This window comes from Ixodes scapularis, unplaced genomic scaffold (assembly GCF_016920785.2).
Source record: "Ixodes scapularis isolate PalLabHiFi unplaced genomic scaffold, ASM1692078v2 PGA_scaffold12__126_contigs__length_90152505, whole genome shotgun sequence".
In the NCBI taxonomy this organism is placed as follows: Eukaryota; Metazoa; Arthropoda; class Arachnida; order Ixodida; family Ixodidae; genus Ixodes; species Ixodes scapularis.
The window spans coordinates 62,343,485-62,415,573 of NW_024609838.1; the positions used below are offsets into that span (position 1 = coordinate 62,343,485).

The 72,089-nt window shown below is 46.0% G+C and overlaps 1 protein-coding gene across 1 annotated transcript; it reads right to left on the reverse strand.

The window, feature by feature from the left end:
* Nucleotides 1-26,725: 26,725 nt before the first annotated feature.
* Nucleotides 26,726-27,340, reverse strand: LOC115320270 (uncharacterized protein K02A2.6). Its single transcript, XM_029980383.2, has one exon. It carries the CDS (start codon nucleotides 27,338-27,340, stop codon nucleotides 26,726-26,728), a length of 615 nt encoding a protein of 204 aa, XP_029836243.2.
* Nucleotides 27,341-72,089: the final 44,749 nt, after the last annotated feature.

Here is a 72,089-nt window from a genome sequence, read left to right on the forward strand (position 1 = left end):
GTACGAACAAGGGACTTCTGCCCTTCGACTCCGCCCACTCAAAGCTCGTCAAACGAAGCATAGCGTCTTCGTGTATGCAGGCTGCCCTTGATAAGTCCTGTCCCCATTCTATGGCAGAGAGCTTTGAACAGCAGACAGTGCGGCTTGCAGCAGGGGGATACCCTTCTTCTGTTTTGCTGGCGGTAGCGGAAACGCTGTTAAAGAAGATTAAGGGGGGACCTCACCAGCGGCTGGATAGACCTAGCAAGAGACCTCAGGTTATCCCGTATCGGCACAGAATTTCCCACAACCTGAAAAAGGTGGCGGGGAGGTTTGATGTCCCTGTCGTGTTTTCGGCGCCTCGTAAGCTGGCACACCTTTGTTCTAAAGTAGCCGAGAGGACGGGGGGTGGGAACCAATGCACTGTAAAACACAGAAAGAAGTATGTGGATTGTGCGCTCGGAGTGGTGTACAGGATCCCGTTAAGCTGTGGAAGAGTTTACATCGGGCAAACGGGCCGTTGCATAAATGAAAGGGCACGCGAACATGACTGGTCGCTTAGTTCAACAGCAGGAGGGTATTTGCCCCTGCACTGCGGCACATGCAAATGTCATCCTGATTTCAATAAGATCACAATCATGGGGAGGGGAGCAGATAAAACAGCCAGGGAAATTTTAGAAGCGTATGGAATAAAGAAGGAGGGGGAACAGAACTGCGTGAGTCAAACTTCTGTGTATTTACATAAGAAGGAGATTACTTTCATGGACACGTGTTGATGCGAGTGTGTTTTTTTTGTGGGTGTTTTCTTCGTTGGGTCCTTTTCAATAAATATTCAGTTGTCAGTTCAGCGCTCGTCCTGTGTACTCCTTTTCCTCCCGTCCTTGTCGTTTGCGCGCTGTTTCCATTATTTCTAAATATTTTTCGGCTTGTTGTTTCCTGTCGATACTTACTCTTATATTAACATGCTCCTAGACAAAAATAAAACCTTATGTTTTTTTTTGTTTTTTTTTACCGTTGTGAGTTGCAGGTTTCTTGCCTTGTGTGGCCGTCTTCACTAAAAAAAAAGCTTTCCACAACAACCCTTTCGCATGATACAGTATGATTTTCAACTAATTACAATAGTTTCTTTTTCAGCTTTTGGCGAGAAATTTTCGCTTGAAATATTTTGCCATCAAGGGGAGAAGCACAACGGTGCGTGCGCGTCAATCTTCTGCAAGAACGACGGTTGCTTCCCGCAGTTCTTGGCAAGAAAATGACATACCATCGAGATTCACACATTTATCAGCGACCTCTGCGGTTCCCCGTTGCCCGTTGTTCGGAAGCGCCATAATTTCCGTAGTGAATGTTACGACAATATGAAATGTGGGACATATTGAAGATTGGGGAATTTCGTGCGGGACGGGGGACACGAGCTCTCAATGCGGGACAGTCCCGCGAGTCGCGGGACGGGTGGTCACCATAGTATAGACCATTCCATTTAAAGGGGCCCTCCAACAGTATTTGAGCGTCGACTTTTTTTTTGCAGTTCCTACACGCTAGTAGTCCCGGAAACCCAGTGGACAACGAAAGAGTTTGAAAATATTAGCGCATCATATTTTAATTTGACAACTCGGAAACAACACCTCCGACGGTGGCGCCGCGAGGTGCCGAATGCGCGCGCAAATTTCTGGGTTTCGTGATTGGCGAGAGCCGTCCCAGGAATTTTGAAGCGAAATAAAGTATATCACACGTTAACCGTCATTATTTCTCCAACAAGTCATTTTTACAGAGCTAATAAAGTTGCAAAGTAAAGTTCAAAAAGGACGAAAACAACGCCTCGGCTCTGCGCCTTGTCGCTCATGCGCACCTCCCAGCGTCGTCCACGACGTACCATCGGGAGCAGACGAAAAGTGATCCGTGCAGACAACGTGCATCGTATTTTCACTTGTGCGCCCCCGGTCCCGGTCAACTAAAAGCAGTAAGAGGAGCGAGGGGAACCCTTTTTTTCTTTTAGTGCTGTGACAGACTTTTCACTGTTCGAGTGAAGTGCGGCGACGCTCCCCATTTTGTACCTCCTACTCGCCGAGGTGGCTCCGGTGGCGGGGTTGCGGGAGACGAGTCTTCCGCGGCTGTCGAAGCGGACTGAGGCAGAGACGCGGCGCTTGCGTGGAGTGTCCTCGTACGGCGCGACGCCCAGATCCGCCCTCAAAATCCGATAAGCCCGGTAAATTCATCGATGATGGCAACCCGATCCCAAAGCTACGATGGTTGCAACTAGGCCTAATGGCCGACGAGCCGACCGGGCCGACGGGCTATCAACCAAACTCGCGTCCAATTGGCCAACCGCTTTGCTCCAATCGCTAAACTGTTTCATTTTACGTCATGAAGCGCAATGTTTTGCTTATTAAGAGTTGTTTTCTGCAATATTTAAATTGCTAATAACTCGCAAAATATTGCGAATTTCTGTAATCTTTTTTTCCTCGGTGTTCCTGCTTTCATGGAGCTCCATTTCAGCGCGAACTTCAAACCGGTCAAAAATTGTTGGTGGGCCCCTTTAACGCTCTCTAGGCGGCACCATTTTGTTCGACCGCAGCGCCTTCTCCACACATCCGGGAAGTTCAGCGGGTTCGGCGGGGTACAACGAGAGAGAGGCCACGCGCCCGACTCCGCTAGCAGACGACAAACCGGGAGGTTGCCGTCCTCCATCTTTGGGCTCTATCGGCGGGCAGTACCGAGCATCGAACTCTCGCTCGTGGCTGCCGTTCTGAAGTGGTTCGCGTTCTTAGAATAGTCGTGGCGACTCCAAAATCAGCCTATAGCTCTCTCTTGTTCTATTTCGCTAAATGATATACTAGCATATCTTTTTTTCCGTTACTTAAATAGCAGTTGAGTCAGCCGGCAGTACTACCCTCAACTACTGCGCGTATTGCGGCAGGAGAGCACGTTTTATTTATTATTTCAGACTTCCACTCATGGCCGCTAAAGGCCTACACCAGTACGAACTTTGCATAGTAAAAAAGGTACAGCAACCGGATTTACTTTTCGCCAAAGAGACCGGCCAATCTGACACAGTTTTCCCCACTTTTTTTTTTTATTTGTACGCAGGTAACAGCGCAATTGGACCCTGTGAGTCTTTTTATCTAGCATAGCATTACGCGACAACTGGCATACCAAAATCTGCGCATCTGCGCTTGAAAGTTCCAAAATGACGCGATTTTAAACAGAGTTTGCACGCCAGCCGGATGCTAGCTACAGCCCACTCGGCGGAGCAGACGAAATGCGGGGTGAGAGGGGGAATGCATTTTTTTTCTCTTTTACCCTCTCTGTATGAGCCTAATGGAAGGATCCGACCGGTTCCGAGCGTTCCGAATGCTTTCGGCGCGGGCTTGGCTGGCGATTTTGCCATTTGGCGGTATGGCAGCGCGAAGTGGCTCCCGTTCTGAACTGATATTTACCTCGTGTTTGCTGTCGTTTATGGCCAATGAAGTGTTATGCCGAATTAGTGTTTAATCGCGCAGCAAATGCAATGCGAGCCGCCCTGGCCGCCCGCTTCATACAGCCTATCCAACACGTGCTTTAGTGGCGCCCTCTCGAGCCGTCGACACGGAGTGCGGCAGCCGTGAGCGCTTGATGAGCTCACTACCCCTCCTCTAGTTCACGGCCACTCAAGCCAGGACCTACGACGTCATGAAGGAGGTTATTTTTTGCTTGTTTTTGTAACTCTAATTTGCCTATAACTTTTAAAATAAAGCGAAATTTTAGAAAAGAAAAGTTTACGTTCATTGCGCTCAGGTTCGGTGCAAATTCAAAACCAGGCAAAAAGTTGTTGAAAAAATGAGGATGCACGAGTGTTATATGCCGCAAGTTTGGCTCACCTTGTATGCTAAAAATTCCATCAGCTTGTGCATTATGTTTGACACAAACTTGAAGTCCTGTAGATGCCAATGAAGTGTACATTCTACAGGCAAAAGCTACCCGAATTCCCCAGTACCACATTGAAACCATGGGAAACACAAGAAAGCTGAATCTTGAAAACTTTCTCGAGGATCCCTTTACTTCATACAGTCCCCTTCATAGTGAACTTCACTTAAGTTGATCTGCAACGAGAAAGCGCTTAAGTCCAAATTGTAAATTGTTCTCTTCACGTTGCAACTGATACTTCTGTCATTCTGACAATATCAGTTTTATCTGCATTGAATATAGTTCTTTGAAGCTCTTTGTTATTCGTCAGTACACCAGAAAAACTAGCATTCTTATGATACTGCCTGATACCAAGTGTAAGCAGTGTGCCTGAAAAAGAAAAAAAAAAGATTATTACTTTAGTCTTGGCTTACAGTGAGACAATAACATCGGATTAAGTAACGGTGTATAACTGTCTGCACTCTGCCAGGAAATAAACAGCAGTCGAAAATGAAAACTCATCAGCTGTTGCTGCGATCTGTCGAAGACAAGCTGGAGAAGCAAGGGCCTGTAGGGTGCTGCCCAGACCTTGCTCGGGCAGCCATGGGACGGTACAGACTTCTAGAATGAATAAATGAACAGGGACAACAGTCGTTCTAGGTGTGCCTCGGTCGACCTGGAAACAGCATCATTGTGCTAAACTCAACAGCAGCTTGGGGGAGGGGGGGTTGCCGAACCAGGCTGCTCTGGGGAAGCTGGGAAAGTTAGGTTCGGTACAGCACCGCTTGGAACTTGCTGGGGGGCCTCAGGAGGACACACTCGCCCAGAATCAGCAAAGACGGCACTTGTGGTAGGTGAGCCTCAGTTGACCTGGAAAGAGTATCAGACTGCCAAACTCACCAACAGCTGTGGTCACCAACAGCTGTGGCCAAACGGAGGTTTTCCCCGAGGGAAAACCTCCGCTTGGACCTTGCTGGGGGCCCTCGGGAAGACACACACTCCTAGAATGGACAGATATGGCACTACTGGTAGATAGGCCTCGGTCGACCACGAAAAAGTATCGGACAGCCAAACTAAAGAGCAGCAAAATGGTGGATACTTGGGCTAGATACAATCCTGAGTGTTTTCTCCAGAAGCGGTAAAGGTCTGAGTTTTACGTATGACCAACCTATTCTAAATGTGCTGCAGTTCCTGGACCTATCTATAAAAATCTCAGATCACCACATTTGTTGGTCCTACCTACCACGCTCCAAAAAAGAAATTCTTAATTACCAATCTGCCCATTCAAAATTTATAAAAAGAGGGATAGCCAGTTCGTGCATGTATTCAGCTTTGAAAAAATCCTGTCACCACACCATCGAACAGAGTTTCAGCACTCAAGTAAACAAACTCTCAAGATCCGGCTTTCCATCAGCCATGTTAAGTGAAGTTGCGGGCACTCTGATGCAAACCTGTAAAGGATCGACCAAAAGAAAAAAGAGCAAAGACCTTACCAATATCCTACCACTAGTTATACCATACTTCCACAAGACGTCGCACAACTTAAAAAATGTTGCCAATAGATACAACGTGCCCATGGTGTTTTCAGCCCCAAACAAACTGGGTAGAATTTGCACGCTTGTGGACAAGAACAATGACAGCAGGGCTTGCTGCATGAAAAACCACAAGGTGCACTTCGTGTCTTGCATTCTACAAGTGGTTTACCATCTTCCTCTGTCCTGCGGGAAAACCTATGTCGGACAGACTGGGCGTTGCCTCAACGACCGCTTGAGGGAACATAAACAGTCTCTTCAAACCACCACTGGAAGCCACCTAGCCATCCACTGCAGAACCTGTGGATGTGATCCAGATTTTTGTGCAACAACTGTTCTAGCTTCCCATAAAGAAAAAAACAACAAGAGAAATAGTGGAAGCCTTTTGGATAAGAAAGCTCGAATCCAAATGTGTGAGCCAGCCATCATTAACACTACAAGACAGCGAGTATGAGTTTATGGGGGCAGCTGCGCACAAATAGGTGTATGGTCAAGGCTTCGGAGTGCCGGCACTGGACATGCCTAGGACTTTGAGAGATTGATTTTCATTTTATTTTGTTTTCCTTTTCAGCTATAATTATTTTAGGTGTAATTTTATTTAATTTATTAGCTTTTTCACATCTTTCTCTTTTCCGATATATGTTCATGTGTGTAGTTTTCTTCCTTCTCCTTTTCATAGTAAACGTCAGTTGCGAGTCAGCGCTTGCCTGTTCTGTCTTCCTTTTCTGTCCCTCTCCTTGTGCGCTGTTTAATTATGTAAAGAGCAGCTGCGGTTGCTGCAGCAGTTTGTCCTGGGGATGTTTCAGTACTGTAGGCACTACCTTGTGGTGTACTATTCAGGTTCTGCTGGGGGTGCCTCGGAGACTTTCGGGAGGCAACCAAGACAAATAAATGGAACTGCATTTTGTAAAAGAGGCATCCAAAATCATCAGTTTGTGCATCGGAGGTGCATCAGTTTTTTCGGAAAGGGCGGCAAAATAGGAGGTGCATCAGTTTTTTTTTTTTTGGAAATGGCGGTAATTAATACGCCATAGAGTAATTGCTTTATTCTCGCTGACGAACCATTTAACACAATCAACCTATAAGGCACTTATTTGTATCGGTCTTATAGCCGCCATTTCTTTACTTAGAGAAATGACCAGATGATGTCTGGAAAGACAGCACAAGCTATACAGGAGCACCGGATCAACTTCAGAGCGGGTGCTGCACTTTGCTACCTCCTTTGAGTGAGGATGTAGTGTGTATACCTCCTGTAGGTGGGCAAGAATTCCTACATTGTGGAAAAGCGGGGACGAGCCCTTTCTTCAAATGCGTCAAGTCTCCTTGAGCTTCGGGACACAAAGAAACGCCAGTCTTCGGCGCTAATCCCACAGTTAGTTGGCCTCTCTTGCGTCGTGTCTGTTCGCTCCCCGCGCCTCATAGCAGTGTTCTTGCTGTGGGGGGCTCGTTAAAATTTTTTGGGGGTTTGGACTATCCAAATTGCTTTCTTCGTCCTCCCCCCCCCCCCCTTTTCTACGCCACATGCTTCCCCCTCTGCAAATATCAGCTGATCTTCTAACATCTTATCTCTGTTGATAGGCAAAGCAACCACTAAAATTAGAAAGTAATTTGTAATTTCAGTAGAAGTCACTCAGAAAAGTAATTAAAGTAAACCACTAATTAGCAAAATAGAAATCTAATTGAAAGTTACTAAACTGCCCAGAAACGTAGTTAAACTACATTAACTTGAGTAAAGTAGTTGAACTACGCACAAGTCTGGCTGGCAGGCGCACTGGGTAAGGGTTTTCACCTATCTGCCTAACCCCGCACACCACCACACGGGCTCCTTCCAGTATGCGCAAATAAAATTATTATTATTATTATTATAACAATCATGTTTTCGGCTAACAAGTAGTTTGTGCCAAAACCGAATAATATTGCTTTTTAGTTCACGTTATTTCGCGACTTTCATGTATCTACATAAAACTAAACAGAACTATCATGCCCTCGACGTTGCACATCCGACATTCCTAACTCTCGCCATCTTCCTAAACGTCCGTGTGTGTCCTAACACCAGAAACTGGAATTTTAAAGGTTAAAAATGGCAAGTTGCGAATATGGAACGCAAGCTTTCATCCAGAGCTGACGTCAAGTGACTCAAATCGTGTGTCCTAACACCAGAAACCGGAATTTTAAAGGTTAAAAACGGCAAGTTGCGAATATGGAAAGCACACTTTCATGCAGAGCTGACGTCAAGTGACTCAAATCGAAAAACATGCATATTTACAATATTGTTCTCTCTTCTGGTGAAGGCTCAGTAACCGTTGCGTTCGTTTTCGCGCACACAACAGTGACTCCCACAGAAAGTAGGAACGCAGTGATTGTTTTTGTTATAACAAAGTAAACACACTTGCAGACGTGCGCTGATGAAGCCTCAAAATAAAAAATCTCGTAGCGGGATTCGTTACTGCGCCGGCTACTACCCAACCTCGTTGTCACGCCACTTTCTGCAAGCAAACACTAAAATTGCCAGTAAACACACAAAAGCGACATCGATACCATTATCTTGTAGAATATTACCTTATTTAGTCATAACTGTGTCAATAGGCACTAGATGTTGTATTTATTGTCGTGTCTTGGTATAACACTTTTAATTACATACTAAGGAGCCGCATTTCGGCATACAATGGGAGTCCGGTTACAATCAGAGCAACGTCGTGGTCATGGCGGTCTTGCTTAGACCCATGTGCTCTCACGCACAGGGTTGCTCGAATGAATATACATATGCAGCTAAACACAACAACCCCTCCCTTATTAAATTACAAGTCCAACTTAAGGGGTGGGTGGCGAACACGCTGGGGTCGAATTTTGGGTGTCGCGCACACGGTTGGCGACGAATTGTCGGGCATGACATTAAATCTGGCCGGTGTTGACGCATCCGCTGGATGGACGATGCTTCTCGTGGTTGCCTGTGAAGTCTCTTCATGTCCTGGCACTCCCGGCCTCTCTGGAGATACTAGGTTCAGTTGTGGTTCATCTCGAGTAGGCTGATTTTCCAAGGGTTTAGGATGTGGTGTGGATTCGATAACTCTTGAATCGCGAAGCTGGTCAATATGTCGGCGCCACACCGCATTACCAACCTGCACTTTGTAGGATACTGGCCCGTTACGACATTTGATTTTTCCTCCGATCCACTCTTGATTTCCTCTGTAATCTCTTACGGAGACTAAGTCTCCCTGCCGAAATGAACGAGTTCGTCGTCTGCAGTTCAACAGTGTTCTCTCCTGGCCTTGAAGTTGCCGCAGCACTGGGTCACTTTGAAGTGGTGACAGACGAGTGCGAAGTTCCCGTGCCATGAACAGTTTTGCAGGGGTCTCCCCAGTGACTGTGTGAGGTGTCGTGCGATACTTGAGCAAAAATGTTGCCACACACTTGTATAGACTTCCCTCTTCCTTCATGGACTTCAAGCTGTTTTTCAGTGTCTGAACCAATCTTTCCGCAGACCCATTGGTTGCGGGGTGGTAAGGAGCTGAAAATGTGTGTTGCACACCATTTGCCTTGAAGAACTCTGCAAACTCCTTCGATGCAAATTGAGGTCCGTTGTCGCTGAAAACTCTGGTGGGTAGCCCGTTTCTGGAGAAGATCGCACGGAGAACTTCTATGGTATGTGTGGCGGTTGTGCTGTTCATGATCACTACCTCCGGCCACCGCGGGTAAGCGTCCATGATGACTAGGAACATTTTGTTCATGAATGGTCCAGCAAAGTCGACGTGGATTCTCCTCCAAGGCCCACTTGGAAGTTCCCACGGGTGAGGTGATGCCTTCGCCGGAAGGTTCTGTTGGGCACGGCAGCTGCCACACTTCTTTCCTTGCTCTTCAACGTCCTTGTCAAGAGTGGGCCACCAGACATACGAGCGGGCAAGCATTTTCATCCGCACGATACCAATGTGGCCGCTGTGAAGTTCGGTGAGAATTTTCTCTTGCAGTTTCGTCGGTATGACAGTTCTAATGCCCCATTTGATCACCCCTTGGTGAGTCGAGAGTTCATCTCTTCGTCGGTAGTAAGGCGAGATCTCATCATCCTGACTGCATGTGTCCCATCCATTAAGGATATGGAAATGTACTCTAGACAGCACTCGGTCCCGTTGGCTATTCAGTCGTACTTGCTGAGCAGTGACAGGAAGTTGTTCAATCTGAGTCATGTGAAAAAGTTCTGCTTCGTCTGGCTTGTCCACTGGAACCTCGGGCAGAGGAAGTCTGGACACGCTGTCTGCGTTGGCATTGTCTTCTGACTTCCGATACTCAATCTCGTAGTTGAATCCAGCCAGAAAAAGTGCATATCTCTGAATGCGGGCTGCCTGCATTGCAGGTATGCTGCTGCTTGGGCTGAAGATTCGTGTGAGTGGTTGATGATCAGTGATCAGTTTGAAGTGTCTTTCACACAGGTACACATGGAACTTTTGAATTCCCCAGACAATGGCTAGAGCCTCTTTGTCTATTTGTGAGTAGTTCCTTTCTGATGGCTTTAGTGTCCGTGAAGCAAATGCGATGGGTCTTTCGCTTCCATCAGGCATCACGTGTGAGAGAACTGCTCCCAGTCCATGGGGTCCAGCATCACATGCAAGATGCACTTCCAGGTTGGAATCATAGTAGACAAGCACTGTGTCAGACGCGATGATCTCCTTGGCTTGCTTGAATGCCTTGTCACACTCCTTGGTCCATTTCCAGGTGAATGACTTCTCTAGGAGTGCATGTAGTGGGCGTAGAAGGTTCGCACAGTCGGGGATGAACTTCTCATAGTAGTTTATAAGGCCGAGGAACGACCGCAGTTCAGTTGTGGACTTGGGCGTCGGAGCTTCCACCGCGGCCCTGATCTTGTCATGAGTCTTGTGCAGACCCGTTCCGTCGAGTTTGTAACCGCAGTAAGTCACAGAGTCCTTGAAAAAGGAGCACTTCTGCAGGTTGGCTTTCAGTCCATACTCGTGAAGTCGCCTGAGTACCTCAGTAAGGTTGTGCAGATGCGAGTCTTCCGACACACCAGTAACCAAAATATCATCTTGGGTTGCATGACACATTGTAATTCCTTGAAGAATCTGGTCAATCGTTCGTTGCCAGACAGCTGGAGCAGGTGATATACCGAAAATCATTATGTTGTAAAGGTACAGTCCTTTCTCAGTGTTTATAGTTAGCAGTGGCTTAGACTCCTCGTCGACTTCCATCTGAAGATAAGGTTGTCGCAGATCAATCTTGGAAAATTTCCTTCCACCAGACAACTTTGCGAAGATGTCTTCAATGCGAGGTAGTGGATACTGGTCCACTACAAGGTGAGGATTGATTGTGCTTTTGATGTCGCCGCAAATACGGACAGTTCCATTCGACTTCACTACTGGTACGATGGGTGTGGCCCAATCACTGTGGTTGACCCTTGTCAGGATGCCCTCAGACTCCAGACGGTCCAGTTTGATTGTTACTTTTTCTTTCAAAGCATATTGGACCTGACGTGGACGACAGAACTTCGGGTGAGCATCGCTCTTCAGGTGCGGCTTCAATTTGAAGTCCTTGAGCTTCCCGATGCTGTCATCGAAGACGTCCTTGAACTCCGCAAGTCTCTTATCTAGCTGGTCCTGCCACTTCAGTCCAAGTTGGCTGTCAACCTTCAGCACATTGCTAAGCTCCAGGAGGTTGAAATGGTTAATCCAGTCTCTCCCGAAAAGTGGAGGTCCTGGGGTGTCCACCACATACAGTTGCAGCTGGCCTGTTGAATTCCCAAATGTCACTTCAGCTGTGGCCACACCTTCTGGACTGAAGGTTTCTCCGGTCAGGGTTTTGAACCGCACTGGTGTTGCTTGCAGTGGCACGTGCAAAAGATGCTTCTCGTAGAGAGTTTTGGTAGAAGGGAGTACTTGGAGCCTGTGTCCATTTCCATTTCCAGAGTCTGTCCTTCAACTCTTGGTTTGAGCCAGATAGGGCTACTCCTGTTCCCATTGTCGATGTGTGCCAGGAATTCGAACTCAGCACTATCTTCGTTTCGTACGACATGAACTTGGCTCTTTAAAGGTCGTCGACTTGCTTTCTTTGATGTCGAATTTGGCCTGTGCGAAGTCTTGGTGGCGTCACTTGCCTTGCTTCTACAGGCTGGACTGATGTGACCCACTTTGTTGCACTTGTGGCAAACAGCTTCCAAAAATCTGCACTTCGCTGGAGCGTGGCCTTTCCGATTGCACCTGAAGCACTTTTGCTTGTTCTTGTCAACATGTGCCACCGTGGCGGTCGGAGTTTCTTCTTTGTTTTTAAACTCTGCGATGTCCTTCGCAGCAAGTTCGTGAGCTACAGCCTCGTCGAGTGCGTGCTTCAAGGTAAGCTTCTTCATCGTCAGCAGGCGCTGCTGGACTTGCACGGAGCGAAGGCCGCATACATACTTGTCTCGCAGGGCCTGATCCAAAAAGAATCCAAAGTTGCAGTTTTGAGAGAGACGCCGAAGTTCAGCCATGTACTCGTTGGCAGTTTCCCCCTCTTTCTGCACTCTTTTGTAAAATCGGTGACGCTCGTACATTTCCAGCGGCGCAGGTGAAAAGTAGTCACTGAGGTGCTTCTTGATCTCTTCATAAGTTTTCTCAGACGGTTTGGTTGGCGTCGTTAGTTTCCTTAGGATGGAGTAGGTTTTGGCTCCCATACTTGTTATGATGGCTGCGACCTTCTTTTCGTCCGGTAGGCCATTCAGCACGAAGTACTCATCTGCTCGTTCGATGTAGGAGGTCCAATCCTCCGCCGATTCATCAAAGCTGTCGAGCTTACCTATGAGTGCCGCCGGTACCGGTGCTGCCATCGTGGTTTTGGCGCGGATTCCTGCCGTCCGCTAAGCCTCGTTTTCACAGGCGCTCTTCTTCGATTCCGCCGACCGCTGAGAAGGGGGCAATGTCCCCATGGACGGAATACATACTCATCCGGTCCTCGTCGCCAATTTGTCGTGTCTTGGTATAACACTTTTAATTACATACTAAGGAGTCGCATTTCGGCATACAATGGGAGTCCGGTTACAGTCGGAGCAACTTCGTGGTCTTGACGGTCTTGCTTAGACCCATGTTATACCCATGTGCTCTCACGCACAGGGTTGCTCGAATGAATATACACATGCAGCTGAACACAACATTTATGATTAAAAAAACTTTTTTCGTGAGAAAAAATGAATATTAGTGTTAAGTCTGGTAACAGTGTATTTTTGCCGAATCATTGCCCAATCTTTAGAAACGTTCGGCAAAAGTTGCGCCGAATTTTCGAATCCGCAAAAGTTCGGCCCATGCCAGGCACGTAGCCATTGTACGCTGGAAGCTAGAGCCGGTTTGCTTTCGTTACTTTTATTTGGTCGGTAAAAATCTGGCAACAACGCACGTTTAGCTTGACTCCGGTATTGTTTTGGTTTGTCGGGACGCTAGAAGCTCGTAGGTTTGCAAGCACATGTTGCAAAGACGTGACCGGAGAAGTGCCCCTGCGATGTTCCCCCGACCGTCTGCTAGCTAAAATATTGGTTGACGGAACCACCATCACGATGCGTGTGCCGTGTAGCCCAATGTTTATGTTTTCAGCTGACGTGCATTTCAGTGCATTTCAAGAAAGCGCCGAAGTGGAAAATGCGTCGTCACGCTCGTATCTCCTCGAGGAGCGCTGGCTGACAAAGCTGCCTTGGCCCCCAAAAGGTGCCGATCTGAATATCATCGAAAACATTTGGAGGCGCATCAAGGTCGGTGGCAATCAGTTCGTCGAACGACGTTTCATGGACAAATCGTTTCGTCGACACTGCGATGTTTCATCGACAGATCGTTTCGTGGAAACGAGCACCCGCTCGTTTCATCGACAGATATTGCGACGTTTCGTCGACAGCTCGCTCTCCCAGCTCCTGGCTCCGCCAGCTGCACCTCCTCGCGACCTCTGCGCCTGCGCGGTGCGCGGCCTTGTGTTGGATGGATGGATGGATGAAAGATGGCCGACTGGGCCAAGTATGGCAAACCAGTGCGCAGCCATCTTGCCTCACCGACTTAAATTATCGCAATGTTTTTCTGCTTTTTTTTTTTTTGAAGGGAAAGGGGGGGGGGGGGGGGGCACCGATCGCACTGATTTCGGAACTTATGATTTGTATGGTTTCGCTCGTGTCTTTGCCCGAACTTTTGGGGAAGCGTTGTCAAAGCCGGGAAGTTTTGTTCTCGACCACTCTCCTTTCTCAAATTAGATTCTTAAAACATTCAACATTATGCGCTGCTCTTGAGGGCTACGCTTTCGGCAGCATACGTGATCGAGGTGTCTGCACGTCATCGAATGCAACCCTTCGCGGGCTGGCCGCCGGCACTCCGACTGTTTCGAAAAAAGTGGCAGGATCGTTTCCAGAGCAAGTGTATCTTTCCGCGCGTCGCGTATTTTGGTAGAATCCTCAAGAGCCACCTGAACATAGCATAGATAGTCCACACGTCAAAACACTGAAGCTCTTAAAAAAAATTTGAATGAAAAAACGAGGCCTGTTTGTGGTGCACACAGCCTTTCTATCGTTGAAAATTGCATAAAATCGGTTTTTAAGCTAATTGGGCATCTGGTCTTAGCCGCAAGCAATAAACTTTGAAAGAAACTGAGCATTCGGCTACGCGTAGTTTACTTTACGGTGATAAAACATGGTTGTTTTCTCCTCAAAACACCGGGTATTCAACGTACTGTACTTACCAAACCGCATACGATTTTTAGACTTTAGCATATTTAGCTTCTGGATATTAAATAACACTATAGTTCTGCATATGTTATGTCTGTACTAAAATTTTGCATGCACATAAACCAATATGTGACCAAAGAACATGACATTTGGTAGCCGCTCCTTTATGCAAAGAGCTGGGTCACGAACTTGCTGGCATCGATAAAAGAACAATTGAATGTTGCGTCTGAGGATCAGTCGGCTGCTGCCGACAGATCTCGTCTAGTGGTACTACCGCCTCCAAGGCCTTGCATGTGGCGGCTGCTCGAGAGAAGCTATAAAATGCATTAAGTTGCACATTTGATATCAACTATGGTTGATATCAAACTTGATGTAATGTTTTATTTATATGTTACCAATTCTCGTGTTTTTCTGTTTTTGCATTGCAATGTAGCTTTTTTTTTTTTTTTTTTAGGTTTACTCGCGGGCAGCGTGCTCGCGGTAGTGCGAGTGTTATTGGTGTTCGTGCTTTTGTTATTTATTTTTATCTGACATTGTTTACAGCCCCCTTATGTAATGTCCTTTTTAAACGGCCCTTAAGGATAAATGACGATGAAACGAGTGCGACTAAACAGTTTTTTCGCGTATAAGTCGCAGTAGCCAGTAAAACACTGCATCACTTTTCCTTTTGAATAATTTAGGGTAATGAACATGCTTAATTTCAAGTGAAATATTAGGGTTGTAATGTTTCAATAAAAGACTGCAAGCTGTATTTTTGTTTCCAAATAACCAGTATGAAGAAAAAAAATCAGTGTTTACGCCCTTTTCCGCAACCCACCATTGGATCGAAGTTTCTTTTTGCGGCTACGCATATTTTTCTCCACCACTTTTTTTCTTCCAGTAACTTTCGGTTCCATAAACGGGCATCGGAACTTGCAAATATCCGAATAGGCCGCGCGCGAAGTCCTGCGCGCTCTTGCTTATTCCATGTGACACGGATGAGAGCGAGAGGATAGCGCAGTTGCTCACCTTGGAGAGCAACTGCGCTAGGCATCGTCTTTGTTATCTGTTACAACCGCTTGTACCTTAAGTTTCAGGCATTCCTTTCGGAACAGCAAAAAAAAAAAAAAAGTTTGTCGACGAAACGTTTTACGGTGATGCTGTCGACGAAACGATTGTCGACGAAACGTCACAGTGTCGACGAAACGTGTGTCCATGAAACGTGTCTCCACGAAAAGTTGTCCACGAAACGTAATTCCACGAAACGAGTTTCGACGAAATGATAGGAACCCCATCAAGGTAGCCATGTCACGGCGTCCCCTCCACCGCGCCACTGCCGACAAATTGTGGAAAGCAATCAGAGGTGAATGTGAGTGGCGTCGGGCTGAGCCAGACTTCGTGGCCGCGATCTACGATTTCTTACCAGACAGGATGAGAGCCGTGGTCGCGGGTCAAAGGAGAATGACGCGGTGTTAAATTATTTTGTAAGTTTTACTATGCCCCAGGACCCCTTGAACCGGACTTCTGCCGATTAGAACAAAGCTTGATGCTACGGTTGCGACACACTGCTTGACGACATTAACCAGCGCATACTTCTGTGTGGTGCATCTATGATCCCGTTCATCTTGTATAGTGCAGTTGAACTTCCACGCCGACTATTAATCTTTTGTGTCTTACATTGTCGTCTGGAAATTTTCTTTCGATTAAGTTTACATCTTCTTCGGGAAAATAAATGACCGTTTGTCCCACTTTATTAAGACTAGAAATTTGTAAAAAAAAACAAAAAACAACAACAACAAAAAAACAAAAAAAAACAAAAAAAAACAACTGGTGTTTTGTCAGCAACTTGTTTTGTTTGGAACAAACAGGTGGGCCCAGTAATAAAGAAATTATATTTTTGAACATTTTCATAACAATCAAGGTTAGAAAACCTTCTCAGTAACATGTATGCTTACTATTTTTTTAAACATCTGTAATCAATGAAAAAGAAAAAAAAGTAAATACCTTGGAGCCGGACTAAATCCGGCATACAGATTTTGGCCTATATTTTACGATGTCCAACTTTGTGCATGCCCCTATAATCAAACAAGAACATAATCAAACAAGAACGATAATCGCAGCTGAAATTGAAGACACTTCAATATTTTTTCTTCACCAGTCAGCGTTTTTTGTACGGTATTCTACGTGATAGAGTAAAGTTAATCAATTCCAAAAGAGGAACGACAAGTGTAATGTTTTGTTCCCCCCGCCGCCCTACCACACACATGCCCGCTGTCGCACCCGCCGTCTTGCTTGCAGACGGGCGAAAGAGCGCAGTGGCGCAGCGAGCGCAAGTGAGAATTTATCTCGTACTCAGGGTGCGTCATGTGTGCGGAGCAAGGTGACAGGCGGCGCAGGTAGTACCTTGCGCCGGCCGCAACGCTGTTTCAGCTCATATTGTCCGCGATAGTACTTCGTCATCTTGACATTGACTGTGGCGTAGGTCGAAAGTCGCACCACAAAAACAAGTTTTACACTCCGGAGCCTCAGGGATCTTGTCTAGTGGGCTGCGAGATAGAAAGTCAGCGGCCTGATGACTACGTCCGTTACAATGTATGACTTCAAAATCATACTCTTGCAGTAGAATCGCCCAGCGTGCCAGTTTTGCCATCAAGTCTTGTTTGCTCTGAGGCCAGGTCAGTGCTGAACTATTTGTCACAACAGTAAAATGGCGGCCATAAAGGTAAGGGCGAAATTTCCGCACCGACAAGACAGATGAATGATTCCTCTCTTCTTGTTGTGTAAGCCGGCCACTTGCGTACGAAATTACTATTTGAGTACCGTCTGGAAATTCTTGAAGTACAGCTCCAAGTCCTTGCCCGAGCATCCGTATGGAGAATTGTCTTTGACAAGGGCGGGTCAAAGTGAGCAAGCACTCGGGCGTTTAGAAGGGCCATCTTTAGGTCTTGGAACGAGGACTACTCTTCATTGCCCCATCGCCATGATACGTTCTTCCGGAGTAAGTAATTCAAGGGGGCAGCGCGGGTAGCTAAGTTAACAATAAAATGGCGGAAATATGACGCAAATTCCCCAAAAAACTTCTGACGTCTTTGATAGTTGTTGGCGTCGGATATTCAAACAAAGCGTCAAGCTTCGAGGGATTAGGTTTAATGCCGTTTTTGTATACCACATGCCCCAAGTTGTGATCTCTTTGATGCCGAAAAAACACGTTTGGGGCTTCAGACGAAGGTTGGCATCACTTATGGCGTCAAGCACAAGTGAGAGCCTTCGAATATGTTCTCCAAAAGTGTTTGCATAGATTACAACGTCGTCCAAATACACCAACACCATTGTCCACTTCAGATTGCCCAAAATTCGACCCATGAGCCTTTGAAATGTCGCTGGGACATTGCAAAGGCCAAAGGAAAGACGGTTGAATTGGTAGAGAGTATCTGGTGTGATGAAGGCTGACTTTTCAGCGTCCCTTTTATCGAGTGGTCCCTGCCGGTATCCAGACATCGAATCCAATGTTGTGAAGTAGTTCACTCCCTGCAGTCGGTCAAGGGTGTCATCAAGATGTGGAAGAAGGTACACATCGAGCTTGGTTGTACTATTAAGCTTCCTGTAATCTACACAAAACTGCACAGTGCTATCTTTCTTTCTCACTAACACCACTGGTGACGACCATGGACTCGTTGATGGACTCACCACACCGTGGTCGAGCATCTCAGTCACTTGCTGTTTGATGGTTTCACGCTCTGTCGGGGCTAGGAGGCGTAGTGGCTGATGTATTGGTCGGCTGTCACCGGTGTCAATGGTATGTGTTGCATACGGTGTGCATCTAAGTTCGTCCGGACTCAGGGCGATGCAGTTTCGATGTGGAAACAATACCCTCTTGATTTTCGTTTTCTGCTCGCAACTCAATTCTGGTCCAAACTTAAATTGTTCCCACAGTAAAGAATTATCCTGACTGTAAAAATGGCACTCGTTATCTGACCCTAGAGAAATACTCGCATGTATTGAGATCTTCTCCTTCGCCAACGGTTGGAGTACACCAATCTGTTTCCCTGGATTGAGAGTGATGTCGTTGGCACCTAGATTAACGACAAGAGCGACGAATTCTCCATTGGTATAAGCCACGAGTGTCCGGGGTGCAGTTAGTTTCTTCCCTGGTTTAGCACAGAGCCACGTGTCGAAAAGAACTTCACCGTAAACCTTTTTGTTGTTTACAGTCAGGCGTATCATTGAAGCAGTCTCGGCAGGTATTGTAGCAGAGTCTTCAATGCATACGTTTAAGTCATCCGATAGCTGTACTTGAGCACATATGATGTTGGTATATTGGGAGAAAAACTTTAGAAATAGGTGCCACTTTTCCACGACGACGAGGGAAAATGAGCGAACGAGGTACACAAGCCACACAAAAATACTCTCGCATCGTGGAATGCTGGCGTGTAATGTTTCCATAGGTGGATGCGGGGTTTTGGTGGCCTTGTTTTGTTCGGGGTTCAACTTAAAAAATCAGTTTTTCTGGCACCACTCATAACCCAGAATTATCGGAGAGACGAAATTCGACAAAATTCCGAAGTCCACTAACGACGTCTCACCGAGCACAGTGACCAGTAACTTCGCTTGTCCACCGGTGTGAACTTTGACGCCATTGGCTATGAAAAGTTGTGGAGCGATCCGGGAAACATTACAATCAGCCGGTACAAGCGTCGCGTCGATTATGCTAACCGCTGCTCCAGTATCGAGGAGTCTTTCTTGGATTCCGATTCCCTAATCTCCACTTTGGTAGTTGGAAAACCAGTAAAACTCCTTGAAAGAGAGACGAGGGGGACTGGGTCCTCTATACCCGATCCCGCCCATGTGGACCGGGATATCCGTTTCCCGACGCGCTGTAACACTCTGCAGCCAGCTGCCCTTGTCGCCCGCACTGAAAACAACGCCTTTTAGTGTTAACTCTTTGGTGACCTTCAGTTTGCTGGCGTGCTCCAGGCGTCTCCAAATGAGTAGGCTGTAACTGTGCCGGGCAAGAAGCCTGGGCGTTTGCTGTTGCTTTTTGGCTGGCTGAGATCTCCAACGCCTTAGCCAAAGCCTCTCGAACACTCTTTGGCCCTCCAACTCGAACAAATTTTTGAACTTCAGTGTCCGCAATGGCGTCGACGAAGGCAGAGATGCTGAGAAGGTGAAAAGTGTCGGCGGCAACTCCCAGAAATGATTTTCGCGCTAGGCACTCAACTTCCGTTGCCAGGGCTCGGAGTGTTTCCCCCAGCTGTTGTCGACGGCAACGTAACTCGCCATAGCAGACGTGTTGTAGATGTTTGTCGCCAAAGCGGTCTTCAAGTGCCGCTACCAACCTTTGGCAGGTTAGACCTCTTCCTTGAAGTTGGGCCAGTATCGCGATGGCTGGTCCCTGTAGTTGTGCCGCAAGAGCGTTAGTTGTTTCATCTTCGAACCATGGGTTTGCTTGAGCAACAATGTTAGCTTGCTCGAGGCAAAGGTCAAGTGGCCCGCTACCATCTAAAGGCTTCGGTCGGACCATTCGTTAGCTTGAGCAACAATGTTAGCTTGCTCGAGGCAAAGATCAAGTGGCCCGCTACTATCGAAAGGCTTCAGTTTCAAACGAAGGGGATTCGGGGTGGCCGAAAATGTGCGTACCGTTGCTGAGTTGGTCCGATTCTCCGAGTCTCTCCTTTCCCCTAGCGCTATGATTCTTTGTCGAAGGTCTTCTTGGGCAGGCGTAACGGGTTGCACCTGGGGGGCTATGTTGCGCTTTTTGCACTCCCAGGAGACTAGGGAGAGGGAAGTGACGTCAACGACACAGCAAACGCAGATTGGGTGTTGATTTCGTTTTCTTCTGTCAACATCCAATCTTCATTTGCTGTGTCGTTGACGTCACTTCCCTCTTCCAAGTCTCCTAGGAGTGCAAAAAGCGCAACATAGCACCCCTGTGCTTGGACCATAGCCGCCATCGCTGATGCGAAGCCCTGTCTCTGCTCCGCGAACATCCCTCAGTTGGGCGTAGGTAATTGGACCTTCAGTGTTGCTGGTGTTCTCGGGAGAAAGGGAAGGTTCGCCAGACCGGGCTTGTTGTCGTGTGAAGGGCATTTTCTTTCGCGGATCCCACTTCTGACACCAAAATGTTACAGATAGCTTTTTTCTTTGCTGCTACTTCGTCCTTTTCTCGTCTATGACACACTTCTTCTTTTCCGCCTTTTTGTTTCGCTCGTTGCACCTCAATGTCCTACTGTTACAATGTATATATATATATATATATACAACGGGCATGGTGGCGGGAGGCCGAAGGCGTGGGTATAAAACTGTGAAGAAAAAAACCCTTAGTGAAAACAGAAACAACGGAGGATTTAATCTTCGACGTTTCGGCCGGAGTCCGGCCTTTGTCAGGAAGAAAAAAAGTTCTTCCTGACGAAGGCCGGACTCCGGCCGAAACGTCGAAGATTAAATCGTCCGTTGTTGCTGTTTTCACTAAGGGTTTTTTCTTCTCAGTTATATATATATATATATATATATATATATATATATATATATATATATATATATATATATATATATATATATATATATATATTGTTACGAAGATATGCGGCCGGCAGCAAATGACAATGATGCGTGCACTTAATGAGGTAGAAATGATTTTTATGGAAGCCGTGTCGAGCGCGCAGAGCTTGGCGCGTGATGGTCTGGTACGCTACTTTACCTGACCACCACGCGTGGTCAGGTGTCCGTGTGACCTACTAAATAGCAAGAGTAAATAACATGTTTTAAATGAATAAATGTATAATATGTTTACAACAAATAAGAGAAAATCTGAACACTCAGCTGTGCCTAAATGCGACCAGTTTTACATCCACGAACATTTGGGTCCGTGTACGTGGGGCACAAACGCAGCAGAAGGGAGGGAAGACGGCCAGCTGAGCGAAGCGGTAGAAATTCGATCATGCATAGCGTTGTCGGTGCGGTCCTTATTGGTCCAGTGGGTTCTGGAGAACCTGGTCTTCGGTGTCCTCTTTATGTGGTCCTGCTGAATCTTGTCCCTGGCCATCTTCTCCATTATGTTTTGGGCATACTGATAAGAACCATGCAGGAACATACGCCTTAGTCTCAAAAGATTGCCTTGGCAAGAGGTGCAGGGAACCTCATCTCTTTTGTTTTACCTGATTTCCCAAGTGCAAAGTCAACCGAATTCAAGGTGTATCACACATGCACAGTTGTGGCACGGCACAAGCCAACGCTGTAAGTCGGCGTGCCAGAGGAATAAAGAGTCATAAATTCAAAGTTACCCAAGCCCAACATACGTTGTTGCTACTCCATGGATTGGGTGCACACATCAAAAATCGATCCACTGATGCCCCACCATACAGCCGAGGAACACAAAGTCTGTGGTGATTGTTGAGTGACACACCTGGGCACGCGTGAAAAGAAACGAGGAAATAAATCCGTTATTTTTTTGTTTCTTGGAGCTTGTGCTGAGTAGTCGCTCATTTCACAGCTGTTATGGGCACCCCGACCCAGAAAATCGGACAGTACGTTAGAAGTGGCCACGCCATGCCAAGGAGGCGCTGGCGTTGACGTAGGCCGCTTAAAGGTTTGACGAGTACCTTAGAAAGCTCGATGACGTCCTTGAGACGGACCCTAAATCGTTGGTTTTGTTGCTGGGAAGTTTTTTCTATTGACGTGCTACTTTCCCGCGTGAAGCGGTAACTCATAGGCCTCCTGCGAAAACGATGCACGCGTGAAGTAGCACGTCAAAAGAGGAAGCTCCCAGAAACGAAACCAACGGTCTGTGGCCCGACTCAAGGACGGCATCAATCCTTCTTAGGTACGTCAAATCTTTTGGCGGCCCACGCCAACGCCAGCGCTTTCTTTTCGATATCCGCGTTCCGCGTCTCCGCAGAGTTTAGAGAGCGAGAAGCAAACGGAATCGGTCGTCGGTCACCCCTGAGAAAGAAAGGCGCCAGAGCCGAACGATAAGGCACCAAGGCCGAAACCTGACCACGCGAAAAAACCTGCTTGTCCACAGCAGAACGATAATTTATGTAATGTAAGGAGAAGACAAACACGAAATTTCACTGTGACGATTGGCGGTGCTTCATCATCATAATCACCATCATTTGCTAATGCAGCGCCTCTGCACTGCAGTAGCATGCAACGAGCGCAGGCAAGACGCACGGCGCACCCGTTCGCACCCGTTCGCTTTCAATATGCCGGGACTCACTGAGCCTTACCTACCTCCAATGTTCGACTTGGGGTGGTTTCCGACACCGGGGGATTCACTGTAGCTAGATCGGTAAAGAATGTAACAGACTGCACCAGAAAAAAACGTTTCGGCAATACTTCTGAATAACTAGATATGTATAAAATGAAAGACGTTTGCGATTCCCTGTAATGCCGAATTAGAGCGCAGCTCTTGAGGAGAAGGAGGGAAGGGTGCGGAGGAGGAGGAAGAACGTTCCCTCCTCTCTCTACTCTCCTCTCTTGCTCCCCTGACATTTAGCAGGTCATTTTCGGTAAATTTCTCGCTCTTGAGGAAAAGGAGGGGAGGGTACGGAGAGGAGAGTATGCCGCTCCTCCTCCTCTTCCACTCCTTCTCCTTTCCTCTCCTCCACTTCTCCCTCCGACCTCCTCTTCTTTTGAGGTATTTCGATTTTGCGATATACTGTGTGTAAAGTTCGTTGCTTCTCTACTATGGAGGAAGGCCAGCTTCTTTCCACGTAGCTCGGCGATGCTGACCGAAGAATCCAGGAGACGACGTTCAAAGTTGAAGTAGGAAATGTATTTACAGGTCATTACAAATAGTTTACAGAATGGTGCGTGCACAGCACGGAATCCCGTCGTTCGACACTCTTTAGTTACAGTCGAGCTCTCTCCATTCTGCTTCGTCTCCCATTTTTGTCTCTTCATGAGACAAAGCATGGCACGTTCAAACAATCACTCTCCCCTCTCCCCCGTCACTTCACCAATCGTGTTTCGATTTCACTTTCCAAACTCCGCCCAAGAAACGTTCAATGCCCTCTCCCTTGCCATTTTACCAATCGTGTTTCGATGTCACTTTCCCAAATTCCGCCCAAGTAACGCACGATGTCCTCTCCCTCGGCATGGCAAAGTCACCCAGCCGGTTCCAGATGCCTTTCCCCGAACACTGGACGGTCGTCGACTCTCTCTACCTCCTTTTAGCAGGCACTTCAGAAAGGTCCGCATTTCGGGAACCCGAGGCGCCGGTCCGATTAGTGGCGTCGCCTTCGACGACAAGTAACGCACAATGCCGTCTCCCTCGTCATGGCAGGGTCACAAAGTTCCCCCTGCATTTCCCCGATCGCTGGACGGACGAGCGCCGACATTGTATACCTCCTTTTAGCCGGCACCTTTAAAGGGGTTATGACACGAAAATTAAACGGATAGATTATTCTTGAAATGGAATGCTCATAGGCTACATAGTATATACACCAAGTTACGCAATTTTTAGAGCTCTGATAATTGCAATATTCAATTTACGAATTTTTATAATTTTCATCTGGCGACCAGGCAACACTGCTCCAGTTAGTCACAGCATGGTGTCCATAAACCACGTGACCATGATCACTCTCTCATTCTAGGCGCCCCCATGATCGCCCAAGCTCTTCTCGTCGCGGTACGAACAAAACCGCTCAAACAGTTCGGTAAACTGAAAGCTATTCTCGCTCTCGCCCCCCGGCCGGTTGACCTTCCACCCTGCATGCGCCTGCGAGATATTCCCGGACGACGGTGACCACGGCGAACTCGTCGTCGCTGGAGCTCGTCGCCAGCGGGTCGCAGTCAAAATGAACAGCTTCCAACATCTTTTGATAGCAATCACTCTCATCGCTGCTGCGATCAATGCCGAACACTTCGACAAGGCGATCGATGCCATAGACGTAATCGTCACAGACCGGATGCTGGAAACGTGGAAGGTAAACGAGGAAGCTGAGAGTTGATATGCCAAGAGAGCCGAGTCTGTGAGTGCGTGCAAGTAGACACCACGCTGGAGGCTGGCTACGTCATCAGCCTCCAGGTCCGCCCGGATCTGCCCTTCCGAGGGGCCCGCATATAAATCGATTTATCCACGAAATTATCGCGCCTTTTTCAAAACAAATTTAGCAGGATTATAGGAACATACAATGGGTCCTAGCAGTATAGTTATGTAATATTTTATTTTTGGCGTGTCATAACCCCTTTAAGAAGGTCCGCGTTTCGGGGACTCGAGGCGCCGAGCCGATTAGTGGCGTCCCCAACTTTCCCTGCTTTTGTCCCGCGAGACATACTTAGGAGGGCTGAGAATTGCACCCCAGGGTCGGCCAAAAGTCAGCGGCCTTAGACGTCCTTCCCAAAGAGTACAACTGGACACAACGACGTTCAGTCATACGAAAAACAAACACGGGCCGCTGAAGTCAAACTTCACATCCATCCAAAATACAAGCGAATCCTAAAATAACAATACAGACGTGCGCCGAAATACACACAGACGAGGAAAAAACAAAACAAAAAAGAACAAGTAGCGGACAATCGCCGCTCATGAGTGTCTGAGCATAATTTACTTCAGGTGCAAGTTCCTTTCACAACACAACACGGGTGAATGGGAACATTCAGGTCCAATCAAGTTGACATGACAGTGTTATTCTATTGGCTCCCAAGATGAATCGGGGAGCTTGGACAGTGCGTCAGCATTCCCATTGCTGGTGCCCTTTCTGTGGCTGATTGTGATATTGTAGCGCTGTAAGGCCAACGGCCATCTAGCCAACTTCGCCCCGTGTGGAGTACCCGTCGTCAAGTATGACAGAGGGTTATGGTCAGAGACAACATTTACCACCGCACCGAAGAGCGAATGATCGAACTTCTTTAACGCCCCTATTATAGCAAAGGCTTCCCTTTCTATGGTCGACCATCGTTCCTGGGTCGGTGTGAAACGATGGCTGGCAAAGGCTATCGGCTTCTCCTTTCCATCTTCCGACATTTGTGCGAGGCAGGCACCCGCTGCCGTTGCAGAGGCATCAGTAAAAAGCCAGTATGGCTGATGAGGTTCGGGAGTGCTCAATGCTACCGCTCTACAAAGCGACTGCTTTAAATTTTGAAACGCTCGTTGCGCATCTTCAGGCCATGGGATTGAGTTAGGTATCCTTTTCTTCGTCAACGCAGTTAAGGGACCAGCAACCTCCGCGTACCTCTGTACATACTCCCGCTAATACCCACATAGCCCGAGGAGACTTCGCAGTCCCTTTTTAGTCTGAGGCGGAACGACGCCTTCAATAGCGGCTATCTTTTCGGGGTCCGGCGCGTGAGTCCCAGAACCCACCACGTGCCCGAGATAGCGAATGTGCGTTTGTGCCACCTGGCATTTTTCTGGGCTCACCTTCAACCCCGCCTCCTCTAGCAACTTGAGAATAGCGTCGAGGTGCTGCAAGTGTTTTTGCCACGTGTTGGAAAATATGGCGATATCATCAAGGTACGCCGTCGCGTACGCCTGGTGCTTAGAAAGCAGCGTGTTGACCATTCTCTGGAAGGTTGCTGCAGAATTTTTTAGCCCAAATGGCATCACTTTCCATGCGTACTGTCCCTCATGTGTCACGAATGCCGTGAGAGACTGATTGTGTGGTTCCATTGGTACTTGCCAATAGCCACGTCTTAGGTCTACTACAGTAATAAACCTTGCGCTACCAACCCTGAAAATTAGCTCTTGTGGGTTCGTCATTGGAAAGGCGTCCCCACGGGTAACGGCATTGAGAAACCGGTAGTCGATGCACATCCGCATCGTCCCATCCTTTTTTCCTACACATACAACTGGGTGTGCGAATTCACTCTCTACAGGGTAGATTAGCCCCCAGTCTAAAAGTTCATTAACTTGGCGGCTAACTTCTTTCTTCAGAAGTTCAGGTACTCTATACGGGAATGTCCTCTTCGGCCTGCCCCCTTCCTCTAGATCAAAGCGATGCTGGCCCACTTTTGCCATTCCAGGCTTCCCGTCAAAAAGTGCACCATGTTTTTCGAACACAACTTGCACTTCTGCCCTAGCCCTCGCATCAAGGTGAGTTACCCTTTCTGGAGGTATCAATGCCTCGTTCTGACATACGGGTGCAGCTTGAGGTGCATATTCCACCTCCCCAAACTCTCGATCTTCATCGAACACAACCCCGATATGGCTTACCCTCGCATAATAAGGTCTGATCCGGTTGGCGTGAACAACAAAGGTTTTCCCTTCTGCTGTTTCTATTCTGTACGAGTGTTGTCTCTCGCACCCTATAACTGTCTCTGGACCACGCCACCTAGGCGCCAGCTTAGTGGTGCGGTCCGTGTCAAAAATGAGCACCTGGTCACCCACTTTAAATACTTTGTTGCGTGCCTTTCGGTTGTACGCTTCGGCGTAACTACCCTGACTTACGGTGCTCGTCAGATTTGCTACACTAGCTGCTATTTCGAGTTGTTTTCGCAGCTGTTGCAAGTACTTCTCCAGTTCTTCCCTAAGCGTCGCTGGCACTGTCATCTCCCCCGTCCATGCTTGCTGCAAAATCGCGAGTGGGCCCGTTGGGTTTCTTCCGTACAGAAGCCGAAAAGGCGCTACTCCCGTGGTGTCATGGGGCACCTCACGATACGCCCACAACACAAATGGAGCCAGCTTATCCCAGTTCCTGGAGTCTTGCTCCATGATATGAAACAACATGTTTTTCAGCACCCGATTCTATCTTTCCACCGCCCCGTTACTCTCGGGATGTTCCGGGGTCGAAAATCTAGGGGAGCAGCCCAGCCTCTCCAGCATCAGTTGTGTGAGTTGCGACTTGGAGTTAGTCCTCTGGTCGGAGCAAATCATCTCTGGTACACCCGTGCGACTGAACATTTCGAGCAATGCGTCGCACGTTGCCTTTGCAGTCAACGAGCGAAGGCAGACGACCTCTGGCCACCTTGTGCATAAATCCACTAAGCAAAGCGCGTACTTGTGCCCTCTCGCCGACGACGTTTCAATGGGCCCTATAATGTCCACATTAACTACCTGAAAGGGTTGTTCAGGCCTTGTGAGCGGGGTAATCGGTACTTTGTCACTGCGACGTCGGTCTGATCGAATCTGACAGTTATGGCACGACTGACAGTACTCCGACACTTCCTTTTCCATTCCAGGCCAGAAGAAACTATACTTTATACGAGTCTTAGTCTTTTTTGGCCCCATGTGTCCTCCCCAAAGTGACTCGTGGGCCAGCTGTAGCACCTCTTCGCGTCTCTCCCTGGGAAGAACTAGTTGCCTGACCTTTACACCAGCTATCGAGTCCCAGTGACAGAGCAGTCCATTAGCGACAAACATGACCGACTTCCCGGTCTTGGCGTCTTCCCGCGCCTTCTTTAGGCTATCGTCGGTAAGCTGAGCTGCGCGAAATGCCTCTCTCTGGACCAACGACGGCTCCGTCTCTTCAACCTCATGAGGTTCAGATTCGGCGGGAGGTTCGTCATCTTTCTGCCGTAAAGCTGCTACGTTAGCGGATCATAATTTTCGTCTTTCATGCACCGCTGTTCTTTCAGTTTAATAGGATTGGCCGCCGCCCCTGCCCGTAAAACCTGAGTGTCTTCATCCTGCGCTTTCAATAGTTCCCAATCTTCTTTTGACAGTAGGCAGTCTACCCCCTTCGCAAGTTGATTAGTGAGCGCGCACACCAACTCTATCTTTTGAGGTTCTTTCACCGTTCCGATATCGCTTGCTTCTATTGGCAGCTTTACTAGCTTTGCCTGGATGGTTTCGCCAAAGCCTGACATCAGCTTCACTGTACCCGACGGGTTTCTCAATGCCTCTGGCACTAGGGTCTCGCGCATCACCGTTATTTCACTACCCGTAACTAGCACCGCCTCAATCTGTATGTCTCCGTACACCAACTGAACGCAGTTGCGCAGTTGATAAGTTCATCACTAGTCTTACCCGAAAATAAAAGGGTTGTATCATCTGCATATATAACGCATTTAGCAAGCGAATCTATGTTAACAATATCATTAATATAAATGTTAAATAGCAAAGGTCCCAAGGTACTCCCCTGTGGTACACCGGAGAAAACAGACTTTGTATTAGATAAAAAGCCATGGATAAGGGTTTAGCATTCTTAGGTGTAGCATCACCCCTTTTGAAAACGGTGCATACCTGGGGTGCACCAATGTTGATCGCACTTTAGAGTGCCTGATAAAAAGTGTTGCATATATATATGATTTACAAATTTCTTCTTCGAAAAATATTTTCGCATTTTTTTTCACTTCTCTGGAAACTGTTGTGTCTCGTCACGCATGGTCCAATAAATTCAGGCGCCCTTTTGTTCCGACCAGGAATGTAGGTGAAGTACCATGTTTTGTCGTTCCACTGTGTTCTACACGTTATGGGAAATGATTTCGCTCCTATATTGTGCCCTTAATAAACTTCAAGAAGACATTCTTAACGCTACGTCAAGGAAGAAAATGAAGAAAATGTTGACCAATATAAGTGTCTAGCATGGCATTATTACGCTTTACTTTTTTCATTTGCGTGGTGATTTGAGCGCTCACAACCGAGTTTTTGTTTTCGTCGCTCGAGTTGCCAGGTTTTGTACCAGATGCAGCATTTGGCTTGGACAGACCCGTTCTTGTAATGTGCATATGTATATGCGATGAGTTCAATTATTGTTTTAATAATTATTATTTGTATTCTTCTTACTATTATTATCGTTTGAATTATTGATTGTATTATTATTATTATTATTATTATTGAAACATACCAGCGTGAAGTCCCATGAATGTTTCTGAACTTTGTAGTATACACTGCCATTGGTTTATTGATTGATTGAGTAATATTTTTGGCTGTCATGATTTGTGAAAGATGTCAATCGGCTACTCCCACAAAAAGACGAAAATTCGTTGCTCTTATGAATATCAGGCTTCGGACGTACCTCGAAAAGCCCGACGTCGTTATTGTCCCGAAAAAGGTTTCTGTTCGATTATTAATCCGAAAAGTTTCACAACCCGTCTACCAGTTCAGCTAGCAGTTTTACCGGCTCAACTGACAGTGCGATCAGTTCAGCCATCGCTTTGGCGAGTTCTTTTTTTTTTTACTTTCTCCAGTTTTTTATTTTTTATTTTTGGACACGTTACACATTTAGGTCACCAGATCGGCAAGTTTTTTCTCAGCTTAAACAAATGTTTTTTTTCTTTTTTTTCTTTTAATAAATATTTTACGACCACGATGTGTGCGAAAATTCTACCATGCCATAGCATAATCGACATACCGTATTCGAAACTCCAACGCCCTATAGGTGGCGGTGCGGTAGTTCCAAGATGGCGGAAGAGACGGGGATAGATTTTCGAGGATATCCCGTGCGCCTGATCGCTGACGCCGTTCAGCGCGCTAAAAATGACTTATTTCTCTACAAATGCAAAGCGGTTAGGGAGGGATCATATTACAGGTGACGGAGATGCCGTTGCACATTAGGAAAAGAAGCATGCTGTTATTTAAAAGTTGCAGAAACCTCAAATTGCGAAGCCTTGTGGTGGGCGAGCGCGTTTTAGGCACCGGCTACGTTACTGTTTGTGGCAGAATATTTTTGAGGGTGATGAAGATACGTTGGTGGTGCCTTGCCATTAGTGCTCGAAAAAGAGAGCCAGGCACGGGGACCGTCAAGCTTCGGAAGAGCAGCGTTCACAGTGTTCGTGTCTTCGCGTCACAGCCTCACAACTCGCTGCTCAACGTCTCGGTTTTTGTGTATTGCAACACCTAATAAAACTGCTCTACGATTTTTGATAGAAAGTTTGTCACCACAGGCTACCGTGCGGTCTAGCATTACAACCGCAAGCTCGCGCTACGCCTTTGAAGCACAATTTCCAGTGCGCGCCAGGAAGGTTGCCGTGCTCATCACTCTAAAAAAAAAATGTTGTAGCCTTTACACTTCTTGTTAAATATACAACACTCCAAAACTTCAGTTCGCCGTGCAGCCCTCTGATATCAAACTGACGGCCCCAACTTTTACGAGAGGCTTGATGACGGCGCAATATAAGATATTAAACAGCTAAAGTACGCATTAAAGAGTACCGAAAAAAAAAACAAAACAAAAAAAAAAAACACCGAGGTTTTGCAGTAGGGCCAAGAAAACCCTGATTATTTTTTTTACGGTCATTTACACTGAAGTTATTTTAATAAGTTGCACAACTCGGCTATCAAGCCGCTCGTGAAAGTTGGTAGCGCCGGTTGAACGTCAGTGCGCTGTACGTCCAACTGAAGTTTAAGGGTGTTGTACGCTGTGCACAAACTGCCTGTTAACATAATCGGCGTGCTTAGTGATTTTATTTATTGCTCTATTAAAAATAACTATTTTAATATACCGTACATTTTTTTTTGTACCGTGTTATTTGCAACATTGCGGTCCCTCTGGCCAAAACTGCGCGTTCTAAGCTCTTGTCACGAACGGCTGACTAACACAGACGTGCTTAAAATGTTTCGAATAGTTCTTTATTTGCTTTGTAAATACCTGAAAGAAAGTACGGGTATGCTGTCTTTTTAAAGCGCTTGGAATAAATGGCCATGTTCCTTGTAACGGCCTTAAAACGCGAACCCATTCCCAATTTGTATTGCTCGAAATACCGTTGCGCGACGTTTTCTTCTACTTATGGCAAAGAATAGACTTTCCGTAGACCGTACTATAGCGTTCTTCATTATTAGCGGGAGCGTTTTCCGTCCCGTTGAGCACAGATTGAGCTGGCGGCCATGCTCAAGACCAAAAATCCGCAGCGCATGTGATACAAAAAAAGTCCCTAATGAAATTAGGCATCCCGGTCCTTCGTGCAACGCTGTTGCAAGGCGGAGCACAAGAATTCCTTTTTTAACGCGCTCACTCTTTTTGTTAAAACGGCTTCACGCATCAAGGCCGACAGTCCCTGCCACCGTTTCCGTGCCGCCGCCGCCGCCGCCGTCCCCGCTCCTCTGGTTCTCCGTTCGTCCGCTGGAGGGCGAGTGGCGCGCTAGAGTTGCGAATAGCAGGAGCCATAAAAAAGTGTGCAATTTTCAATAGAAAGCGTTTGCACTTGAACTGGTGAGCTTAACGTTATTGTTTTAGACTAATGAGAGGCTCGTACAGGATGTCGAAATCCTTGACGAAGTGGTATATTTGAAAAAACAAACGCTTCCTTCTTCCTTGCCATGATTCTCCGCAAAACATCATATAAAAGAAACATTCACATAATAATTGTAAAAAAAAATACGCAAAGAGTTTAAGTGGTACAAGATTTTAGTTAATGAATCAAATTTGGGAAGAATACCTGATCATCCTGTTCTAAATTCACGTGTTCAATGTAAACAAATCGATTATAAAGCAAAAAAGAAGCCTTCCAATTAAAAAACCATCTGATTTGCTGAGTATTTTCCTCGGTTCCGTCGAAGTTAGTGGCACGCCAGCCTTATGGTGAACTTAACTGGAATTAACCTAAGTAGAACAATATTAAGAACGTAGGAGCATGCACGCTGCGTGTGTGTGTGTGTGTGTGTGTGAGCAGCCGTGCAGCTGTGCGTAGGCGCCTGTGTGCTTATGTGTGTGTGTACGTGGGCGAGCTTGTGTGTGCGGGCGAATCTCTGCGTGTTTGCAATTTTAAAACACTTTATGTGTGTGTCTGTGCGTATTCGGACGTACGCTCGTATACATTAAAACACATTATCCTGCTCTGACGTGCACATTAGCATACACTAGGCTGGTGTAGTGTCACACCAAGACAGTTTAGCTGGTATGATTTGCACAGCAGGATACACTAGTCTGGTGTAGTGTCACACCAAGACAGTTTAGCTGGTATGATTTGCACAGCAGGATACACTAGTCTGGTGCAGTGTGCACAAAAAAAAACATAAGGTGGGTCTGATGTGCACACTAAAACACATTAGGTGGGTCACGGATGTGCACGCCAAAAAGCATTTGGTGAGTCACTGATCTGCATACCATAACAAATCAGGTGGGTTCCTTATGTGCACACGAAAACACGTTAGATGGGTCTGGTGTTTACACCAGACTAGGGATGTCGCGAACCACCCCAAGTTCGATTTCGAAAGGTTTCGATATTTGCGAAGCGTACTGAGCTTCGACTTCGAAAAATTTCGATATTTTCGTACCGACCGAGGTTCGAATTCGAAAAACTTCGCAACTTTCGATCACAGTGGAGTTTCGAATTCGAAAAGTTCGAAGCTTTCACGGTTTCTAGAATTTCAGATTCGAATATTTCGAATATTTTTTTACTTCAGGTTCGATAAATTCGAAGATTTCGAAATTCTTTAGAAATAAAATTCGAAAACTTCGAACGCTTCGAATTTTTATAGACATGAAGTTCGAACAAATCGAAGATTTCGAATTTCTTTCTGCATAAAATTCGAAAAGTTCGAAAGTTTCGATTCTCTTTTAACGCTAAATTCGAAAAAAAAACTTCGAAGATTTTGAATTTTTTTCTAGTCCAAGTTTTCAAAGTTCGAAGTCCGGTTTTCAAGTTCCTCCACAGTTTGTTTCAAACAACGTTTTCACGACGCGCTGGTTTTCACAAAATCAAGTTTAGAAAAGTTAGGGTGTGATATCTAGATTCTTCGAAGTTGGTCAGGCAATTAAATGAGACGACGAGTGTCTCGGATGTGCTGGAATATTTGCCAGTGCAGAGTGACGTGTGACCATGGATCAGTAATTGTGACCGCCAGCTCGGGGTGGGGGAGAGGTCTTTAACCTGCATCACGCAGTAGTGATGACACGAACACACTGTTTTACGAGACTCATCCAGTTCGAAATGGCCAGGGACGAGCAGAAGGTTGAGGCTCAGAAAAACCTTGAAGCGACCTGGCAAACTACCTCGCCACCCCTTGCGCGCTGGTAGTAATCTGATCGAACGCCGCCCGAGTGACACTGGCATATAGTAAGTTAAGTTTGTAACTATCCTGGAGGTTTATTTTCTGGGACGGAGGAATCGCCTCGCAAAAAGCCGACGCAACTCGAGGTCGAGGAGCGTTCTACCATACAAGTGGCGTCGGAAGAGGAAAAACGGGGTGTAAGCGTCACATGCTTAGTGGTTCGGAAGTTCAAAGCTATGTCTTTTCGACCTAAATACCTGTGCCAATAGTAAAAAAAAAAAAAAAAAAATGCGGGGATAAAAAGTTTGAAAAAAAAAAACTATCAAGAATTCGCCGGAAGTGTTGTATTCTTGCGTATTCAGAGGTTCAGAACTTCGAAACAAGTTTCTTTTACCAAATTGTGTACAGGCTAAAAGAAACACGTCCCAGGATCGTGAAGCGAAAAAAAAGAGAAAAGTTTTCTTTTAATGACGTGCTGAACTTGAACACTATTAGAAATCTTCTCCCATGAGTTAATTTATTCCTTAACGTGAAAAAACAATAAATACATTACTTTGTATTCTGCAGATGGCAATGATATGTACTGTCTGTGGTGTTAATTTAAATGCGATACCTCAAACAACTTAGACGAAAATAAATACCAAGTTTAGGGCATAATTGCATGTAGATACATGTTTGGACATTTCTTCGAAACTCACGTTGAATAACAATAATCACATCTTAAGACGGAACTTACCTAGGCTATACATAGATCATTCTTGAAAAGGTATAACATCTCTATCACAAATAGCTTCGGCTACAGCGCGCTTCAAATCTGGCACAAACGATAATCGTCAAAAACCCGTCGTCCTTCCTCGCCCCTTCGGAAATTTATTTCTTTAAAACTAAGCATGCCAGAACATTGAAACAAATGCCATTGTCTTTCGTAAGGAACGCAACACCGCGTGTAAAAGTTCGAGAAAAAAAAAAACTGCGAATGTACCTCACTACTTGAATTCAAATGAAACCGTCCGCTGGTCTTTCGAAGTTCGACGAAAGTCGAACTTTTACCCTAAAAGTTCGAAGTTCGTCGATATTCTGACTTTTCAAGACTCGAAAGTTCGAAACTTTTCGAATGCTCTTGATAAATAAGTTCGGAAGTTCGAAATTCATCGAATTTTTTGGTCAGTCAAGTTCGGAATTTCGACAAGCATCGAATTTTGGAGCGCAATAAGTTCGAAAGTTCGATAAAGATCGAATTTTTTAGCGTAATAAGTTCGACGGTTCGAAAAGCGTCGAACTTCTTATCTCAACAAGTTCGAAAATTCGACTTCCGTCGAATTTTACGATGTAGACAATTCGAAGACTCGAAATCTTTTGAACCTTTCGAACCCCTTGATTCGATCATCGAAACTTCGATTCGAAAAAAGTTCGCGGCATCCCTACACCAGACACGATCGAAAAGTCTGATGTTTACACCAGGACACAAACGGATTGTCTATTGTTTACGCCAGGACACATTTGACAGTCTGCTGTTTACATCAGCAAACACCAGGACACACCTGACCCGGCCCGGTGTATTTTCGATACAGTAGCCTTATTGCCCCCTGCTTCTTGCCCCATCAACCTCTCCCTCTGCACTCAACGAGGCGCCGTCGAGATTCGGAAGACCAGCTAAAGCCCGTATACGTTGGTTGAGTGTTGAAAGCATGTATTGTTTGTATTGTCTTCTATGTCCCTTTTTCGTTTTCGTAATATTCGTGAAAGTTTTGAATCTAAGCCATTCTAACAGTGAAAACAAAACGCATTGAAAACCGCATGAAAATCATTCAACTAAAAAACAGCATGCTCGAGACCATCGAATATTTTTTGAAAGAACAAGTTCTATTAAAGTCAGTGCCTTTAAAAAACGCATCTGTGTGAGATTCAAGTTTCCCATTGTTGTAGATCTGTGATTCCCAAAATTTTGTATTGTGTGCGGTAATTAAATACGGCCGTGTCTTGTACTGCAATATAATAGCGGTAACAAACAGCGGCACCGACAACTGCCTCCCGATACTAGAACAATATGTAACAGTTCACCAAAATATTTATATTTCCAATTACATCTCACTGCCGGACTTCACTCCGAGCGTACGCTACAGCCATGTCGCCAGTGTTGGCGACACTGCTCTGCATTGCGGCAGTCCTTGTGGTATTTTCTGGAGGACTGGAAAGAGAGATTGTTGGAAATTGTAGATACCGTAAGTAGCAAAATGAGCTCGAAGCTTTTTCATTCCAATTTTTTTACACAAAATAATATTTATATTCTCGAGCGAAAGCATTGCTCCCGGAAGCCATAGTAAACATTCTTAACCTTGCTACCATGAAGTTTTGGGTACACCCAAACATTTGTTTTCAAGATGTTCCGCTTAACCAGGAGAAACTGTGCTCCACAAAAGGCGCAGTTTATAGAGAGCAGTGTTCTAAATAATTTTATGTTCCTCGTAGGTTATACAAAAAATTGGTTTAGTTAATTAATAATTGTAAACAATACATGTATAGAAAACCCCTTCTGAATGTATTATCTGGAGCAGATTGACGATTAAGTTAAACATGGTAAGTTGAACGGCAGGTAAGGGGAGTGACAATTCTCGTTGTATCTCCGTGTTCCAGATTTAAAAAAATGAAGCGATGAGAACTGGCGTTTTAGATGTAAATCCCGAGCCTTATAACAAGTTTGACTTTCAGCATTTTATATATTCAGTCCGATCAGTTTTGTGTTGATAGGGAATTATGCGAGAAATGTCGGTTGTCTTCGCTTTATTTTTTTTTTGCTTTCTTTATACTTGAAGAAAAAGATAATACGTGAATTATCCTTCCACTTACACAGTGGTTCACTTACTCTGGTCAACTCCACTGAAGCAAGCAATTACCCAAGTACCAGGAAGAATGCTCAGAATGTGGGAACAGGTGCGGCGCTCTTACGTCAATGAGCGTGTCAATAGCACCAAATTGTTTTTTAAGAAAAGTTACTGTGACAGACACCAGTGCGTGTAATCACACTTTTAGCATGCATATTCTCCATGGTGTTTAAGTAATTTAGCAAAACTTGTATAGGCCCTTCCAGAAAAGCGCATCTGGCCAGTGCCGTGTTCAGCGTTCGTGCATGTGGCGCGCACTTTACTTGTCTTCCGAAGCGACGAACCTGCGCATGCTGAACTGTGACCTAACACATGTGGACTGGGATCCTTTCAAAAAAAAAAAAATATAAATATAGAGAATAAACCGCTATTGTGTGAGCTATGCGGCATGTTTCTGTTCATGAAGATCGCGCTAAAATAAAAATTATAAGAACCTTTCAACCACCGAGCCAAACATCATCAAGGAGCAATGACACGCGTATAAAATACACAAATACATAATACATCTTGAAGCAAAGAATAGTTGCTTGGAGATTAAATGGTGCGTAAAGTACAAAGTTTCATCATAAAAGTCAAAATTTACAATAAGGCAACAGAAATTGAAAGACTATTGGAATCCTTTTTTTTACTATAGGGGTAGAATGCAACGCGTTGAAACACTCATTCATGAGAGCACGTGAGGAAAGAAGCTAAATCTATATCAAATTTAAAATTTTGGTTTCTGCACAAACCCCCAGAGCGGTAAATTTACACGACGGCGTTTATATTTTCATAAAAAAAACTTTTCAACCCTATTTGTTATGTTGAAGAATTTAGCAATAGAATAAAATAAAGGTGTTTTTATCGTCTCTTCTGGGAGAGGCAATTGCACTCAAACCATTCAAAGACATGCCAGGCAATGGCTTTATTGTATAATAATGAATCTCAACACCTGCTCTCTAAAACTCTGCAATAGCAGAAACAAATAGCCGTGTGTCGAAAGTCATGTCTAAACTCAGACTTGAACATCGTTTAGACGATTCACTTCTCGTGTTTAACAAATATAATGCTTGATTGGAACGCCGGAAGTAGCCTGAGCTGAATGCGACGCTGTCCGCTGTTTGAAGCTCGTGATTAAACCCCCTATTAAAGTTTTTATGAAAAAAAGAAGTCATTAAAGCAGTTGTGAAGCACATATGTGGCTGCGCCAAAAGACGGCTTGGGTCAGAATGTGCACTTTTTTCCTTGATTTTATTAACGCTCGTCTGGATGGTACAGAACCCGCTTGAGCCAGCGATTGCCACTCTTGAAGCTTTGACGACTACAGGAGGATACTCAATTCTCAGCACGCGACTGCACAGTATTCCGACCATAGAATCGAATGTTTTATTTGACACTAGTTCTCTCGGCACACAGCTCGCGTGAAAGCACATTGACGTGGTTCACCCACACTGCTGCCAATGGTTTCTCCACGAAATCAAAGACAAAAAATAAGCCTTTTCCCTCTAGGTTTGTGCAATACACCTGGAAGCACAGATCGCAATTTATGGCCGAGGAAGTTTCGACATCGAAGCAGCAGAAAAATAATCTCGATTGCTGGCGACCCGGAAAGCCGCTTCGTAGCTTCCCGTGTCGCTCGTCCGCTTTCCTGCAGCTGATCGTACACGGGTAGGAAAAATAGGGATTTTTCAGTACGCCAGTAGAAAGTCACGTCGTTAAAGTATTGCCGCCGGCGTAATTTCAAAATTTAATAGCTTCACAGAAAATATTTAAATGTTTAATGTCTTAAAGCAATCAGTTGATAAAATGTTATTGATGCGGTATGCAATAAAATGGAATATTGCGCCCATCTAGGGGCCATCTTAATCAAGTTGAAACCGCATGACATTGTATGAATATGTCCTGTTACTGAATAATATTTCATGTACCCCCTGCATGATGCCTAACGGCGCTGCATTTTAATTGGCTGATGCTTCAAATGAAAAAAAGATTTTCGTAAATTTTTTATTAAAATTTTAAGAAGGGACTACCAATTTATGCGCATTTATTTATGCTTTTATTTTTCTAAGATGACAGTTGTGAAAACTTTTATAAATCTATAACCAGTCCGTGAGCCTCATTACAAGCTCCGCGTGGAAATAAGTTTTGCGTGATGGCGTACTTCTCAAGGCATATCTGCAGAATTGCCATTTGCCGGGCAGAAAACCGCTCCCAAGTTACCTTTTCTCAATTCCCTCTCGTGCTCTTTTCTCCTCCTCTCCACACAGGAGCGGATCTCTGAGCTACTCCCCGCAGAAGGGAGGAGGATATCTCCCTCATTCTCGAACAGAAAGGAAGAGATGAGAAAGTTTCCTCCTCTTGCCTTGTTGGTCGGCCTTTAATGCGTCAGCACTAGAACGCTCGTTTCGACGAAAACCCGGCGGTACCTTCCGTTTGCCGACATCTGGAAGAGAGGGAGAGGAAGGGAAAAGGGTGACGCGTGCGATGCTCCCATTGGTCCGAAGCGCTTACGTCAGCACGCGTAAATCTCTCCCTCCCTCCTCGCCGCTGACAAACTGATAGACACCGTCGAGTTTTCGTCAAAACGAGCCCTTTCGTTTTCGCCAAAGTCACGCTCACAGCTGGCGCGAAGCCACAGAGGAGGACGCGCCGCGGCACTGTAGCATGCGGGTGTGCTCAGTTAGCACCGCCTAGATAAGAAAGCAGAAGTACTGAATTTCCCTGGGTCACTAAAGAAGGCCACAGTCGGCCACGGATGAGACACGACTACGGCATCAGGGTTCGGCAAGGAGTCGTGTTCTTACTGTTTGGACACAAGTTACAGCCGAACGATGAAGCAGCACTCGTCTCCAGTCTGCGGCCTACGGTGACCTTCTTTAGTGGTACAGTACAATTCAGCACTTAGGTTTTTTTGTCCAGTAGGTGTTGGCTCAGTTGCCGCTCTGCTGTCGCCGGTTGTTCTTCGATTCCGTAATAGCGATGCCTGGGCTGTGATGTGTGTGTGCAGGTAAAACGATGGATGTGGTTTCGTCCAAGAGTGATAGGAATGCGGTTCCTTGCACGAGTGGTATGAGCGGGGTTCCTTGCACGAGTAATATGGACGACCGTATCCACGCGCGCCGACATAGAGTGCAGAAAAGGGGTGAAATAAATTGCAAGGTCCATTGATGGATTCTTAGGAATTGCGTTAGTAGGAATCTTGGGAAACGCAAACACTGACACCGGGAAGACGCCAAAAAGTGTCAGGAAAAAGTGGAGGAAGCAGAAGACAAAGGCAAGACAAAAGGAAGTGGAGGGCTCAGCGTTAGCAATTCCCAAAGGTGGACGTGTGTGGTGTTTCCTAAGCGCCATGCCAACGCATTCCCTATGAATCCACCAATGGATCTTGAAATGTTTCGTCTTGCGGATCATGGAAATTGCACACCCCTAAAATATTTTCACGTTCTTGTTCGTCTTCCATTCTGTAGCGGCGCCGATGGATCATGATTATTTATTAGATTTTAGAAGACACTGTCTCCAACACTCGTTGACAAACTTGAGTTATAATACACCCTTTTCTAAAGTACATCAGGTGACAATGGCGGTCGGCGTTCCTTAGCCACGAAGCACATGATATAATCCGAGTCCTCGCAAAACGCTCACGCTGCACTCGTTTTTGATACGAGATGAGCGTTGTACATGCCGAAAGCAGGCGCAACATCCGTGTCCAGTACATGTTGAGAGCACGTACCCAAAGAATCACCGAACAAAACACTTTAGAAAAGTAGAAGGGTTTGGATTTGGGCCGGTTGGTTGAACATGTTTAGGGGTTAAAAGCGCGAAAGACGACGGACGAGTAGGAGAGACACACACCACAGAGCGCTACTTGCAACTGGTTTATTATTGGAAAAACCACACGTACCACGAAACCAACGAGACACACATCCGATTCAGTTCCAACCGTCGCTTATCACATTTCTTGGTCTTACACCATGCATGATCGTAAAAACGATAACTCTGATTCAAACAGGGCTATCGATGGGGCACTTACACACGTACCCTCGTCACACTCGGAAATAAAAAACGCTTCCGTTATCTCCCTTGTCTTTCTGTGAGTGTTTACCCTATTTAGACAACACCGTCATCTTGGCACGAAACAAAAATAGAAAGACAAGGGAGATAACGGAAGCGTTTTTTAAGAGTGTGACGAGGGTACGTGTGTAAGTGCCCCATCGATAACCCTGTTTTAATCGAAGTTATCGTTTTTACGATCATGCATGGTGTAAGAGTAAGAAATGGGATAAGCGACGGTTGGAACTGAATCGGATGTGTGTCTGGTTGGTTTCGTGGTACGTGTGGTTTTTCCAATAATAAACCAGTTGCAAGTAGCGCTCTGTGGTGTGTGTCTCTCCTACTCGTCCGTCGTTTTTAGCGCTTTTAACCCCTAAACTTTTGAAAAGGATATTTTCAGAAGTAAACAGTGCGTGCGCACGGCCTTCAACGGCGCTCGAAGTGTACATGCGTGTTTTGCCTATATCTAGCTTTACTGCCCAGAAAGCTGTCTCCTAGAGGATCCTCGTCCATGTAAGGAGCTTCTGTTCGGTGGCATTTTCGGCGTTCCCGCCAAGGACGCGTTTGGTTTACGCATAAATGGCATGAATCTTCATGTTACCATCACGACAGAGAGTCCTATTGGTCTGAGACATTAAGTAGTTTCTGTTTGACTGACGAGTCCCTTCTCTGATGACCCCCACAAAGCCAACAAATGACATTTACTAGCCGTTCCATTTCCTCCCGACGGCGCTCTGGATCACCAATGATGTCTTCCAAGCAGCCCTCCGAATCCCCTTTTCTCCCAGCAAATCGATTTCAACCACAATCTAAACCCGATCTTTTACAGTTTTTTCGGACGCTGGTTCTGCTGTCTCTGTGATACACCCGAATGCATAATCTCAACTAAGAAAAGTGAGCACCCCGTCAAGGATCTCTTCCGCACGGCTGCGAATAATCGAATTCAAATTTCTGCGCTTTTTATGGCTACCACTGTAATTTAAGGTCACTCTTACGTCGTGTATGATAACATCCTACTTGGTTGTGACTTCCTACAAGAGTACCAAGCAATTATAAACTGCTCATACTCAAAGGTATCACTCGCCAAAAAAGCCTACATTACTATTATCGCACAATAAGCTCCCGTGAAGATATCTACAACTGACGATGCGGAACTATTACCCTACTGCACTTCAAAATTCGAAATAATTACATCACCAAGTTTCTCGTGAGACATTCTTCTCGAATCTCGCAAAGAACCTCGTTTAAAGAAAGGAATAATTTGCCATAAAGTCTCGCCACTGTTCGGTCCGGTCAGGCAACACTTGCCGCAACTAACATGGCTAATCCCTCGGTCCGTCGACCCGAAGGATTGTTTCTCGCTCGTGGCTAACCTTTTAAGCTTTCAAGTACACGAATATTACTGCTATAATCGAAGAACACACAAGTAAGTCGCCTGGAAATCTTCCAACAACGGTACCATATACACAACTCCAGAGCCCCATTGTGGGTGCCTTGCCCATCTTACGAAAGCAGCAACTGCTCAGACTGCTAAACCAATTTGTATTTGCATTTAACACGCCATCATCTTCTCTCGAACAATCAAGGCTCGTCGAACATCAAATCTAAACGGACTCCTCAACACCAATTCAACACCGACAATATCGAGTCTCACTGGCTGACCGCATGATAATACAGGAACACATCAACACTCATGCTCTCAGAAAGAGTTATTCGACATTCTATTAGCCCTTGGTCCTTCTCCGTGGTCGTGGTACAAAACAGAGGGTCACTTGAATTATGTGCTCACTGCCGCCACATTAACAAGATTACAAAAAAGATGTGTACCCCCTTCCACGTATTCGTGACGCTCTCAATAGTTTACAACGGTCCTCCTATATTTCGTCCCTCCAATTTCGCTCAGGTTATTGGCAGAATCTTATCGCCGAAAAAGAAAAAAAAATTGTTTTCTTATTCCCGGACGGCCTTGCAAATTTAGTGACATGCCTTTCGGCCTTTCCGACGCGCCGGCTACCTTCGAGCGCATGATTGACGGTGTTCTTCGTGGCATGAAGCGGACATTGTGTCTCTACTCTCTAGATGACATTATATTATTCTCCGCGACCTTTAAGGGCATCGAACTCGCCTATCCCAAGTGCTCTTATGCCTCTTCGCGGTGGTTTACAGCTTGAAACAAAACAATGCAAATGCCATTTCGCTGCAAGAAAAGTTAATGTCCTCTGTCACATAGTTTCTGAAGAAGGTGCAAGCCCTAACCCTGAAACGCTTTGTGCGGTCCTAAACTTCCCACGTCCCGCGAACAACAAGCAGCTAGGCGCCTTCCTGTGGCTCTGTACTTACTTTTGCCGCTTGGTCCAAGAATTTGCAACAATTGTCGCGACCCTTCAAGAACTTCAGCAGCAAGACGTTCCCTTTTTGTACGACCCATTTCGAGGAGGGGCCTTTTTTTTTCTACAGCAGTAACTCATTACTCCTCCTATCATACGTCACTTCAATCCCGCCGCAGTTACAACCATCCACACCGACGCTAGCGGTCATGGCCTAGGCGCCGTTTATGCTGCGACAAAATCCATCTTCTACAAGACAAGTCATTGCTTACGCCAGTCGCACATTAATACAAGAATCTAACTAATCTACAACAAAACGTGAATGTATGGCCGTTGTGTGGGTCATCACCAAGTTTCGGTCATTCCGTTACAGTCGTCACTTCCAAGTAATCACAAATCACCATGCACTAAGTAGGTTTCAACCAATAAAAACATGTTTGTCCGCCTTGGTCGATGAATTCTCCGACTCGAGTAGTATGATTTTACAATCCTACATAAATCAGGACAAACAGACAACGACGCTGAAAGGCTTTTACGATGTTTCTTGCCCCAACGACCCCAGTAAACCTGTGGCTTCGACTCAACAGCCGATTCTGCTGTCGCTAAACTTTCATCTAACTCCTTCCCTTCCGCCCAAGATTCTGACCTTTGAGCACAATCGAATATTCACCACCTGAACGGAACTCAGATATCCAATAATTGCCACCTCAACAGACAAACTCAGCAATTAAAAATGACAATATTTCTACAGACACAACTATCACCCTGACGGTCGGCGATGACTTCTTGCGGTTCCTTCCGAGTTTCCTCGTGATATCCTGCGATCCCTTCACGACAAACTTCCTGCAGGTTACGTTTGACTGTTTAAGATATCCACGAAAACTCGCTATCCATTTTACTGGCCCGGTATGCACCGAAGTATTTGTAAATGTGTCCGGTCATGCAACACATGTCAACAACGAACGCGACCCACAACAATCGCAACGGACCTCTTCAAGCACTCACACCACAACGGCAACCATTAGAAGTCGTTGGCGTCGACTTTCTGGTACCACTACCAGATTTTGCCGCTGGCAGTCGATGGATTTTTGGTAACCATTGATCACGCTGTTGAGGAACCAAGGAATACGAAGGCAATCACGCTAGACAAATCAATCGGTGCGACCTTTTCCTTTACTGTTCATTTTTCAGACAAAAAAAAAGATATACAAAAAGCATGAGCTCCCACCGCTTCTCTTCTTCCTCATCGTCCGGTTGCAACATCCTCCCGAGCCCGAAGTTGACTTGAACGAATTTCCAGCAAATAAAGTTTCTGCGCGGGTCTTTTTATGAGCGTAGCGTTTTGCTGTTTCACGAGACAGGCAGGAACAATTCCGTCAGTTCCGGGGTACGCCTCTACGATTTTCCCCAGTTCCCAGAACATATTGGGTGCTCCGTTATTTTCCACTATGACTACGTCGTCCACATTCAGGGAGCAAGTGTTGGTGACGAGATATCGATAAGCTGACCGCAACTCCAGCAGGTACTCAGACCGCCAGCGTTTCCAAAAATGTTCCATGATTATTTTTCGATACTGGAACTGGCAAGCTGTTTCCTTCTCTGTCACGCATCCAGGGCGGTCGTTAGACAAGACAAGCTTGTTTCTGGTAGAACTGGCAAACTTTGCCCTATTAAGAAATGTGCTGGCGTGATGACTGACGGCTCTCCTACTCCCGAGTAGATGTATGTCAGTGGTCTTGAGTTTACCATTGCTTCCACCTCTGCAAGGAGAGTCCTCAGTGCTTGGAAGCATAGGCTGCTTCTGCCCAACACTTTCTTAAGTGCTGTCTTGACAGATCGAACGAGCCTCTCCCACCACCCGCCCCACCATGGAGCGGCCTCCACAATGAACTTCCAGTTGATTCTGTGTTCTGCAATGTATGATTTGAATACTCCTTGCTCCAGTGCACCCAATGCCTTCTGAATGTCTTTTGATGCTCTCTTGAAGGCTAGTGCATTATCTGAATATATATCCATTGGTATGCCTCTTCTTGCTATAAAACGCCGGAATGAAAGCAAGAAAGCTTCCGCAGTGAGGCCCGTTGGGAGCTCGAGGTGAACTGCTCGAGTGGAGGCGCATGTGAAAAGTACGATGTACGCTTTGCTGCAGCTACCGTCGTTTCTTTTTGCGTACAGCGGCACCGCGAAGTCGACTACGGTTACCTTAAACGGCTTTGCCTTCTTGATTTGATCTGTCGGTAGCGGAGCGTGCTCAACAGCAGTTGGCCTAGCATTCAACCGCGAACATACGAGGCAACTTTTTATTTCCTTCTTGGTCAGATGCCTAGCAAGTATTATCCAGTACCTCTCTCGTAGGTAACACATTGTGCTTGTTACTCCCCCGTGCATAACCTTACAATGAGCGTGCATCACAATTAGCTTGACAAAGTTATGGTCGTTTGGTAATAAAACTGGATGTTTCACATCAAGACTTTCAGTCAACCTCTGCAGTCGTCCTCCGACCCGCAGGATTTTGTTTTTGTCAAAGAAAGGATGATACTCTGCGAGTTTTACATTAACCTCCGTCGTATTTTTCTCGCAGAGCATAATATCCGTCTGAAACCTTTCGTTTTGCATCTGCCTGATCCAATATACTGCTCTGCTTTGTCCAACTCTGCCGCAATTAATCCACCTTGTATTTCGTCATTTCTCTTCTGAGCGTTGTTAGCGAACCTCACCGAGGCAGTGATCCTCAGAACCTCCTGGTAATTTTCGTAACTTCCAGTGTCGAACAATGAGGGAACTTCTTAGTCTTCCTCCAACAGCACATGTGTCTCTTCTTTTACTTCGAGTTGAAGCGTGTCTTCCAAAAACACACCTATTGAAAATTCCATCAAGCTACGTAATTTGGGACACTGACTGCCAGTCAGCAGCCTTGGTGGAACGTGATGGACCATCAGACGTCATCTGATGGTCCATCAGATGACGTCTGACTGCCACTGCCAAGGGAATTTCATCAACAAGGGCAGCATTTATATAAGAGTAAAGCTATACGCACTCATAAATATCGCCAAATGCCTCGATAGAACAAAATGTTCGAGGAAAAAAAAAAAAAAAAAAAGCAGGACCACTGCGGATCGAAGCCGTGACCGCTTGCGTACAAATCGGGCACCTTAACCGCTATGCTACGCCACCCCTAGAAACACTCGATTTGACTATTCGTTTTATACGAGATGCTGCGGCTGCAAATGCAGTTAAGCCGTCAGCATGTTGTGCAAAGCACTCGTACATCTCTCGCCGTACTTCAGTTCTACTCACCTGCCATGTAGAGTACTTTCGCGTCGTAGAACGATCCTTCTGTTCGCGCGTCATCGGCCCAGTAGACCTGGTACACCTTGTCGTCTTCAACTACACCGCCAAAGTCCCTTACATCGCCGGAACTCACAACAGGCTGGGTCTTGTCGAGTAGAAATTCTACTAAAACATACGACATTGTAGAGCACGGGCAGAATCGACAAGTTGGAGCAAGCGGGCAAACAAAACGAGTTGAGAGCGATCGTTCATGAAAGCTCGGCGAAGCATTTATGGGCGAAGCGAAGTGCGAAGTGTCGTGTTCGGCGCTTCGGCGGGCTTCTGATCAAGGTTGTCGGTCGGTTGCGTGTCATATCTCTAACGTCAGCGGTTTTATGGGCTCACGTCCCGAAATCGTTTTCTCGTGCATAGATTACTTTTCGTATTCATAGATTTGACGAAATAGTGGTGTCCAAACGAACTTTACGTCCTTTGACCGTACTTCTGTCTGCACGTCAAAGCTTTCTGACGTACAGTCAGAGACCATCGATGTACAATCAGAATCGCCACCAAGACATTCTGATGGCATTTCGCGGCGGCCGACTGCTACCAGGAAACCATCAGAAAGCCGACAAGCGGGGTCTGACTGGAGTTTGACTGTCGGTCAGAGTAACTTGTTGGCCAATCAGACATGCTTGACGTACAGTCAGGCACAGTCAGCAGTCCACTAGAAGACATTGACTGCCAAACAGCGTTACATTGATGGATTTTTCCTTCGGGACTAAAGGTTCAGGCCATTCTGAAGGTTCTTGACTGAGCTAACTGGGCCCCTTCCACCAAAGAGAGTTAGTATGAAGCTCCTGAACGCCTAGGCCTCTGGTCAAGAGATCCGCCGGATTGTCTTGACCGGGGCAGTGCCTCCAGTGGTCCGGGGATGTCATGACGCGTATCTCTGCCACCCTGTTTTTTACAAACGGCTTCCATTTTTTAGGGACTCCTCTCACCCAACTGAGGGCAACCGTTGAGTCGGTCCACATAATTTAATCATGTTCCACGTCATAGTATGACTGTTTTATGTATCGTAGGAATCTGGCTCCAATATTCGTCCCCATCAGCTCCAACCTAGGCAGTGATAAAGGTTTTATCGGTGTCACTCTTGTCTTCGCTACAACTAACATAGTAGCTGTTTTTCCTTAATCATCGGCTGTTCTTAAGTACGCACAAGATCCATGTGCTCTCGTGTTTGCATCTACGAAGACGTCTAGCTGTACCTTGTTGGCTCCTGCCAGGATGCCTCGCTTGACATGTCTTGGTATTCTTAACGAGTGGAGTTGAACAAGGTTTGCCGTCCAAGCGTGCCATTCAGTGGTCAAATCAGAGGGGAGTTCTTCTTCCCAGCTGATTCCCAATGTCCATAGCTTCTGAAATAGCAGCTTAGCTGTTAGGACGAAGGGCGCAATCAATCTAAGAGGATTAAATACTCTTGAGGCTGCCTTGAGGATGAACCGTTTAGTGTCCACATTTGCTGAGAGGAATTAAAACAAAGCTTGAACTTTGTAAATAAAGCAGTCCCCTTCGTGATCCCACATCATTCCAAGTACCTTGGAGATTGGTGAAGGTGAGAGGCTTTTTTCTTCGGTCATAAGTTTTGGCTCCTCCTTGTTGAACTGCTCCTGCAGTTGCTCATTGTTCGCAATTCATTTCCGAGTGTCATTTCAGCCTGCTTCATGAGGTTCCTGGAAGTGTGGTAGAGCCTCACAGCATCCTCAACATTGTCGGCTCCGAGCAGTAGATCATCAACGTAGAAAGATGTTCTGAGTTTCTCTGCTAATTGTGGGTCTTCTTCGCAGACCAACTTCAAGTGATGTTGTATTTTAGCTGTGAGCATGAATGGACTATACGTGAATCCGAAAGAAACCCGAGTCATTCTCCACTCTTGAATTTCTTCCTTGTTGAAAAGGAAACTTGGCTTCTCAGCAAGCCAAAGGAATCTACAAGCATCACGATCCTCTTCACGGATGGCAATTTGTAAAAACGCTTTCTCAACGTCGGCGGTCATTGCAACTAAGTACCATCTAAGCCGAAGCACGACCTGCAGAAGCTCTGGGTTCAAGTTGGGTCCTGTTACTAGGCACTCATTCAACGACCTGCACCCTTTGGCATGAGAAGATGCGTCGAAGATGATCCTTAACTTTGTTGTTGTTGCATCTTCACGTATTGCTTCTTTATGCGGCATGTAATACATGACCTGCGCGCTGTCGCTTTCCTTTCTGCTCTTTATCACTTCTGCATGCCCATCACACAAATACTGTCTCATTGTCTGATCATACCAATTGAGTAATCCCTCCCTTCGTAAGATTCTTCTCAACAAGCTCCCTAGGCGTACAATGGCAACTTCCCAGTTGTTTGCCAGCATATCAGCAGCGTCTTCTTTCCACGGAAGAGCCACTTCGTATAGTCCGTTTTTCTTAATTATATTTTACTCAAAGTGTGTAATGGTGTCTGCATCAGTGTCTCCGAGCTCACTGTCGGCAACTCCCATTCTGTCTAACTCACAGAAAGACTGTAGCGTCTCTTCCACTTGGGTTTCCTTTGTCTTCGCTCGTAGGACACATATCACCAGACTTGAAACCCGTAGGAGCCTTTCCACCTGAGGAACCCAGTACGTATTCCTTGGTTGAGGAACCAGGGAATACGAAGGCAATTACGCCAGACAAATCGGTCGGTGCGACCTTTTCCTTTATTGTTCATTTTTCAGACTAAAAAAAAAATACAAATAGCATGAGCTCCCGCCGCTTCTCTTCTTCCTCATCGTCCGGTTGCAACACACGCTATTCACTACGTTGAAATCGCAGCCCTCCCCGATGCAACCGCGAACACTGTTGCACCTTTCTTCCTCATCAATATTATTTTCCACCACGGAACACCTCGCGTCTTTATCAGTAATCGTGGTCATTAATTTGCAGTAAGCACCGTGGAAATGCCGCTTTCTAAGTTTACCATCAACCATTTCATAACATCCCTTATCATACCCAAACGAACGGCCTCAATGAGCGCTTTATTCATACCCTCACACAGATGCTATACAAGTAAGTGAACAGGGACCATTACAACTGGAAGGCAATACTTTCTTGTGTCACATTTTTTCACAACACGGCCATTCAATCAACAACCGGATTTTCTTATTCTCATCTCCTTTATGGCCATGAAGCTTCGTCTATCATCGATACGACGTGCCCCTACCCTACAGACTATCCTCATGACGAAAGCATTGCAATACCAAACAGCATCGAAACCTTTTGTCAGTTCGCCCACGCACAGACACTGGCGTATATACAGTCGTCCAAGACATCCTATATATTTGTACGACGAGCACCATCGTGATCTACGTTACTTGCCTGGTAATCTTGTCCTCATCTACTTCCCACTACGCGAAGTCGGATGCTACGAGAAATTTCTTTCATAATTCCAAGGAGCCTATTAGATTCTATACCAAACATCTCCCGTTAATTAACTCGTGCAGAGCCGAAACCCCTAATTCTGATCGCCGGACCCACGGCCGTCACATCGTACATGTCAACCAAACCAAAGCTTACTATCACCGCATTATCCGGTGCTGACTTCGAGTCGCTGGGATGGCCTCCTCTTGCAGGGCGGCGTCTGTGGCACCGCAAACAGCATCACCATCTGACCCGGCTTACCCGAGGCGCACGTTCCCGAGCCCGAAATTTAAACGCAAAATTTATTAACTGTGTAGATGGTTGAGCGTGTTGGTTTCTAATTTACGATAAGGAAAGGGGGGTATTGCCTGTCTTGTCTGTTTGTCTTCAATGTCCCTCTTTCCTTATCGTAAATTATTAACTGTGCTCACAGTACAACTTTACTTTTTCCCGCGTCCTATACTGATACGTTATTTCACATGACAGGTCTTTAATTGTGGGGGTTAGGAATATTGAGTCATCTTAATTCATTACAAAAAATGCTAACAAAGAAAAGCAGTATTTTTTCGTGCAAAAAATAAATTGTTTAATACTTTAAAAATACTTTTTATTTTCTGAACATACATCGAGACAGCAAATTATTTTAAGTTCCTGGGCTTGACTTTCTCAGAAAACAAGTCATGGCCGGGACAACCATTATTTTTACCTTTTTCAAAACTATCACAATTTGTGGCTATATAAATTTGCCACAGTTATAATTTACAAAAATAGGACAAATTAATAATCTCTAACTTTCTATTCAAGTTCAACTAATATTATTGGCATTTAGTTTATGGCGCGTCGACTTCTACAAGCCTGGAAATAATACACCTGTAGCAGAAGAAACACTGAAGGCTATAGCCAGAGTCCCATACAACTCTCACACAGCTGAAACTTAAAATTTTCGGTATCATCAACATACATTCGCTTTATGATCGTAGACCCCATATGAGCTTAAAATAGGAGAAAATTAGAAATACGGAAATTTTGAGGAATTTGAAGATACTTTAAAGGATGTCAATGTTTTTCTATCCATCCCGTTGAATACGTGGTGGTTACACAATGAACAAATTATGTACAAAAATGCTAAAGCACACTATAAAAACATTTCTTACCCTTTATACCTCTAAAAACTTAAAATTTACTAAATTGTCCCTAAAAGATATTAGATCAATTCTCTTCTAGCTAATTACGAGCACTGGTGATTTTCTTCGCACCAGAACATAATATATCTTACCTTAGTCATTTTTTATTGTAAAATATGATTACGTAGGTGTGCGCATTTTTTGCCTCTGCACCCTGTAGGCGGTCGAGGACACGTCAAGCTCTACTGGACAGTTTTTTTTTTTCCTCGAGCACGACCATCAACTGAGAATGGTATAAACGTATCATTAATAAAAAAAAAAAAAAAAGGAGAGCCAGGCACTGGTCTGGTGTGCTGGTGTGTCCTGGCGTGACCGGACCTGGTATTTTGACATGCATACCGGAGCAGAAATTCAGACGCAGTGCTGATGTTCAGGTTTATACAGAAACGACCCAGTCTGACGTGATCCAGTTTTGTGGAACTTGGTGTGATCCCAGGTCGATGTGTTTTGCTGTGATCTCGGCCGAATAATGCAGACGTTATATAATTCCAATATCAAATGTATTAACCTGATTGAAACTGCTAACACATTCGCAAGGACAACACTTGAATTTTGGAAACGCTTAGTTTATTAATCAGCCACCAACCCTGGTTCCGGGCCTGTTGCATATCCTATTCGGCAAGATTTCATGATCAGTCGAGGTCCTATCTTCTTTGATGACTATGCTGCCTCCAGTTTCGTATGGCCAAGAACCTAAACATTGAGAGCAATCCCCAGCTTGCTTGGGCAATAGATAACCGGCATTCCAGACCAGACATGTAAAGAGGTCCCTTTCTCCTAGTTATTAGCGAAAGTTGGAGACGCAGCTGATGAGTTGAATGATTTGGATGGTCTGGTCGATAAGTTTACGTACGGTGAGGTTAGATTGCGCATAGCTCTGTATACTTAGTCCCAAGATCTTGATAGCGTGTTTCTCAGGAATTTTCTTGTCGTTTAGGAGTACCTTTATCAGGGGTTGCTGTTGTTTGGCGTTGTGTTTCGTGACGACTATGAGTTCACATTTCTCCTTGGAGCAGAAGAGTTCTTTTTACTGTACGGAGCGTTGCGTTATATCAACTGCTAGCCACAGTTTTCTTGTTTCGTTTTTTTTTTTTTTTATATCGGTGTGTGAACGGTCAGTGGTTCAAAGTGTCACTGGCGTAGATGGAGTGCCGTGGGTTGGGGATCGATTTTAATTTCTTGGATATGTGCATCATGGCCAGATTGCAGAGAGTCGGAGACAGAATGGAGCCTTGTGGGGTTCCCATATTGAAAGGAATGGCTTATCTTTCAAGAAGTCCCAGTGCTAGTTGTGCTGAGCCGTCCTGCGAGGAGCTTCTGATTTAGTTGTAGGTCTCGCTTCCGCAGTCTGTGCTTTTTAGGTAATGGAGGATGGCGTCATGTGCGACATTACCAAAAGCTTTGGAGAGATCAAGTGCAATTACTGCTCATATTTGGAATGTGCTGGGCTCGCGGAGGACTTCTATTTTTTAGTGATAGAAGACAGTGCAGGGTAGAGATATCCTCAATGTTGCCAAGGAGGGTGTCGGAAAATTGTGATTTTTCTTGTAGGTGTTAGTTGAATCTTGTCGGTATTAATTTTTCAAACAGTTTTCAAGGCAGGACGTTAGGAAATGGATTTTAAATCAACCAAGAAGAGAGCTAGGCTTGCCTGGCTAGGGAATCAATACCACTCTGGTGTGTTTCTCTTTAAGGGGAGCGTCCTAGAATCCTATATTTTGTTGAAAAATCCAGTAAGTGTGTCGACGTCAGGATTCCTTATATTCTTGAGAATGTTATATTGTCACGGATAAAGGCGACAAGACGATGCTAATAAACTGAAAATGAAGCTTTTATCGGTGAACGTGTCACAAAAACAACATAAACAACGAGCGTAGAGAACGCTACGGTGCGTCGGCATGACAACTGGCTGGCAAGAGAAAATAAAAATTCGCAATACCGCGCTTGGTCTCTCGATTATTCGACCTAGAAAGTTCGGGAGTGAGCTATGGCGAGACTGTCTATGCCAGCTCATTCTGGCCTCCTTATTTTTCACACTCGAGTAACAATAAACACGAATATTCCAGATTTACGAAGAAGCATTCTTTCTCGTTCATGCCCGTGGCACTACTCTCCCCCTTTAAAAGTGCATCAGCCCGATAAACCTGAAATAAACTAACATAAAGCTATACCAAGTATCAGCAATCAGTGCGCTGCGGAGTCGTCGGAACCAAGAAAATTCCTCAGCCGTATTCAGCCAAAAACGTACTTTCCGGTGTCTCTGAGTGGGTTTTGATGATTATGCTCCGAATCAAATCACGAGAATGAGGCATTTGAACTTGGGACATATGCACACTTGAACAACTAGAATTTCAAAATGTTTACATTGAATGGCTTCCCATGATACTTCTCGGGTCTGCATGCGCTCTTACTGCGCAACAAGCAGGCTCTCTTGAGGTGACAAGCGAAATTCCAGCGCCCTCGACTCCTTTTAAACCAGCGGTGGGAAGGGTTACAAAGCCTGCCAAGCGCTCACTTCCGAGACAAGCCGCTTACTCCCGGTGGCTTCATACCTGTTTGCTGGACGCGACATCCAGCCCCCTATAATGGAGGTCAGTGGGTGCATCTCAATGTTTTGTAGTGTATTGTATTCCATTCTGCGACTCCATCTCTTTCAAACGAGGGTCTAAGTTGGACGCGCCAAAAAAGTTAAAAAAGAAAGAAAAAGAAGGGGGAGGTGGGAGGGAGGTCGTCAGGACCCGGCTACTGTCATTCGTGATCCCTGGTGGGCGGAAGGTAACAGCTACACGATCACGGTGGTTCGATCGGTAGGCGCTGACTTCTCGGTGCGCAAATCACCGTCGCACTTTCCACCACGCCTCCAGTCGTTGCCTAGAACAGGCCATGTGGTCATGTTCATTCGTGAAGCCGATTGCCTGCTTGATGCGGGAGCCCCCAATAGGCGCGGGCAGAAGCCTCTGGCACGTAAGCAGCAAATGCTTGGTGCTCTCTTCGTCTTCTCCACACGCGCTGCTTGTCATGCCCGTCCCGCTGCTGTCCAACTCTCGTCGGTACTATCCGGTGCGCAGGGCACCGCCGCGGGCGCCGATGAGAAGGTGACTTCCCAGCGTGTTTCTAGAGAACGTTTTATACCCTAGTTACACGGCCGCTTTGAACTGTCGTTGAGTTCAGTCACAGTTATCGGCCCCAACTGTGATTGAACTGAACTGAACTGAGATGGTGCTACATGGCTCTCTAGAACCCAGTTGAAGCTAAAACGAAACTAGTTATTGTGCCTCGTGATCACTCTAATTGTTAAAGTAATATACTCGGAGAAACATATTTTATTTACTATAAGTATATCGTACATTATGTTCAATACCTTGTTGCGTCTTAGCGGCGTTTACATCAGTACCCAAGCAGATTCAGGGCTAAGTTGCGCATATTTTATGCTAGGTGGAGCTAGCTACCACCCGCTACGATGGGTGCACCCATTACTATCTATCCATTCACACAGCTGGCCCCGCCGCCATCTTCGCTCGTTTGGTGGCTTGCCGGCTAGACTGGATCGTTTTAGCGGCAGCTCGGACGCCTAAATCTGTTCCTTCCCGGATATTTTGCTGCTACGATTCTTTTTAGACGCCTCCCCCTACATTCCGAAACAGTAAGTGCCTCGGAAACGATGATCGGCGGCAGCGGTCCCGCGGACAGGCGCCATTTTACCTCAGTTGGGGAAGTCCGTTCAGTTGAACTGAGGTAGGGGAGCTCAGTTGAACTCAACTGTCATTAGCGGCTCGATGACAGTTGGCGCCGCCGTGTAGCTCCGGCCGATCGCAATTGAGTCAACTATCGTTGACTCAATGGCAGTTGAAAGCGCCCGTGTAACTAGAGTATTAGTCCCCCAAACCAGAGCCCCCTATGGACCCTTTTTTTAAGGGCGCCGCGATCTTGAAAATCGCCGCGCCGTCGACGTCGCCTAGCGGCTTAAAGCTTGAAATACACTCTGGCTTTGGCAGCACGGCTATCTGGGTAGGCAACGGTGTGGGTAAGGGGGGGGGGGGGGGGAACTTGGCTAGACTTGGCTATGGTTGGCTACAATAATTTGGCCGTAACTTGGTGGGTTGAATCGAGCTGGCTAATGACAGGCCATCACCATGTTTCCTCAAAAGAACGAGGACGACGATAGTAGGATGCTTTGTTTGAGTTTCAACAATGAAGGTATGTACAGGGTGTCACAACAAACATTTTACACGTTTTTTTTTTGTTTTTTTTACCGAAAAAATAAACTAAGCATTGCCGAACGCTCATACTCCGCCCAAAGGTAACGCTAGAGGTCACAACCAGATGCCGAAGTTTTAACCGGATCCGATACCTTATTCAAAAGCTAGAAGTGATTTTCTGAAAATTTAAATGAGAAAATGGAGCCCATTTTTGCCCGTTTTTAGTTTCTGGTGCCATAGAGCCCCATGTATTCGAAAACCCCGGCGGCCACCATTTTAGCATTGAAATTTTCAGAAAATCACCTATAACTTTTTAATAAGGTAGCGGATCGGGCTGAAACTTTGGCATCTGGTTGTGACCCCTAACGCTACCTTTGGGCGGAGAATGAGCGTTCAGCGATGCCTAGTTTATTGTTACAATAAAAAAAAAATCCTGTGAATTTTTTTTGTGACATTCAGTTTAATGCAGTCTATGCAGGTAAGCTTTCGGCATTTGACAGCTGAATCTTGAGGGATTGCAGGTAGACATTTTCATACCCTCCACGTGCCATGGAGTATAGCTTAATCAGAGCACCTGCACCGGGTCGGAATCGTTCCTTTTGCTGTACCCGAAGTAGTCGGTAGCATAAACGTGACGATGACTCTGATACAAAGCCCTGGCGATTTACGCTCTCAATCGAGTGACTTCACAATTATGGATCCTTATGGAACGTGTAAAGCTCAATAACATTGCAGCCGCACTCACGCTGCAGTCTCTTGGGGTCTTTGTACATTTTCAGCGAATCGCTTATTCTTATTCAAATAATCTGTGCACACGATGACGACGCAGTGATTGCCAGACAACCGTAGATTCAGAATTTTTAACAGGGTAAAAAGAAGCACTTTGAACTAGCTCACGCACGACGTCCGTTTCTAAGCCTTTTCACCCATACCCATGGTGGTTACATACCCTGAGTTAGCGGGCAGTCTAAGGATACATCGGGTCGAGGGTAGGTCAGTTACGTGCTGGTATGAGGTTATACGAAAAGGATATATATATATATAAGCTTATTTGCCTAGACATTACGTATCCCCTGCACAACCACAGGTGCATCTCTGCACACATGTTTGGGAAGCCCCTTCCTATTGATTTCGTGGCTACAAAAATGATTTGCGCACAATGCAACTCGCGGAAGCTCGCGCGAGCGTTCGGCTCTCACTCATCTGAGCCCGACGCGTCTAGCGGTCTCTCGGCCTTTCTGAACTTACCAGGATTGCACGCCCCGAAGACATCTAAACACCGGCAATATTACCAGGAAAGTAGCGGGAGGCTATGACAGAAATGCCGATGCTAACCCTTTGGCTGCTAAATCGCCCAGAATTGTATCTTCATTTTTCGCTCTGCCTATATCACCTTAAACACAATTCAGCTTTTTCTTTTTTATGGTGTGGTATATTTATAGCACGTCTATTCATCGTATACATCTGGCATATTGCTTATAAGTTATAACTATAGTAGCACAAGCGCTGTATTTATTCGTTACATTATAATGGTAGTTGGCAATCAGGTGTAAATTTGTGAAGGTCCTAACCTTTCTGACTATTTATTACCAGAATGTTTTATAAGGTGAATTTAATGACAAAACAGACATGTTCATCTGTTCAACAAGTTCCAGCGTTACACTATAATGGCTTTATTGTATCACGTAACATTGTGAAGTCACGTCACACCATGGTGTCGTGCGACTCATAAATTCATCAACAGTGACCCTCGACCTGTTTGCCAGATTAAAATAATTAGTGTGCCAAACGTGAAAAATAAAAACGCTGCGATTTTAAAGCATCAATGTTTTTGACATGAAAGGGGGAATATTTATAGGTCAGATTAAGGTTTTATTTCAGGCATGAGTTGCTGCGTGCCATATTAAGGTGCAAGCAAATGCGGGCCCTTCCCCAATAACTCCGTATCACATCATGAATTACCATCTGACCCACATGAGTGAGCAAGGTTGCTTCAAGCGATCAACGGAGACCAATTCCGTACCAAAGTAGACACCAGCATTTCATTTCAACTGTTTAGTTTCAATAAACAGGCGTCGTCAACGGCACAGTGAACACAGCCTCGCGAGATCCGATTTTGATTCGCTGCATATTTGTAACATGCAGTGCTTTTTTCACACTAACAAGACATATACAGTGTTCTATTATTTTCTCCTTACTGTGCAGTGCGAGCAACCTTATATTTTCCTACTTGTCATTGGAGGCACACATTCTTGCCGGCGTTTCCGTGTATCTTATTTTAGTTACAAAAAGCCTGCATCGATGTGAAGCTTTTGAGCTCGGGCTGAATTTATAGAGTGTTCATGAAACATCATTGGAATACAGAGTGTCTCGAATAGCGGCCAGGCTCTTTAAATCGACCTCAAAAATCAATTTCCTAACCTATCGCGCTACGAGTCATCTGCTCCGCCGAGTGGGCTGTAGCTAGCATCCGGCTGGCGTAGAAACTTTGTTTAAAATCGCGTTATTTTGGAAAGTTCAAGCGCAGATGCGCAGATTTTGGTGTGCCAGTTATCGTGTATTACTATGCTAGATAAAAAGACTAACAGAGTCCAATTGCGCTGTTATCTGCGTGCGAATAAAAAAAAAATAGGGTAAACTGTGTCAGACTGGCCAGTCTCTCCGGCGAAAAGTGAATCCGGTGTTTGTACCTTTTTTACTATACAGAGTTCGTACTGGTGCAGGCCTTTAGTGACCATGAGTGGATATCTGAAATAATAAATAAAAACGTGCTTTCCTGCCGCAATACACGCAGTAGTTGAGGGTAGTACTGCCGACTGACTCAACTGCTATTTAAGTAACGGATAAAAGATATGTCAGTTGATCATTTTCCGAAGTAGAACAACAGAGAGCTCTAGGCTGGTTTCGGAGTAGCCATAACTATTCTAAGAACGCGAACCACTTCACAACGGCAGCCACAAGCGAGAGTTTGATGTTCCGTACAGCCCGCCGATACAGCCCAAAGCTAGAGAGAAAATGGCAACCTCCCGTTTTGTCGTCTGCTAGCGGAGTCGGGCGCGTGCCCTCTCTCTCGTTTTACCCCGCCGAACCCGCTGAATTTCCCGGATGTATGGAGAGGGCGCTGCTGTCGAACAAGATGGTGCCGCCCAGAGAGCGCTAAATGGAATGGTCTATACACCAACTCATATTTACAAACAAACCGGAGCGCCCCTAGTGGACGCCACCGGCGCCGCGCATGCGCGATGGGGGTGTGGGCAAAAAGCTCGCCGTCGCCCATAAACAAACCATTGAAATGCGATGTTGTCGGCGTCGGGGTCAGTCCCCCTGCCCTTTTTCGCATTCGAATTGTTGATTTTACGTCTTCCTGGCGATGTCTGACTACTTGAGTGGCGTCAGCGAAATTACCGAGGCTCGTTACACCCAAATCTTCGCGTGAATAATGTGACATGTGGCGATTCACTCCGCGTGGACGCCGCAGTATGTACGCTAAAGCCTGATTCGCATGATGAGATTTTGCTCGCAATTTTCAGTCGTGACGTCGCTCGGGCTGCAAAAGCGTGAACCGAAGCTGAGATGTTCGACGTCGATACTGAAAATCGCAAGCAGAATCAGAAGTGAATTAGGCACAACAAGTCGGTGATTGTCACTGGTAACAATGATCAACATCTCCTTGTATCTGCTGTTGACATCGAGCCTGCTTACCAACCTTCAAATTTAGGTCTTTTGAGACTTGCACTTACTTCTTATCGCAAGTACCGGGCCAACATTTGGTCTACGGGCCGGCGTCGTCTAAGAGAGCAGATGACGAGCAGAAACGTATGAAAGAGCAGAGGACAGTTCGAACGATCAGGCGGCCGTTCGAACTTGAAGACGCACTGAACGTAGTCCGCAACTTTTGACGGTTTTCTGGCGTTCATGTTGAAAGAAAACAAATAAATCTGATGACAACAAGTATCCGTGAATTCAACCCAAAGTGCTTCCCGCCCAAACAATCGTTGTCCGACGGCGTCTGTTCTTCCCCTTTTCTTGGCACATGCCCAGATTCTCGGACGAACCGAGCACGTGAAAACTGACCTTCAAATCTTTCTCGACTCTTTTCGTACGGCCCCAGACGCGGCGTTTTGACGAGAAGGCAGATTTTTGTCTGGTTCCTTTTAAAACAACGCAGGAATACACGTCTGGCATGGGGACTTCTGCCCACAGCCCCAGACCGGAAGTGCGCCCGACGCGCCACCACCGCGCCTTGACGTCACAGAGTTGAGTTCGTGTATAGGGGGCTAGATGGCGCTTAACTTTTCTCCGAGCTAAGGCCCCTCTGTTCCGAGCGTGGCTCAAGTGAAGCCACCGGAAGTTTGATGCTTCTCCCGGAAGTCGGGCGTGCGCTGGGCTTCCTAGTGCATTCAGTCAATATTTCGGACAATGTTTTTTTTTTTCTTTTTTTGTTACATTGATTGCGTTTTAATACTCCCGTTCTGGACTAAATCCCGGGAATGAGGCATTTGAACTTGGGACATACTCACACTTGATCAGCTAGAATTTCAAAATGTTTACATTGAATGGCTTCCCATGATACTTCTCGGGTCTGCACGCGCTCTTACTGCGCAACAAGCAGGCTCTCTTAAGGTGACAGAGTTCTAAGTGGAGAGTGGAAACAAGACTGAAAAATAAAGTTCTCTCCAACCTGTGCCACTCGAGGTATAACAGGTTTAAACCAATAAAAATAATAAAAAAATATAATAAATTAAATAAATAAAGCTAAATTGCTTTTGCCTTTTTTGTATAAAATTGCCAATTGGAAAAAGGGAAGAAGCGAAACCTCGCAATTGAACGGGCCTGTAAAAATCGCGGGGTCTTTTATTTTCTTTAAGTGTATTCTTAGAATCTCCTTTTCTATAGTTTGCGATTTATATTTCCCGTTGCAGTCCTTGTGTCTTGTTTCTGTTTCTTCTGGCTTGAGGTGTTTTCTTTAACTTGTGGTTTATTGTAAGCTGTAAAAAATGAGAAGTAAAATAAGTTAGTAAATCTATTAATATGTTTATTCATAAATATACCTGCTCATGTGTTCACCTGCATTGTTCGTTTATAGCTATTGGTAATTGTCAGCTTAAAGCTAATCGAAAAATAGTTTGGTCAAATAATTTTATCACTAATGAAATTTTGAAAAAGTTTTAAGTAATATGTTTTGAGAAAGCCTTATTCAGGCCCAGTGACCGGAATTCAGGCCCAGTGACCGGAATTCAGGCCCAATGACCGGAATATCTGTCACCTTAAGGTGACAGATAAAATTTAAGCGCCCTCGACTCTTTTTAAACCAGCGCTCGCAAGGGTTACAAAGCCTGCCAGGCGCTCACTTCCAGGACAAGCCCCTTACTTCCGGTGGCTTCATAAGTGTTTGCTCAACGCGCCATCCAGGCCCCTCTAGTGTAGATAGGTGCACAAAGCACCTGCAACTTGCGTTTCCTAGGGAGCCTTCATGTGCGCACCTACAAAGGGTGATGCCACCCTTTGTAATACCACTCGCCGACAAACCAGCAGCCATTTTGGTCCTCGGCGATAATCCGTGGGCTTATAACCCTCCCGGAAACAAGCACCTTACCTCGACATCTTGTAAACCCTGAGATGGGAAACGATAAAAAAACGGACGAACACAACAAGTTCGGAGCAGCGTTGTGGAACCCACGGAGGGAGGATTAGCATTTCCCCCCTCGGATGGGAGGACCGATGGACACAAAAGCCACTTTCCGGCGCACGGGGAAACAATGAGGAACAAAATGGCGGTGGACGAGGGTGTGGGAAAGGGAAACAGGCAGTTGGCATCCCCCTATGCGAAGCGCACTTGAAGGCACCCTAGCGTTTCCGTTTGCCTGGGTCGCGCGGGAACTTTGTTAACTTTTTCCTCAATTATTTTATGATGCAATAGGCGCGCTGTAGGCATCAGCATTGAATATTCAGACTGTGGGATGTGGGTAAAAATGTTTTTATATATTTTCTTTGGCTTCCCAAAGAACTGTCGCCAACTTTCAAGAATCACAGAAGGCTCACCAGCGTCGCTGTTTATATTCTATTTTCTTGTTATTATTTTTTTTCTGGAATCCTCAGTATCTTCATTTGGCCCAGCCTTTTGAAATACAAATGCGAGTTCAAGTGTAAAGCTGCAGCACTATCAATACTTTTTTTTTTTTTTTTTTTTTACCGCGGTGTGTAACATGTTGTGTCCCATAGCTAGGGCTCCGTGTTTTCGGAGTTTATTTTTCGTGAAATTCGGAGGGTGTTTTTCGGAGTTTATTTTTTAGCGAAAAGTCAGTGTTTTATCGGAGTTTATTTTTCACATATCCCCAATTCTCCGAAATTCGGAGATTAATTTCGCAGTGTTTTCTATTAAAAATATTAAATAATAACCGGATGCAAACGTATGCCAGATAAAAAATAAAACGCGCTTGCATCAATTAAGATCTCTTCAGTTGAATTTGACATTGGTGTCATTGACAGTACTAATTTGTCCCACGACAAAAGTCGCACACAAATGTTGCTTTGATAAACGTCGATACCTTAAAATCAATAAACTGCCGGAGATAGCCGCAAGGAAGCTCGTAGTCATCCCATCAATCTATCCCGCTGCCGCGCGAGCTGGATGTAATTGAGAAGATTCAACTGCCCCTCTTCCCTATTTTATACAATCTCTATGGTCCATAGCTTTCACTGTTACCCCCAGAAACATACCCTCTGCTTTCTCTAAATCCCAAATCCCATGACCCGAACTGGAAACCAGAAGAGTGGCTTTTGTCGTGACACGAATGGTACGATGACCCGTTTCCCTGAACCATGCCTTGACGAGACAAGCCGTAAGACCCTTTTTTGACAACGGTCCCAGGCTTGAAAATTAATTATGGTGTCATTTTCCCAGGACCATTGAGCCTGCGCTGCCGAAAATGTAAAAAAAGAAAAAAAGAAATAAACAGAAAAAAAAACTATTTTTTTATGGGGGGGGGGGGGGGGGGGGGGGGGGGGAGGGGGGGGAGGGGGGGAGGGGGGGGGGGTGGCATGGGCACATAATAATTCGGAGTTTATCGGATACATCCGAATTGCCAAAAATTTTACCGGCGGGTGTTTTTCGGAGTTTTTCGGATTTATCCGAAAACACCGGAGCCCTACCATAGCAAACTGATCTTGCGCAAGCTTCCATCAAAATATTTTACCATTAATCTCGTTTTTTTTTTCTCTCTTTTTTTTTTGCTGTCTTTTTTTGGACCAGAGAGGGGTACCTGTCTCAATGGCTTCGCTTTCTACTCGAACCCGCTATCGGCGAGCATTGTTTCGTTTGGTTATGCCGCACTGGCTAAATTGCTCATCTACAGCTGGGAGACTCGTCGCCCGTTGAGGCAGACCAAGTTCTAGGCTGCATAAACATCCACACAAAACAGTCATTATTTTCGTTTGGTTCCCTTCCCGATTCGGATATGACGATGCCGGATACAGTCTGGTAGACAAGCTGCCCGACCTTTTGAAGCTGGGGAAAAAATTTCGCCGGTAAATTGCCGGCACTAGCCTGCCTGAAAGCGCACCCATAGGGTACGCACTCGCTAGCTTTTGACCACGCGAACGCCCTTGCCGAAGATATGAATTTTGCCGGGAAATGACCACTCGAATTAACCATTATATAGATGATTGCAAATAGGACATCTGGCCGCCGCCATTTCTCTGCACGTGCGGGCAATCACATGCGATTGTAAACCTGTCAAAGCCACGTTCACGCGCACGCACCAAGAGCTGGTGCCCCCGACTGGTGCCCATGGTGCACCAGTCGGGGCGCTAAGCGTGCAAAATCATTCATAGGAGGCTGCCCAAACGCGTGGCTATGGTGGCGGCGTCCGCTCCTTACTTCTGGAGAACGCTGGGGGAGGTATCTACAATCATAGTATCAAATATTGTAGGAGGTGGCCTGTTTAATTAAGGGGTTGGTGCTGGGCTGTAAAACGATCGCAGCCATTGTTTCAGTACGTCGTGAAAGCCAGCGCTGCAGCGCGCGCGGATACCGTTGACGCAGTGGCCATGCGGCTTTTGACCGCTGTCATGACGTCCTTCTCGCTTGCATTCTTTGGAAGCGTTTCTATTTTCGTTTTGGGGTTTAACTGGGATGAAAAATAGCCACGAATCACTTGCTAAAAACGATTCCTAAGACAATAAAGATTTATTAAGTTTTTTTTTGTATTCTTGTATATTTTTTAATGTATGTTTCCCTTTCGCAAGTTACGACGCGGTTGCAATGGAGACGCGCATGCGCAAAGTGGGATAGTCTATGCGGAGAAGCGCGAACAAGGCTACTAGGAGCCTGGGACGCTGTTTTATAGACAGTCGCAAATAATTATTGTGTGTACCGTCACTTCTTATTAAGAGATACATTACTTGGAATGTTTTGCAACAATATTAGAGAACAACATTGGTGCAAAGAGCAGCATCATATTTGTGACATCGTTCATAAACGATGTGGTCACTGACCAAAGGACTTCTTTAAAATGATTAGCATAAAATTCGCATCGGTTGCCTTTGGGGGTAAGGGGATCCCCACGCCATATGAGGCCCACAACCCAGAGGTGTGGTCTTTCAAATAAACGTTTCTATAAATCTATCAATCGCCTTTGGGGCGGAGATTGGATTAGCGTGTCGTCGCGTGTGTGTTGTGCGTGTTTGTCGTCTGTGTTTTAATTCCATGTTTATGTTCAATGTATATTACGTGTGAAAATGTGATATAAGCACTGTGCAAATGTGCATGTAATCAGCGTTAAAAAATTTATCCATCGTTAATAATTTGTTTGCCCATTTTGAATTAGACGTTGCCTTGCGCCACCTGGATTTTGTGAGGGTTAGTGCCAGTTACTAGCTAAAGGTAAGGGAAAATTCTAGGTTGGTTGGAAACCGTTACTAGCTTCTTGACCTAGTAAGCCTTACTAACTTGTCCTTTACTACCTATGGTTACTAGGTATATCCTAGTAACATATGTGAAAAGCGGTTACTAGCTTTTACATAACTATTCTACTGGCTTTTTTTTAAGGGGGTACATTTGATTCAACAGCAGCATCATGTTTCTGAGATTGCAGCACACTGGGCACCATGCAGTATATCAGTGCGAGGCACATTCATTAGTAGGGCGCGATTTGTGGGGGTACAACTTTTAGTCTAAGAGGACTGAAAGAACGGGTTTAAAATATAGTGCCTCGGGACCAAATAGAAAAGAATTAACTCTTAGTCCAAGTGGTCTAAATGTCAGGGCGAGACGTTTTGTCTTAGGGGTCTAAATGCAAGAGCGCGACATTTAGTCGAGGGCCCTCAATGCAAGGGTGCAACGGTTAGTATGGCTGTTTCAACTTTGAAGGACTAACGGGAGGGGCGAAAAAGTTGCCCCCCTCCCCGTTAGTCCCCTAGATAGCTAATGATGGGTAGCAGCGCTTTTGGTCACCAGTGACACAAAATGCCGCGTCCCCTATTCTTAAAGTGTGTTTTATGAATACCTTTTTAATACAAGCTTCCAATATGTTGCTGTGCGGCCTTCTAAAAAAACGGTGTTACTTTTTTTTTTTTTTACCAAAGGTTTTTTAGGGCAGCTGCCGATGACGAAGAATGACTGTATAAGGGTAAAGTCCCCCGATAAACGATTTGCAAACAGAGATAGCGATTGATGGTGCCGACGTGCTCTCGAATTGATCCGTCTCCGCGTTCCGTTCTTGGTTAGCAAGGACATGGCGGATTCGACTCGACCTCACTCTAAAGTAACGGTAGTGACGCAGGCAAACATTTTTTTAATTAAGTGCTTTCTTTTGGTGGTGCCTACTATACGGAAATAAAGTTCACCTCACATTCTCACTGTAGGTCGCTCTATAACAAGAACCAAGGCCACAACCAACTCTCTACTTTCAATGGTTAAGGATATCTTCAGACGATGCAGGTTGCCCAGCCGAGGCGCCTGCTGACAAAAGAGGTTCTGATTATAGACTTCACTTTATTTAGAGAGTAATCATACATCAAACTTGCCGGTGCTCTCTATGTACGGAAAAACAGCAAAAAATATATTTACATAGTATCGTTTGATACCCCGAGATGCGACAGCGTGCTTCCAGGGCATCGGGTGACTGCTTGCCAGTCTCTACATGAAACGCTGTCCTTTTTGTTCCTCTTACTTGTATTTTGGCATGCGTCGGTTGTACAAGTAGGGGAGTCATAGCTCACGTACTTTTCGCTCTCTCTTGCAACTCGATCTCTCATAAGCTGATAGTGCTGTGCAAGCTACGCGCGCTCGGTTTGACCAGTTGTATGTCTATCTTTCGCCACGAGATCACGCTCTCCCCTTATATGCATGCGATGAGAGAGGCGTCTGCTGAAGAAAGGGAAGCGCTCAATGGACCTTTTCCTAGAAGCGTTCTGCGCACGCGCGAGCGCCCGAAGCAAGCGGCGGAAGTCGGGACGAAAAATTGAGAAAATTCGGAAGGAGGCTGTATATCAGCGAGTAGTAACACGTCACTGCAGCATATATATAATTCTGTTACACAAAAAAAAGAACGTCGACGGAAAGGAAAACACGACGTTTTGGTGGACGCAACGGATGCTCCTCTTTAAAGTCGCGTTGGGCAGGCGCCGCTGCTCAGAGAGCGAAGAAACTGGTAGCGTAGCTCCATTATCGATTGGTAGAGCAGGTAGGTCACTTCCTCGATTTTTAGTTCGTGCAGCCACCGCCTGGTGCCGTCGGTATGTGAAAAAGGTCCATTGGTCTCGCGAGAGTGTAGCTTCCACTGCACAGTCATCTTAGGGGCCTTGGGGGAGAGGTAACCTTACCTCCGGCCCTCGGGGAGTCGGGCACCAATCCGGGCATGTTCAGCTGTCGCTGAACACGTCCGGATTGTTGCCCAGGAACCTATCCAGGAACCACAACATTTCTGGCGTTTCTCTCCACCCCCCATGGAAAATTTTCGCCTCCTCTTCGGACTTGAAAGGATAACGGCTATGATCATCTTTAAGAACTTGTACGCCATCTTGTGCGCTTATTTCTATTCCTATTCTTTCAAGCGGAATGGACCGAAAAAGGGTTATACATATATATTGTTTGATAACGCGGGCGAGTCATGAAAAAAACATCGAGCGCCGCAAAACAAGAAGGTTGATTGAATAGAAAGAGAAGAGGGGAGGTGTCAAGCAAAGGGTTTTAAGCGTGCTCTCACACGCCCCCCCCCCCCCCCCCCCCCCTTGGCTACACCCCTGCAAGGTATCGTACCTTGGGCGTTCGAAAAGCTTCCCGCGTCCAGCGTTCTATCTGGATTGGCACGGTCGATGACCCGCCGGAGTAACTCAGAAGATTTCGTACACAGCCATGATGGGCAAGGTACGAAGAACATGGCGGACCGCGCGCTAGCGGACGACAGGAGAAGGAGGAGGAGGGCTTGTCGCCAGCTCCATTCCGTCATCTAGGGATGTTATATAAGGGGAGACCTTTTTGTCATTCTAAGTTTCTTGTCGCTGTTGTTTTTCTTTTTTAGTTGACCACGCAAGCTTACATGTGTGCCTATGAACTTTTGAGAGCCCTGGCTAAATTTGACTCAAATAACGGCTTTAGAAGAAATCAAGGAAAAGGAAGAAACGCACCAGAATATTCGAATCAGGTGAGCGTTGGATGTACACAGATTTGGTTAAAAATAGTAAAGGTAGGGGGATCGGTGGCCGAGTGGTCTAGCGCACACCAGCTCGGAGCACGTGGAGCGAAATCTCGCGCTGCAGAACTCAGGGATCCTGGGTTCGAGCCCCACCCCCTGCCCGTTTTCGATCTGGATGAGCATCGTACAGGCGTGCGGTCGTGTATCACTACTGCGTGATGCACATTAAAGACCCCAGGCTAGCGGCTGTACCGCACTGGCTAAATTTCTCATCTTACAGCTGGGAGACTCGTCGCCCCTGTGAGGCAGACCAAGTTCTAGGCTGTATAAACACACACACAACCCATTTTTTTTTTTTTTTTTGTAAAGGTGGCGCGTTTACTAAGGCAGCGGATCCGCAAACGCAAAGCGGGTCGCGCGTTCTCAACCGCCAAGCGGTTAGGATCGAGCGGTTGGAGCGCGTTTTTGTCAACCGCTTCGGGACCGATTTCTCCTAACCGCTTTCACGAACCGCAAAGCGGCAACCAATCACAACGCGACACTTTCGTGACGTCAGTGACTTTTAAAACAAGATGGCACCTGTCGCTGGTGAGGCGTTCCAAGGCCTAGCGCCTAGCTTTCGGCAATTCAAGGAGGAAAACGTGATCTTCCCGTCGGTTACTTGAATCCGCCGCGAAAAGAATTGACTCGTAATTTAACGGACTTCGCACCGGTTATTTGGTTCGGGTAAGTTTTGATTATTTTTCCGGGTGCCACAGCCGAGCTCGCTGCCTTGTTAGTCTCTGCCCTTAGAACGTCAAAACCCGCCCCTGAACGACCGAAATGTCAGCTTTTCTACCCACTAAGATAGTCGCGTGAGCTATTCAAAGCTTTTGACACCATGCATGACCACCACAAAGGCCGATAGAGACATCGTGAGCTGATTGGCTAGCCAACGCACTACCGCGAAGGGGGCAGGGTACCTGCGCTAGCTCGACCTGTAACGTTTACTACTAACAAAATTAATAAAGGGTGAGAGTCAGATTTGGGGGTTTTACGTGCCAAACCAACGGCGGGCATCTGGCACGCCCCAGCGGAGGACCGAGGATTAATTTCGACCACCTGTGGATCTTTCGACGTGCAACCGAAAGCTCGGTTACCACGGCGCCTTCTCCGCAATAAGCCTCCGTCATATTGAGGGCACCTCGGTCGAGGTTTTGAACCCCGCACCTGGGGATCCGTAGGCCGGCGCTCTCGCCTCGGAGCCACCGAGGCGGCTATTAATAAAGGGAACCTACTCAAGGAAGAAAGTGTACGTACCAGACGATGCAGAGGTAATCCATACGGCGTTTATTTTAGCTTAATCTCAAACAAACAGTAGACTCGATCGACGTGCGAGGGACGAGAGGAGAGTCCGCCACCAACGAATCTCCTCCTTCCAAATTCGGTTTCTGCGCAAGCGCAGTGCCACACCTGGTGTGGGCAAAACGGGCTTCTTTCGAAACACTTTGTTGGTGTATGCTTAATTTTAGCTTAACGGAGCCGACACTGCGAGGTGATATGACCAATCAAGCAGCGTCAAATGCACAGTCACGGACTTTTTTGTGTTTATGATCGGTCCAGCAATGATAGAAGATGAACAAAAACATGGCGAACACCATGATGGTGCGCTTTGGACGTTCTCTGACTGATCTCACCAACTCGTAGCGTCGGCTGCGCCCGGCCATATTACGGCTATTCACACTGGAAGCGGATCCGCGTCGCGAAGCGGTTGCGGATGCGGCTCGCCAGCTACCCTGTTCAAGCACCACTGAGAGGCGGTTGGCGGTTTCTCGGCGATCAAGCGTGATCTTTTGAGACTTGCGTTTGGCAACCCTCTTTTACAATCCAATTCCCACTTTAGTCCACGATCCAAAGCCAAACTTCTGCTATTTTGGCACTCTGAAAATTTTTCTCCGATATGTCTGCACGCATCACGAGTTCAGGCAACGAAAAAAAGAAGCCACGGACCCGGGAAACTCGGCTGTGATTCTCTCGAGTTCGCCCTACAAGTAGAGCCTCTAGGCGCGCCTTGCTGACTCAGAACAGGATGCCCCCCATCTTTTCTTCGAAGTGGACCCTTCCGCATGATTAGCTGACCTTGTTTTCGGGATAGAGGGCCAGTTTTGCATCCCTCGTTGTTCGCTCTTATCATTTTCGAAGTTGTGAGCGGTGTGGTGGACCGTGGCGCGGGGGAATGTGTAAACCTTGAAAGCACAAGTCACTGTGGACATGAAACCACAACCCTCGAATGCTTTCAAGCACCAAGTATGAAGTAGACTGAAACGAATTATGTATGTCAGCACTGAGCCCTACTTATATCCCACCGTAGCTAACTAGCCAGATTTATGCCGAGGCGGTCATTGACCCCAACACTACTGTTACTAGAAGTTGGCTATCTTTCGGTGTTTAAAAAATATAGCAAGTGAAGCCAAAAATGGGATAGGCTCGCACCACCAGTCCGCCCTACCGCTCACAACTTCGAAAACGCGGCTTATCAGCCCGTTACCGTAAATTCCCCAGGCCGGTACCGTCGAGAGAAAGGGTGAGCGTCGGAAGAGGAGTGTGGGTGGGGGGGGAGGGGGGGGGGGGGGGGGAGGGGGGGGGGGGGGGCGGCGGGGGGGGGGGTGGGGGGGAGGCGCCCTTCACGGTTAGCTTAAGTCGGGTAGTCTTGACAAGCTGTCACGGCTAAATGAGGTGGCAATTTGCGGCATGCCCGCACAAAGTTACATCTTTCCTTTTGTCACATATTCGGTTAATCAACGTTTTTCTTTTTTTTTTTCTTTTTTAAATCGTGACAGGCATGTTTGTATGCAGCCGTGTTTACACTTTCATTCGAGATATCATTGCTGAACCCGGAGGCCGCAGGAAAGCAGCCAGGAAGTCTCAACGCGCTGAAATTTATTTCGCTTGAAAAGTGTCTAAAATATAAAATGTCGCATAAAGACCAAACACCTCATACAAAAAGGGGAAAGCAATTACCTTCTTTCCACACCCGCACACTCCAGCCAAGCACTCCTCCGAAAAAGAAAAAAAAAAAAGAAACGTGTCGACCGGTTTTCGTTTTCTATGTTATTCTCCACAAACACCGTAACTTAACCAGCACGCTCCATTTCCACGAGAGAAGATAAAACCACCCGCGGACGAAACAAAAATGATTGGGCGGAGGGGGCGGGCAGGCAAGGAAAGGGGGGGGGGGGGGGAAGAAGACGGACATGGCTGGGGTCAGACACACCCAGAACAAAGTGAAACGGTTATTTTTGGAAAGCAATCAACTTCTTCCGATCCAGTCGTCGCCCCCTCTCCATCATTTTGTCTTCATGTTGAAACAATTCGCGTTTAGGGAATGATGATTTCTTTTTATTTCTTGTGTAGAGGCCCCAGAATAATGAGAAAAAATTTTAATGAAATAATTAAAAATAGTGAACGTCTAACCGTAGTTGTACCGGAGTGGAAAGAGGGTAATCATTTCTTCTTTTGTGTGTGGTGTTTCTGTTCCTGCGACATTCCTTATTCGAACACTTTTTAAAGAAAACAATCAAATTTCAGCTGCGGTTTACGTTTATTCCTCGCCAGGTCGTTCGCGCCTTTCTTTTTTGTTTATTATAAAGTCTTCAAAAAATGTGCTCAAAAGTAACAAAAAAAAAACAACGTGAAAGCTGTTGATTTTTATTAATTTTATGGCTTAAAATATAGTACAAAAATAATAAAAAGCAGGTTAGCGTCACTCTGCACCGCTCAGCCTAAAGCTGGGAGTAGAAACTCCGCCTGCAGCGCGAGCTTTCTGCCCTCGTGAAGACAAGCCTGCCGGCGCAGGCACGCGCAACCAGTGGCCGAAGCCAACGAGCTCGCGCTAAGGCGGAGCTTTGCACACGGCCATACTCGAGATTCTGCAAGGCAGAAGATCCTGCTCACCATGGGGGTGAGGAAACAGGCAACGGTAGACAGGGTAGAAGGGGGAGAGAGGAGAAAGCGAGGGAAAAGTGGAGAGCGCGAACTGGTGTCGTTTTTTAAGGGTGAACGGATTTTAGAGGTGGACAGGGCTGAATTTAAACAAAACATGAAGAAGCAACACCAAAGGTTGAAACGCATGCGAAAAATAGAGGTAAAATTGCCCCATGTACGGACAAAAAAAAAAAAAACTTTTTCCCCATTATTTTTTTTTCTAAAAACTAGCCACATGAAGGTATGTGCGATACGGATAACGCGACTACGCTTATTATAAAACTTGATCCTCCCTAAAAGAAAAAAAAAGCACCTTGCTATTTTTGCATGTCTGAATCTTCGTCTGTTTTTTGTTTCTTTTAGGATTTGCTTTTATTAAAATGAATGTTCATAATATAGCCGAAATAAAGAATAAGTCTCTTAAAGCACGCTGATGTAATGTCCCCATGACGTTAAGTATGTGTGTTTGTGCCATATTACCCTTCAAATGTATTCCAATTTTTATTTTAGGGACGATTTTCAATATCCAACATCAAAATGAAATGCAGGTTTACAAAAGTGTACAACAATCAGATTTATTATGCAAGCGTGTGCAGAAGGGGTAACAGGGTAAGTGCCGTGTCCAGATATTTATTCAGTACTCTTTACATGCTTTGCACACGCTCGAGATTACTGCCATGATTGGTGACGTTCGCCTGTTTTACCGAGATGCCCAACCACTGCAGCAGGCTCTGATGAGCCTCTACGAAGGTCAATGCCGATAAGAAAACAGTAGAATCTAAAATGGAAATAGCCTGTTCCACTGTGGCAACGATGAAGTGACCTAAGCGAAATAAGAGGAAACCAAAACCGAAAGTCGGTTATGGCGGCGCCCATGCATAGTTGCTGTAAAGCCTGTATACCAGTGTTGTAGGCATTACAAAAAAAAAAAAATAACAAAATAAGGAAAAGAAATAGGTCATCGGCAGCGAGTCTCAAGTGGCTCTCACATCCATACAATTAATGAAATGCGAAAGCAACAGCAGCAGTTACATTTACAAAGTTCCGATCGAACAGATGGCTACAATGCAGGCGGGACATGACTTTGCACTTAAGTGGGTTCCAGAACGATGCGGCCTCACGGGCAAGAAAGCGGCAGACTGCCTCGTCAAAAAGGCATACCTGGACGGGCAATATCAACGTGTTCTCCTGCCCCGTGGAGACACTCGGTAGATATTCAGGCCGGTAAAACGTGAAACGTGTAGTTCGGCATGGTTTGACAAACACTCTAGACGGTCGATTGCCTGGGAAGTAGACCGTGATATCAAACCCCGCGTACTCAGTTCTCACACGCAGCATGGACGTATACCTTTAAAGACATTTTCGCAACATCGCTTACACCACTAGCTTTCTACCCCGTATCCATTGTGCGGATTCTCCGCAATGTGCTTGTGGGCAGTCAGTCAAAGATGACGCTTATTTCTTACGTGAATGCTCAAGATTCCAAAAGTGCCGTAAATAACGCAACAAACGGCTCATGGCACTTGATGACCGCCCTTCTCGTTCGAGTAGATACTGCGACCTCTGCAAACTACTGTAATAGGGCGCTCTTTGCATTGTGATGTAACTTTGTAAGATAGAATAGCGGGCAGTCGTTGAGATTAATAGATATTTACAAAGAGCAACACAGACACGACACTAAAGCAGAAACTGCATTTTATGATTACTTGGTACTGTATAGACTCTTCAACAGTGAAATGCACTATACACTTTCAGAGAAAAAGGGTATATTTTTACCCACCTTGTCCCATATACAACAAATCAAAACTTCAGTTCGACGAAGAAAGCGCTGTCGTCGAATTGACGGTACCAACTTTCACGAGCGTCTTGATAGAAACTTATTAAGATGTGATAACTGTAATGACAAAAACGGCTTGACACAACAAAATAACAACTTAATTAAACGTTTTGCCTCCGATGCGGGAGGCATCTTCAGTAACGCAAAAAGCAAGTGAGCAAATGAGAGTCGCACGAAAAGTTCGTCTATTTAGGCATGAATTTTGCGTACACATCCGACAGGGGGCCACGGTTCTTGTTAACCGGCGATGAGTCACTTCCGCGTTTGTCGTTGTAGATGAACCAAGATTCCAGCCGCTCTCTTGGTCCCCACCTTTTATCCCTCGCTTAGGTCGATGCCTTGTCAAAGTCAAATTGGTGTCCTGACGTCCATGCGTGGTCGACGAGTTCGGATTTGAAGCGGGTGGCGTTCGTGGAATTGGCGACAAACGCGCACGTGCTGGGCTTTAAATATTGCACGCAGTGCCGTACC

Bases quoted from the DNA above. Each gene is read 5' to 3' on its own strand.
- LOC115320270 (XM_029980383.2), bottom strand. From the start codon at position 27,340: ATGTTTGTCGCTAATGGACTGCTCTGTCACTGGGACTCGATAGCTGGT.